A 72,089-nucleotide genomic window follows, 5' to 3' on the forward strand; every position below is an offset into this window, starting at 1 on the left:
CATCCGCCACCTCATTAGGAGCATGCCCAGGCGTTGTGGGAGGTCATACAGGCACGTGGAGGCCACACACACTACTGAGCCTCATTTTGACTTGTTTTAAGGACATTACATCAAAGTTGGATCAGCCTGTAGTGTGGTTTTCCACTTTAATTTTGAGTGTGACTCCAAATTCAGACCTCCATGGGTTGATCAATTTGATTTCCATTGATCATTTTTGTGTGATTTTGTTGTCAGCACATTCAACTATGTAAAGAAAAAAGTATTTAAGAATATTTAATTCATTCAGATCTAGGATGTGTTATTTTAGTGTTCCCTTTATTTTTTGAGCAGTGTACTTCAGTATTCCATAGTAACATCTGACAAAAATATTTAAAGACACTGAAGCAACAAACTTTGTGGAAATTAATATTTGCGTCATTCTCAAAACCTTTGGCCACGACTGTACGTACAGTGCCTTGCGAAAGTATTCGGCCCCCTTGAACTTTGCGACCTTTTGCCACATTTCGGGCTTCAAATGCATCATGAAGAACAAGGAACACACCAGGCAGGTCCGAGATACTGTTGTGAAGAAGTTTAAAGCCGGATTTGGATACAAAAAGATTTCGCAAGCTTTAAACATCCCAAGGAGCACTGTGCAAGCGATAATATTGAAATGGAAGGAGTATCAGACCACTGCAAATCTACCAAGACCTGGCCGTCCCTCTAAACTTTCAGCTCATACAAGGAGAAGACTGATCAGAGATGCAGCCAAGAGGCCCATGATCACTCTGGATGAACTGCAGAGATCTACAGCTGAGGTGGGAGACTCTGTCCATAGGACAACAATCAGTCGTATATTGCACAAATCTGGCCTTTATGGAAGAGTGGCAAGAAGAAAGCCATTTCTTAAAGATATCCATAAAAAGTGTTGTTTAAAGTTTGCCACAAGCCACCTGGGAGACACACCAAACATGTGGAAGAAGGTGCTCTGGTCAGATGAAACCAAAATTGAACTTTTTGGCAACAATGCAAAACGTTATGTTTGGCGTAAAAGCAACACAGCTCATCACCCTGAACACACCATCCCCACTGTCAAACATGGTGGTGGCAGCATCATGGTTTGGGCCTGCTTTTCTTTAGCAGGGACAGGGAAGATTGTTACAATTGATGGGAAGATGGATGGAGCCAAATGCAGGACCATTCTGGAAGAAAACCTGATGGAGTCTGCAAAAGACCTGAGACTGGGACGGAGATTTGTCTTCCAACAAGACAATGATCCAAAACATAAAGCAAAATCTACAATGGAATGGTTCAAAAATAAACATATCCAGGTGTTAGAATGGCCAAGTCAAAGTCCAGACCTGAATCCAATCGAGAATCTGTGGAAAGAACTGAAAACTGCTGTTCACAAATGCTCTCCATCCAACCTCACTGAGCTCGAGCTGTTTTGCAAGGAGGAATGGGGAAAAAATTCAGTCTCTCGATGTCCAAAACTGATAGAGACATACCCCAAGCGACTTACAGCTGTAATCGCAGCAAAAGGTGGCGCTACAAAGTATTAACTTAAGGGGGCTGAATAATTTTGCACACCCAATTTTTCAGTTTTTGATTTGTGAAAAAAGTTTGAAATATCCAATAAATGTCGTTCCACTTCATGATTGTGTCCCACTTGTTGTTGATTCTTCACAAAAAATACAGTTTTATATCTTTATGTTTGAAGCCTGAAATGTGGCAAAAGGTCGCAAAGTTCAAGGGGGGCGAATACTTTCGCAAGGCACTGTATACCATAGCCTGGCAAATTTCCAGGTGAACATATTGTCATTGTAACACAGCAAATAGTTATCAGTAGCTAGGTTTCCATCCAATTGGTGACAGATTTTCATGAGTATACTCTTCAAATCTCAAAGAAAATATGCACATTTATGTTTTGTTTTTTTTGGCACAAACCGTTGCGTTAAATATAAAATGTGGCTACCCATCCTGGCACGTGCGCTCTAGCCAACAGCTGACAGATACATTGCGGTGCAGGTAGGCTGTGCGGGTAGGCTAGTCTGCATGATGAGATAATTATGGATAATAGCGAGAATATTTGTACTTGTCAAACGGCAGTCAAGCATCGATCATCATGTTACCAGAATAAGACCCTAGATATGTATTGGAAAGCGGTATCAAACTCGTCGTGCACGTTCACAACCCTGTGAACTTAATCATAATGTATTTAATATGTATCCTAAAACTGCATGGTTTCACGAGTCATCGTGGGAGGATAACACACCATATAATCGTGACTCCCAAATTTACGTCGATGTGATTGTTATAAATCTATATCAATATCTGCGCAGAAAGGCTTTTCCATCGCCATTTCGCGCATAATACATTTTACCTACACAAAAAGATCCCACCAATTAGCTGTTGGCATTTATATAATTGTACAGAAACTTCCTGTTTCCATCAAAGCTGTTTAGAAAAACATTTATAGGCTACAGTATGACTTTACTCACATAAAAACGGTGGATGTAAACAAGGTTACTAGGTAGGTTGGCGCCAGATTTTAATGCCAATTTTCTCAAATCCGCATAAAAACTATAGGACCTATGCGCATTTTACCACCAGAGATGTTTAGTTTTGCGCTTAAATTCCCATGTACCGAAAAAAAAACCCGAGTTATATGGGTTTCCATTGCAATTTACACTCTACTGTTGTATTTCTGACACAAATGTTTTGCATTAGCGATTGTTCCCACTCTAGTATTGGCACGTGTGCTCTAGCCAACACTTTGCAGATAAACTACATGAGATTAGGCTATTATGGACAATATAGCGAAATTATTTTTATTTGTCAAATGGCAGCCAAGCATCGATGATCATATCACGAGAATAAAACCCTCTACATTTATTGGAAAGGATCATCGTGCTCATCACCTTGAATTTAAATTTTACCACCCTGTGAAGTTCATAAACATGCCGGCCATTTAATCTGTAGCCTAAATAGAGCTCGCCAGTTTTTAGTCCTAAAACCCGGAAATAAATTACCTGTTGTTCGTTGAGCAATCCATCCCAATGGGAGAATGTATGGGAAAGAATAGGGATTTGGAATAAACGCAGAAAATAAGGTCTGAGGTTAAGGGGATGTTCTATTAGCCCAAAACAGCCTGGCTGTTTTAACCCCCCATCATGACCCCCAAGGGGCTCCGTAGAACCTGGTCCACTGCTAATAGACAAAGATTACAAACATTCAACCATGGAAGTTAAAAGAGGAAAGCGAAAGTTGATGTATCTTTTTTGACACTCCTTGAGAGGTTCACTTGGTTTCACTTGCCACTATCTATAGTCTATATGAGTTAATTACGTTTGGTTTGGCTGATAGGCCATCATTTGCTGCATATCTGATAATCAACGACAATCGAATTACACACAATTTACCTAGACTTCTCCAAACCTTGGTGCCATTAACACAGTTTTTGGGTTGGATACACTCTGAAGAGGATGTGAATGGAATGGCCACGTCTAGAGTCTCTACTAGTTACCACAGCCACAAAGTCAAAGTTGGCTACTGGCTATCGTAAAAATGTATTGAAACAAAAAGGGTTATGCATAAGGTTAGCAGTATGGTTAGGGTTGCGGTTGAGGTTAGGTTTTAAGTCAGATTTTAAGAAGATAAATTGTAGAAATAGGCGGGGTTTATGACTTTGTGATTATGGTAACTAGTGACGACCCAATTATAGGGCTGCCACTCCTACGGAAAGTCCTTAGGGCAAGTCACAAACCAACCTAAAGAGGAATTAGCCTATCAAATTGATCTAGTCCCAAACCCATGCCAATAGGCTACATTTTTTAAATGCACAACTACAGTGAAAAATGGTGCCTATCCTTGTTGCAGACAGTTAAATGCGGACTAAATATGTCTTAATTAGGTTTGAATACAACACCGAATACAACAGATGTAGACCTTACAGTGATTTGCTTACCTACAAGCCCTTAACCAACAATGCAGTTTTAAGAAAAATAAGCATTAAGAAAGTATTTACTAAAATAAACTGAAGTAATAAATAAATAAAAAATACAAATAAAAAAGAAGAAAATGGAAAAATAACAAATAATTAAAGAGCCCACAATAAAATAACACTAACGAGGCTATATACAGGGGTACCGGTACAGAGTCAATGTGCAGGGGCACAGGTTAGTCAAGGTAATTAAGGTATTTTTTACATGTAGGTAAAGTGACTATACACAGCAGCGTAAAAATGCAAATAGTCTGGGTAGCCTTTTGATTAGCTGTTCAGGAGTCTTATGGCTTGGTGGTAGAAGTTAGTAAGAGCTTTTTGGACCGAAACTTGCTCTCAACCTGCTCCACTACAGCCCCGTTGATGAGAATGGGGGTGTGCTCGGCCCTCCTTTTCCTGTAGCCCACTATCATCTCCTTTGTCTTGATCACGTTGAGGGAGAGGTTGTTATCCTGGCACCACACTGCCAGGTCTCTGACCTCCTCCCTATAGGCTGTCTCATCGTTGTCAGTGATCAGGCATACATACCACTGTTGTGTCATCGTCAAACTTAATGATGGCGTTGGAGTCGTACTTGGCCATGCAGTCATGGGTGAACAGGGAGTACAGGAGGGGACTGAGCACATACCCCTGAGGGGTCCCATGTTGAGGATCAGTGTGGCAGATATGTTTATTTTTTTTGTTTTTTTATTTCACCTTTATTTAACCAGGTAGGCTAGTTGAGAACAAGTTCTCATTTGCAACTGCGACCTGGCCAAGATAAAGCATAGCAGTGTGAACAGACAACACAGAGTTACACATGGAGTAAACGGGTTAAGGGTTACCTACCCTTAACACCTGGGGGCGGCCCGTCAGGAAGTCCAGGATCCAGGTGCAGAGGGAGGTGTTTAGTCCCAGGGTCCTTAGCTTAGTGATGAGCTTTGAGGGCTCTATGGTGTTGAAAGCTGAGCTGTAGTCAATGAACAGCATTCTCACGTAGGTGTTCCTTTGGTCCAGGTGGGAAAGGGCAGTGTGGAGTGCAATAGAGATTGCATAATCTGTGCATTTTTTCTTAACTGTATTCTTAACTGCCTAATAAACACATCCAGCAGAAAATGTCTCTTCTACTTTCAGAAATGTTGTGGGACTGTGGTTCAGGCCGGGGGAGGTTCTGGAGGTTTTCGTGGCGAGAGGAGTGTAGCCTGGCTGGCGACACAGTTTAGCCCTCAGGGTAAACTGGGAATGAAGCATTCACTCCCCTCGCTCTCTGTAATTTTGAGTTCAGTTGGGTTGGGTGCCTTCACAGTGCAGTGCAGTCTCACCGAGGGACTTTGGATACACTCTGAAGAGTTCAACGCTTCACAATAGGCCTATTGTTTTGGTTTTATTTTGGGGAGTTGTTTACTTTTCAAACTTGAATTTCAACTTACGAGTCTCCTCTATTTCTGGAGGTTTTTATTAGGGGGGTGAAGGAGGGCCGTGCAGGATGAATGGAACTACTTCTGAGAAGGCGGCATCGAGCCTGTCGTCTGATCTCCACTCCACAGTGAGCTGTCACCCAGGCGCCAATGATTTGCCGATACTGCCAAAGTCCTCTCCCATGGACATGGGGTTCTACAGCGGCCAGACGACGCACAGCCACCACGACTACTACCCCAGCCACGGTCAGTCCTGCTTGCAACCAATGAAGCCATACTCGTATCATCACCACTACAATCTCCATGGGGCCTACATTGCCAAATCGGAAAACCCGTATCCTCATACGCAATACGCTCATTATACCCGGGACATACAGTCACATCTCCAAGATACCGGTAAGATTTACGCATGAGGCACTTTGCCATTTTTGGTGAATCTCAAAGTTATGTTTATTACTATTTTGACACGTGGCCGATGTTAAATCAACTATCCAAAAGGCTTATCGACAACGAGGACCAACGTTTATGCCACAGAATTTAAATGTGCCTACTTAAAATTCAATAAATCGAATTTACATTTGGTCAGCCTAATTGGTGTTAGTAATTAATTTGGTTGTTGGATGTCTTGGGGGTTAAACGGTTTTGAAAATAGTGTAAGTTAGCGTACTTTTGATTCGGAGTAATTTATCAACTACATTTGGCCTACCTTTATGGAAAAAAAATGATTTCACATGTGGAAAATCGCATGATTTATTACACATGTAAAAATTCCACATGTCAAATCACGTGGTTTTGGAACACTTTACATGTGATGATATTTCACATGAAGTTTCTTTACACAATGCCCTGCAATCGAAATTAGGATGTCCTCAGAAAGTCACAAACTATACACAGTGGTTTTCCACTTAGCAGATACAGTAATTTACATACATGATTACATTGTGTATGTTTATTTATACAGTAATTATTATTCAACATGTCCTCATGTGGGATTTGAACTCACAACCTTGGTTCATGGCACTCAACACTTCCTGCTATGCCACCATGTCTGTGTCAATGACTGATTTCACCATTATTCCTACACTGGACTTCAAAGTAAATCTCAGTTTTGTATAATACACCCAAGAAAAGCGATTATATTTGTCATAGTGATTCAGGAGTAACATTAAAACATAATTTTATGCCACACTGACTTTAGACAACTATACAGAAAACCCTTAAAATGCTGAGATAAGTCACCTAAATCAATAATGAGAGAATAGTCAGATTAACTGATAACTAAAATAGCAGTGCAAATGGGCAGCCTTTTAGACTTTGTGGCGCAGCAGAAAGAGCAGCACAACCCAAATCCAGAGGTTGTGAGTTCAAATCCCAGGTTGGGTCATGTTGAAAAGTCAGTACTAAGTGATCAAAATAACCATATTGATTAAAGATTTATGCACTTTTTTTATTACACATTTTATCTCAACAATGTTCGCCTTACATTAAAGCTAGAATCCTTAATTGAAACAATAACAAAGTGGGCATCCCGCCTTTGTTTTGGTAAAAAGCTGAGCGATGGGCCTGGAGAAATGTAACCATTCTCAAATTCATAGACAGAGCAATTGATCCATGATATGTCACAATTATAGTTTACATTATGTTTTGAGGCTATACAGTGTTTGTTTACATTTACATTGTTTACAAACATTGGAGTAAAACGAGCTTGCATTTTGGGTTCTGCTGTGGTAGGACAGTTGATCTAAGCTTGTGAGGCATTTATAAGTTGTATTATTCAAGTATCAATGGGCATATATCCATAATTGCTCATTAATTGATCATTAAAGTCCAAAATGTATGTAGCAAATAATGATTCCAGATTTAAAATTGCCATACCATTTCATTACTTCCCTTACAAAAAAGCATGTGACATTTACCGTTTCACATGTGAAATAGCTGAAATAGCTGAGGTCAGATGTTCAAATGTATTCAATTTAGAGTTCACATGTTAACACCCCCTTTATACATGTGAGGAGGATAATGTTTTCACTTCACATATGAATTGCAGATTCAGATGTGAAACATTTTCACATGTGAAAATTGAATTAGCATTTTCACATGTGGAAAAACGTTCAAATGTTGTCACATGTAGTTTCATGGTATAAAGTGTTGAAATTTTGCATCCCCATGTTGTCACATTTATTTCATATGAGATGTTTTCATATGTGCTGAGATGATTTCACATGTGTACTTTCATGTTATCACGTGTTTCTTTTACATGTTTCACATGTTATTTTAAAAAATCCTTATGGATATACTATACAAATTGAGTAGGACTAGGCCTGTAGACAGTATGTCAAGAATATATGTTTTGCTATTCTGCATTCTAGGCTGCAAAGCCAACATGTGATATGTGACAACTTTTAATTAAAATAAAATCAGCTAAAGCCTACCCCATTTGTATTTTTGTCAAAATTCTGAGAGGTACCAAACAGTCATTCTGATTCCTATGTAAAATAGCCTTTTGAGTTAATAAAATATCACCCATAATATTCGTTTTGAATAGAAATGCTCAGAATATGAGAAACATTTTTTTTTGCGCTGGTGGCTAACCAGCAGGAAGTTTGAAAAGACAGGCTTGAGTGGGCGGGAGCTTATATTCATGACCTCGTCTTGACTGACAGCTCTTTGAAACGCCTATGTCAGTAAAATTGCAGTAAAATCCTCTCAAGCTAATTTAGTGGTTCACTAAGCAACTCAAACAACATTGAAATTGCATCAATAATGTCAAATGTTTTATACATCTCCCGTTTGGCATGTCTCTTGTGATGTGTTGATTTGACAACTGCGTCAGAGTACTGAACCCTTTTCCCCGCCTTTTGTTCCATGCTGGTTGAAGACCTAACTAACCAGTAGCCAGCTAACACCAGACACAGATGAAGACCTAACTAACCCGTAGCTAGCTAACACCAGACACAGATGAAGACCTAGCTAACCAGTAGCCAGCTAACACCAGACACAGATGAAGACCTAACTAACCCGTAGCTAGCTAACACCAGACACAGATGAAGACCTAACTAACCCGTAGCCATCTAACACCAGACACAGATGAAGACCTAGCTAACCAGTAGCCAGCTAACACCAGACACAGATGAAGACCTAACTAACCCGTAGCTAGCTAACACCAGACACAGATGAGGACCTAACTAACCCGTAGCTAGCTAACACCAGACACAACTGAAGACCTACCTAACCCGTAGCTAGCTAACACCAGACACAGATGAAGACCTAACTAACCCGTAGCTAGCTAACACCAGACACAGATGAGGACCTAGGTAACTAGTAGCTAGCTAACATCAGACACAGATGAAGATCTAGCTAACCAGTAGCTAGCTAACACCAGACACAGATGAAAGTGGAAACATAAAAGTATCTTTGACATAGATGAATATGGTAAACTTGTAATTACATTTGCTGATACCCTACCGACAAATATTGACACAGTAGAGTAGCTAGCTAGCTACATAAACCATGCCCCTTTGCAAGCAAGCCTTCTCGGCTGTTGGTTACAAGATGGTATTTATTTAAATTAGGTAAGAGAAAATTAAGGTGACGATACCCTATCCCTTTAATAATCCTGCCTCCTGAATCCAAGTGTTTGACACGGGGGAGGGGACCAATAACTTTATGATAAAACTTTATCAAAGTGGAAGCAACAGTCATACATTTCATACATTGGTGATCATACTTTGATCTGGTTTCATCCAAATATCATCCAATTTCACGAAAAACATGATTTTGACTGTTCATGGCCTTTAAGATGAGCTCCCAGGGAATAGTGCATTATATCATACAATTCAAATGACCCATTAGTTCTAGCCTACTTTGATCGTTTTGCAATAACACACTATGCTATTAAGCTCTTAAATAATATAAATTGTTCATATGGCCTAGAATGCAAATTAAAATGCAGCCTATTCTGTAAATGCAAAAGGTTTCCTTGTTTTATCCAAAATTGGTTTTGCAAAGCAGCTGAAACCTTCACATTTGAGAGAGAACTGCTATTGTGTTTGTGTTGTCAATGGTAATTGTAGTGTTGTTAACAATGTTTAGGGATCTAGGCCCTATAACATACCATTTATCGTTTTATCCAGAAATAATATTTATCTTCGAATTGGCCCGAAGCCAAGCGCATCAACATCAGGTGTCACATCATGCCAGTCTGGCACGCATTGCTTTTTGGCTCAATAGCCTGACTTAGAGTTTTGACTTGATCACTGCATGTGAAAACACCCCAACAGCCTATATACTCGATGCATCAATCATCCTGTCTCATTAGTGGGCATATCCCATAATAATGTGAGGGGCATTGAAATCTCTTGGACAGAGACATTTTGTGCACCAAACCCTGTTTATGCTATTGAGTAGAGCATATTTCAGAACTGGTAAAAAACACAAAAAAAATGTAAGGCAGAATTATATATTTTTTAATTGATGTTTACTAATGAAATACATCATCATTCATCTTTTATCATAATAGTTTTCATTAATCTGTTATCATAATATTTTATTTCTGTAGGCATAGGCCTATAGCCTACTGTTGAAGCCCTCTGTAGGCCTAGTGTAAATGTATGAGCCTCTCCAGTCCTTTAGCCTACTAATGCTCTGTCATTTTTCAGTGAAAGAGGAACCAGAGCCTGAGGTGAGAATGGTCAACGGAAAGCCTAGAAAAATCCGAAAACCTCGCACCATATATTCTAGTTACCAGCTCGCTGCGCTGCAACATCGCTTCCAGGGAACTCAGTATTTGTCTCTTCCTGAGAGAACCGAACTAGCGGCTCAACTCGACGTGACACAAACACAGGTGAGGAAGCCAACAGGCCACACATACCACTGTTATGACACGCTGTTGAGAGATTTGTATCTCTATGATTTATGTTCATTTGTTTAATAAAACCATGAACTACACTGGCATCTTTTTGCATAACTGTAATTCTACATCTAGTGAATCATCTGAGATGTTATAGATTCTTTATCGCTTCTTACATTCACAAGTATGCGGTACATTTGCACAACTCTTAGTAGAAAACTCCAAACAGATCAACAAAAAGGCAGTTGTTTTAAAACTCTAAGCACATGTTCATTTGACTTAGTACAACACACAAAACCACACAGTCACTTTTTCACCAAACTGAATCAGTGTTTCATCTAGAGAGACATATTTCACATTGCGAAACATGTTCATGTAAAGTAATTGCCTTTCACAATGTGATACTCACAAGACTTGTTACTATTACTTCATCCGACTGTTCTTAATTGATGATCACTTAAACGTTTGGTAAACCTATAGATGGGACACGTAAACGTGTTTGTCTACAACAGATTTTGAGAATTGCATAATAAAAAAGTATGTCTGTAAAGTAGAAACATAAAAAAGATATGATATAAACTCGAATGATTTGCTATGATGATGACTATTATGATTTTACTTCACAGTAAGTAAAAAAAATACAAATCTGATCAGAGATGTTCTGTATGTAACAAATCAAAGTTAATCGGTCGCGTACACAGATGAGCAAATGTTACAGTAGGTGCAGCGAAATGCTTGTGTTTCTAGCTCCTACAGTGCAGTAATACAATACCAATACACACATAATCCAGAAAGTCCAAAACAAGAAAGAAATGCATCCCCTACACAATACACATGTATCCAAAATGAAGTTTGCCATGACAAAATGTTTTCCCCCAGGTGCATGAACAATGAGGATATTTACTGCAAATTCGATGAGAATCTATGGCCAAATACTCAAGACAGGCTTAATGCAAACTAGTGCCTGCTAAAATGTATGTTTATTTAATTTGATTACATTGCGAACGATGTCTTCAATGATAACGCCTTTGATCACACATGGGATAGAAATGATGGAAATTTGATGTTCTGTCAATTTGAATGGGTAGTGCAGGTGTATAGCCTAATGTAAAACAGTGTAATGTACTGTAATGTACAGACTGTAGCATACTACACTCAAAGGACAGTTTGGAAACATGTATCTTACAATTCACCAAATACTTGTAAAAATAGTACCAAAGCGATAAAAAAAAAGCGTTATTGTTTATATTATATGTCAAACCACCGGGGTTATTAATCTCTTCCTGTCGTTTTCATATCTGATAATTGATAGCTTCATTAATTGATCTAAGTTTGCATCTGGATTCCAAATTTCAATGCAACATAATTAGGTATATTCTATTCTAATAAGGCCTAGGGTGTCAATATGAAATTACAACCCTTTGCTAGATAATACATTTTTAACCCATACCTTCACATTTTCTGGTACAAACATCCCGACCTTCTATTTAAACCTGTAGCTCAAATATTTTTTCTTCCAGGTCAAGATCTGGTTCCAGAATCGCCGTTCCAAATTCAAGAAGCTGTACATGAACGGGGAAGTTCTACTGGACCACAGCCCAGGAGCCAGTGACTCTATGTCCTGCAATTCACCCCTGTCCCCGGCCATTTGGGACCGTAGTGTACCCACAGACCCCGCCACTAGAGAGCAGGCTCCCCAGCCCTCCCTCGGCTCCACTCTATGTTATGTGGAGAACTACACTCATCACTGGTATCAACAGACCTCACAGTCACGCTCACAGCACTCAGGACTGGTTCATCAGCACACAACACCACCTAAGAATATGGGGGCGGTGTACTAACACAAAATGTACCGGTACAAACTGTGGGTTAACAACATGGCGGCTCATTGGAAATAAAGTCTAGAGGGCTGTGATGGGATTTGTGTGCCAATACAGAGGGCTGAACTTCACGGACAATTTGGGAAACATGCACAGGGACTTGTTGTCTCTGTTGTATACAAATTGTATACAAAAAGAACGGACAAATCCAAGACCATATTCTGTTTAGATAGAGTGATGAGACGCTAATGTTATCAGTGGCTCATTTCACTCTGTTGGAGAGATTTGATATGAGAATGGATAGAATTTGGTGGTACTTTCCTTTACGGTGGCCCACTGAGGTCCTTTCAGATTCTTTGATCTACAGCTATGCAAATATATACCGTCAGTGCATTCAACACCATTTGTTTCTTCACAATATGAAACACTCACAGATACATGGAAGTAGCGTGTACCATTTTCATACATTTGTTATTTATACTTGCCATTTGTTGCATTTATATAGATGTCATCAAGGCTCAATTCAACATTTTATTTCACAATGGTTCAAAACAAAACATCTCTTGGAAGTTGCAGAGAACTATTAGGGGGAAAGAAATGTGTATTTGGTACTCTTTGCGTTTGCAATCGAGGTTATTTATAATGTAGCCTATTTTATACTCTATTGATCTGTTAGTAGAAAGTCAATGTGACAGTTTTGTGCCTGAGAAAAACACATTTTATAGGTAGTCTTTGGAGTGAATAATAAAGTTTTTGTTTTTATTAATTCTATTTACACCAATTTAAATGATGTAATATTTACGCACGCACACACACACACGCACGCGCACACGCACACACACACAAAAGTGTAAATGACCCCTTGAGATAACGTTCAAATCTTGTTTCCATAAACTTCTTTATACAAATGATCCATTGAAACAGTTGTAAGGACAAAATGGAATAAAGTTTACTGTGAAATATAATGATTGTACATGTTTCAATATTGTCCTTCAGTACTGTACTGACATCACTTATTTTTTTACCCCCTTTTTCTCCCCAAGTAGTTACTGTCTTGTCTCATCGCTACAACTCCTGTACGGGCTCGGGAGAGACGAAGATCGAGAGCCACGCGTCCTCCGAAACACAACCCAACCAAGCCGCACTGCTTCTTAACACAGCGCGCATCCAACCCGGAAGCCAGCCGCACCAATGTGTCAGAGGAAACACCTTACACCTAGCAACCTGGTCAGCATGCACTGCGCCCGGCCCGCCACAGAAGTCGCTAGTGCGAGATGAGACAAGGATATCCCTACCAGCCAAACCCTCCCTAACCCAGGCGACGCTAGGCCAATTGAGCATCTCCCCATGGACCTCCCGGTCGCGGCCGGCTGCGACAGAGCCTGGGCTCAAACCCAGAGTCTCTGGTGGCACAGTGTCTTATACCACTGTGCCACCCATGTGTGATCAAAGGTGTGATCATTGAAGACGTCTTTCACAATAAAATCTAAATAAATAAATTAAAGAAACAATCTTTAGCAGGTACTAGTTTTCAATCAAGCCTGTCTTGAGCATTTGGCCATAGGTTTTGATCGAAATGGCAGTAAATATCTTCATTGTTCATGTACCTTGGGAAAAACCTTTTGGTCTAAATAGGTCTGGATTAAAATCATTGCATGCTTCCTCCATGGCCTGAAGGAGGGTGGTACGCTCATGGGGATGGTAATCATACATCTTCCGCCTGTATGGTAATCATGTATTGTATTTTGCAGTATTGTACTTATATATTGTAGTGGTCCTGTATGTGGCTCAGTTCATAAAAGTATGGCACTAGCAACACCAGAATTGTGTGTTGGATTCTCACCAGGGTCACATACCAAAATGTGTGGACTGTGTCTGCTGCGTAAATGGCATATATTACAGTACTCGCTTATGGGAAAATGACATGATTTCACATAGAAAATCACATGATTTCACATTTTGCGCATTTTATTTCACATCTGAAATTTCACATGTGAAATAATGTGAAACCATGTGGTTTTGGAACACTGGATGTTTTTCACAGGTGATTCCCTGCAAACAAAAAAGTGTTGTTTGGATGTCGCGCAGTCGCAGTGTTTTCAACTGACATATTAGACACACATGATTACATTGTGTATATTTATTTATACAATAATTATTCAACATGTCGTGACTTGGGATTTGAACTCACAACCTCTTGGTTCACAGCATTCAGATCTTCCTGCCACGCCACCATGTCAATGACTGATTTCATCTGTATTCCTACACTGGACTTCAAAGTAAAGCTCAGCAATGTTACAAATACACACAAAAAAAGTGATTATATTTATCCTAGTTATTCAGGAGTAACATTGAAACAGAATAATATGTCTCACCAACATTAGACAACTATACAGAAAACCTTCAAATGACTGAAATAAGTCATTTAAATCAATCATGAGAGAATAGTCAGATGAACTGATGACTAAAATAGCAGTGCAGATGACACTATTTTGCTAAGTGCATGTATTATATGTCATGAATCTGTAGGTGGACTTCTGAGAATGCTACAGACTTTCTGGCACAGCAGAAAGATCAGCGTACCCTAAATCCAGAGGTTGTGAGTTTTTAAAAGTCAGTACTAAGGGATCATGTCAAATGTAATCATGTTGATTAAAGATATTTACACTGTTTTAGCTGAACAGTGTACCACTTACCTTAAAACCCCCACACCATTTCATTACTTCCCTTACAAACAAACACATGTGAAATAGCTGTTTTCACGTTGAGCTGAGAGACACACGAGGTCAATTGTTCACATGCAAAACCATATGTTCACATGTATTTAATTTAGAGTTCACACCACCTTTTCACACGTGAGGAGAATAACAGTTGTTAAAATGTACCACATACTTGTGAAAAAGGCACTATCGCGATAGAAACAACTGTAGTTCAAGTTGTTAAGGAAGGATCAACTGTATTTGGCAGCTCATGGGTTAAGTGTGTGAGGCAGACCGTTTGCCTGTCTGTCTGAGTCAGTGAGGTGAACATGCCCTGGATTTGGGAAGAGCTGCCAGCCTGCGTGTGAAGAAGCTGTGGGAGGTGACAGGCGGGCAGACACACTGGAGTCTCTGGATTTTAATAGCACACTAGTGAAAGAGAGAGAGAGAGAGAGAGAGAGAGAGAGAGAGAGAGAGAGAGAGAGAGAGAGAGAGAGAGAGAGAGAGACAGACACTCAGTTAAGGAATGGGAGAGAGACAGTTGGAAGGGAAAGGAGACTGTGACGAAATAACTGTCCATCTCCCAGAATCCTTGCTTGCTTCAGGCGCTCGCATACCGACCAAGAGTACCAACAGTTTACCTGGCTGGTCTGTTTGCAGAGCTATAGAGTGACATTATGTGTCATCAGGGATGGATAGAGGGACAACAGGACATCATGGGAAGGGGATCCTACAGATGTAGGATCTTAAATTGAGCCAGTTTGCTACAGCAGGAAATGTGGATTATAATTTATAGACATTTTTGTAGCGTGGAAAAACATTTTGTTGTACTGGAAAATCAAGTCTTGACATTTCAAAGTGAAAATTACAAACTTCCGAAACCTTTTTCAACCTCAAATAGACTACAAGTTGTGTGACCAAATTAAGATCCTACATATCTATAGGTAGAGGCTGCTGTACTGGCCCGGAGGACGGAGCACAGAGCATGGAAACCCCTTCATACCCCATCTTTAACAGGTTCCTTAATAACAGCCCCTGCTGGTCTGATTTGAAACGTATTCATTTTATTTTCCTATCTTCTCCTTCTCCTCCTCTGGTCCAAAAATATATAGTGAGGAGGTGTCGTCCTATGGCAAGCACGTTTAGATATCTGGGATATTGGATTTGAAAGTAGTAGCTCAAAATATCTTTGTTAGAATTCAAAACACAAAGACAGAGACACAAAGAAACTCCTTACTCTCACTAACAAGTGGCATCATTCTACAGTAATAAACATGAAAACACAATCACGTCTTCTTTGAGTTGATGGGAAGCTATGGAAGCTTCTGTGAAGTTTATCTTATGACTCTATGGGACAAACAATATAAATGTTGTAGTTAGCAGGAGGAGTGCCCCCTTGCTCTGTGTGTGGGCCTCTGGTCTCTCATGCCTCACTCAGCAGGCTGTCTGGACGCTTTAAGCCTTAGGAGATAGGAGTTGATTATATGTCTGGTGTGTGGGCTGAGGGGGTAGCATTGAGATTTTAGCCCACCAAACAACTTTGCACATTCAACATTGTCATGGTAACTGAATCGTTAGCGAAGTTGGACATGATTGATCAGAATCAACCACACTTGAAAAACATTTGAGTTGCACCCCCTTTTTCTCTCAGAACAGCCTCAATTCGTCGGGGCGTGGACTCTACAAGGTGTTGAAAGCGTCACACAGGGATGCTGGCCCATGTTGACTCCAATGCTTCCCACAGTTGTGTCAAGTTGTCTGGGTGACCTTTGGGTGGTGGACCTTTCTTGATAAACATGGGAAACTGTTGAGTGTGAAAAGTCCAGCAGCGTTGCAGTTCTTGACACAAACTGGTACGCCTGGCACCTACTACCATACCCCGTTCAAAGGCACTTAAATCTATTGTCTTGCCCATTCACCCTCTGAATGGCACACATACACAATCCATGTCTCAATTGTATCAAGGCTTAAAAATCATTCTTTAAACTGTCTCCTCCCCTTCATCTACACTGATTGCAGTGGATTTATTAACAAGTGACATCAATAAGGGATCATAGATTTCACCTGGATTCACCTGGGCAGTCTATATGTCATGGAAAGAGCAGGTGTCCTTAATGTTTTGTATTCTCAGTGCAGTAGGTTCAGCCACGGTCCATATCTAGTCAAACAAGAATCCATATTCCCACTCATATTCTCACAAGCAAACCTATGGATGGGGTGCGGGGGTTATCTGGAGGTGGATTGGGTGGTTGGGCGAGAACTGAGAAGCACAGCTGAGGAGGACAGCATCCCAGCTTGCAGACGTCATACTGCCTCTCAAGGCAGGGAAGGGATATGGTTTCACTCCTACCACAAACATCACTCACCACTGTCATTTTCATATGGGGGAAAAAACACAAACAAAGATGGGATGGAAGAGGCATAAGAGACAGCTGTGGGCTTTTCACTGGCCCTGGAATATTTATTCTCAGTGTTGATGTTTGCAGCAGGGACACTTTTCTGCCATTTGCTTGGGGTGCTACTAATCGTAGACAGGGATGTATTGCACCTAAGGTTGGGTTTTAATTATAGACATGGTTGAGATAAGTCATGCGGAAATGACTGTATCTGTGGTGTAGGCTTACCTGTTTAGGACGCTTTTCCCAGGTCGGAAGGTATAGGTCTATCCATAATCGTAGAAATCTCCCAAAAAATTAAGACATAATTTTTTTCACTTTGGTGCATGCCTGTCTGTGGTTCACACACCTGTATCTCTAGCGGTTAAGAACATTGGGCCAGTAACTGAAAGGTCGCTGGTTCAAATCCCCGAGCAGGCAAAGTGGAAAAGTCTGCTGTTCTGCCCTTGAGCAAGGCACTTAACCCCCAACAACTACTCCCCGGGTGCCGATAACGTGGACGTTGATTGAGAGGGGTTGGGTTAAATGTGGAAGACACATTTCGGTTGAATGCATTCAGTTTTGCAGCTGACTAGGTATCCCCACCATTAGCTAATGAGCCCTGTAAAATTGGCATGTTATGCTGCCACCAATGACTGGCTGCAACAGACAGGAAGTAATGTAAGCATGTGCATGCAAAACGAGGACACAACATTAGCACCTATGTTTGATTTGGGAAGGGGGGATAAATTCTTTAAAAACTGGTTTGAATAGGTTTCTTTCTTGTGCACTGCTCGGTAAATGACGCAGAATTAATATAGGCCTTAAACTGTCTACCGATTATGGACAAAGGGTTGCTTTATGTGCTCGTGGGAAATGGTAAACTGGGAAGTGGTAGCTAAGTCCACATGAATGTGTTCACGTGCCATTGAAGTCGTAACAATTCTTCATCCAATAAGATTTGAACTTGATAAGCTAGCTAACATTGCTTATAGCAAAGTTATCTAACGTGCTTGATATTGACATAATGGTCAAACTAGCTATGTTTTCCTTATTGATAACGTTGTAATTGTCAAAAACGGATTTGTCATCTTTTGGTTGAAAAGGTAAAAGGTCAGTGGTGAAATGTCGAAACTCGGATAACAAAAAGTTTTCCACTTGTAATTTCCACTTGGTGAGTTGTTCAAGCAGTATTCATGGATGCTAAGGGAAGCAAGGCTTCCCTTAGCATCCAGGAAACCAGGAAATAAAGCAAACCAGGAAATAAAGTAAATGCATAGAAAATAATGTAACTTTCGTCTCTCTGTCTCTCTCATAATTTTCCTTCAATTCGCAAGAGGCTGAATGTAGCTTACTGGTGGAAGCATCCGAGCATGCGAAACAGTGCCCCTCTGTCTCTGTATGTGTAGGCCATCTATTTGAGTCTGACTGGTCCAAAAGAGTATGACATTGTTGCCGACCATAGCATTGAATGCAAAAAAAAGCCAGCAAGCATTTGGCCTCTTTGATTAAAAAAAAGTATAAAATAATAGCCAATCAGCGTTGAGCTAAACTGAGTGAGCTCAACTGTGAATGGTTCTGGCACACCAACAAACAAAAAAAGTCTCAAGGGAAGCAAGTTTGGATTTGGTGTCTCTCCCATCATCACATCGAGAGCATGCGTCATTGACAGAAACAACTTGAATTGTTGCATCTCATTGTGTTGTTGTCCTCCATTGGCCAGCTAGCTAAACTTGTCCCTTTCCTAAATTAGCCATGGATGGAGATAGGGATTAGGACTTGTGGTTTTACTTAATTCTCCGTACTGGCCAATCATTATAACGGTGATTCTGATTCGACCATTAATTCATACATTGTTGTGCCCCTGGCCTGAGAGGATGGAAGTTCAATATGTAGCTAGATGTAGAAGGCTAGTGTTAACTTGCTAACATTGCCCATGAAAGGAAGTTAGGCTAGCGAGCATGCATTTTAGCCAGGAAACTTAAGAAAACTAAAAACAAAAGTGTGTACTGTATGACAGAGTGATAGTCTGTTTCGTCAACATGAAAGAGAGGTGGACGGCAATGGAGTTTCTCTACAAGTAGGGTGAGTCAATATGTTTTGTCTACTTGCATGAACTTGCACGCACACACACACAGAAGTCAGAAACACGGACAGCCACATCATATTTAGCTTACGTTGGTTGATTGGACTAAATTGTTTTTGGTATCGTTTAGTTTTTAGTCACTGTATAAGACTAAGCATAGGTGATTTGATGATGTTGAAGTTGAAATTCTGCTGGAATAGTGGAGGCAGTCCTTGTTTTCTTTGTGAATTGCGGTAACTCTCCGTGGTTCTATACTGAACAAAAAAATAAATGCAACATGTAAAGTGTTGGTCCCATGTTTCATGAGCTGAAATAAAAGATCCCAGAAATGTTCCATAAGCACTAAAAGTTTATTTCTTTAAAATGTTGTGCACAAATTTGTTTACATCCCTGTTCGTGAGCATTTCTCCTTTGTCAAGATAATTCATGCACCTGACATGTGTGGCATATAAAGAAGCTGATTAAACAGCATGATTATTACACAGGTGCACCTTGTGCTGGGGAAAATAAAAGTTCACTCTAAAATGTGCAGTTTTGTCACACAACACAATGCTACAGATGTCTAAAGTTTTGAGGGAGAGTGCAGTTGGCATGCTGACTGCAGTAATGTCCACCAGAGCTGTTGCCAGATAATTGAACATTAATTTCTCTACCACAAGCCGCCTCTAATGTCATTTTAGAGAATTTGGCAGTATGTCCAACCAGCCTCACAACCACAGACTACGTGTATGGTGTCATATCAGCGTTTTGCTGATGTCAAGGTTGTGAACAGAGTGCCCCACGGTGGCAGTAGGGTTATGGTACGGGCAGGTATAAGCTAAGGACAACAAATACAATTGCATTTTATTGATGTCAATTTGAATGCTCTTGCCATTCATCTGCCGCCATCACCTCATGTTTCAGCATGATAATGCACAGCCCCATGTCGCAAGGATCTGTACACAATTCCTGGAGTTCTTCCATGACCTTCATACACATCAGACATGTCACCCATTGAGAATGTTTAGGATGCTCTGGATAAAAGTATACAACAGTGTGTTTCAGTTCCCATCAATATCCAGCAACTTCGCACAGGCCACGATCAACAGCCTGATCAACTCTATGGGAAGGAGATGTGTCTGATCCAAGCCCCTACCTTTTTTCTTAGGGTATCTGTGACCAACAGATGTATATCTGTATTCCTAGTCAAGTGAAATGCATAGATTAGGGCCTAATTAATATATTTACATTCACTGATTTCCTTATATGAACTGTAACTCAGTGAAATCTTTGAAAATGTTGCATGTTGCGTTAATCTTTTCGTTCATTGTAAATCAATAGTTGTTTAGTGGTCTGAAAATGTTGGAAACATTAACTTGCTTTACCATGCTGTAGGTCATATAACTAACTGTTCGTTACATGCAATATGCTTTATGGACTTCGCGTATTTAGACAGAGGTTGCTCTCCGGTTTTCTGATTAAATAAAGGTGTAGTTGAATTTATTCTGCCACTGTGTCTTCTTATTGTCTCGGCCTTCAGGCCTATATTTCACGGTCGTAATGCATATGAATTAACTGATAGGTTATAGAGAAAACAACGCAATTATCAAAACACATAGGTTGTAATGTGGCTTTTTCCCTGGCTTCCCAAGTGATTTTACCCACGCACCACTACTGCCTTTCAAGTGAAATTTCCCACTTGGAACTATAGATGCAAACTAAAACTCCTGTAGCATGTGAAAAAGCCTAGCCTACCTTCAGACCAAGGTAGGTCGTAGTGGTAACATTGTGGTCAACACAATATGATTTTGTTAGCATATTTAGCCCTGAGTGTCCACTTGTGGAAAATAATCCAACCGCACATTGACAATGGCCGGGATGTAGAAAAAAAGTTCCACAGCACTTTTCAATTCACACCACTTTTGATAAAATAAAATATATCGACGGAAAGCTTTATAAAGAGGGGCAAAGAGCTGTTACTTGGACCGATTTGCCACATTTGTCAATTTACGCACAATTTCTGCCCTTCGCATCCGAATGCTGACGCAGGCTCTTTGATGTTTTGACCAAATCAGATTCACGGAAATAACACGTCGCACCCGCTGGACAAAGATCAAGGCGCGCTCTTCACTTTCCTCTGGTATTTATTTAGCAAGCATGATACCGCAATACTCCCTACAGACACAAGCAAAGGCTATTACATAAATGTAGCAGCCTATACGCCTAAACATTAGCGACCTTACATGTATTGCGTGGAAGCGAGACAATATTTCAGTCTGATCAACTGTAGGCTAGCAGCTGCAAAGTCTAGCCTTCTATGCGCCCTGTCCTTCTGGCCTGAGTAAATTAAGCTGTAACGTTGTGTATGCTTATTTATAACCCATTTGTTTGTGAGAAAATCAGAATGGATCAAATTTGGTTTATAATTTAAACTTGGGCTGACTAGGCAATTAAGCTTTTTCTGTCCAAAATGATTAACTGGAATGAATCAATAAACACAATAGCTGACAGACTGTGAGTAAATGTTTTATTAGGCCTACAGTTGCATAGGGTAGGACTACACGATGCAAATCAGCATAAGGAAAGCTCCTTGTGTTTTATTGTCCAATCATGTTGCTTTCTCTGTGTACGTGTATAGGACCCCCACTAGTCCTTTAAAATACAATTCAGATATGAACACGTACAAAGTTGCTGCAGTTTGACTGGGTTTTCATCCTCCCCAAAGCCAGGACTTTTCCCTGTTTTTTTTATTCTAACCCATGTGACCTGATTAGAAAAACTCAGCCCATATTAAACATTTCCATCACTGCCCATATTAAACTTATTTTTTTTATTTTTTACAAGAGATGAATCATGTCCTACCGCATAAGGCATTGCACTATACGTGGTTAGGTTACCAGATCAAGAAAAACTACCGCCCCCATAATTGTTTTTTTCGCCACCCACTCTGGACCTGTGGTGCCACCTCTGTGCTCAATAGTTTGTCCTAAACTTTTTAAAAATCACCACAGTTGGTTTTGACTCGAGCGCTGTCATGCTTTTGCCTCTCGTTTTTCAGCTATTTGTGTCGGACTGCTGATAGGCTACAATTAGCTTACACCTGCAAGTCATTTCGGTTAATGACGATTCCGTTGCCTTGTAGAGCCGCAACAGCCGATGGATGCTCCTTGTCCTTTTCCTATTAGTTCCTTTGGACTTTCAGTTTTGGAGAGGGATATTTTGTTGCCTGCAAATTGCTGGTAATTATACTGTTGGAATGAAAGCTTTATTTAACAAGCTACGTCCCAAATTACCTTTAATTGACATGGCCATTTTATAAAATCATTGTCAATGTTAAAATAGTACCCTCTATTGCTTTTCCAGATGTTTTAGGGTAAAATACATGACCCTTTCTTATGTGAGATGTTAGTTTTATTATTGCGCCGTAGAAGTCCCTTTTTTTTTTACACTTTTGGCATATTTTGATATTAACTTTAATAATAATAATAATAGCCTACTACTACTACTACTACTACTACTAATAATAATATTAAGAATAGTAATAATTATAAACTTATGCCTAACCGAAATTATGTCTTTGCATCAAATATTTAAATCACACACACACACACATATTTAAAAAAAAAAAATATATATATATATATATATATATATATATATATATATATATATATATATATCATATGTGTGTGTGTGTGTGTGTATGTGTGGTTTAAATATTTGATGCAAAGACATAATTTCGGTTATGCATGAGTTTATAATTATTACTTATCAGGTGAAATGTAAACGTTTGAATTTAACTTAGATTGCTTCGTAACTCATGGGGACGGGATTAGGCATTTTCATGCTCAAACTCATTTCATAAAAATAGATATTATTGCAGTGCATAGTTGACCACTGAGGATTTATTTGGAACTGAACTGCATACAAAATACAGATCCACATAGGCCTCCAAGCAAAATCCATGTAGTCATTTGTCCAATAAATTGTAAGGCAAAACCTCGGATGAAATCCAAACAAAATACCTTTAAACGGCCATTTCAAAAACTGAAAAGTCTCTAATGTGATAGCTGGGGCTTGGAGCTATATTTAAAAGGGATAGGCTACGCGGTTCATGTACAAGAGGAGAGCGTACAGAATTCCATTCCATTGTCCCATATCCTATCACATCATTTGAGTTCTCGGCGTAGATTCCTGGTGATGGCTTGGGTACCAGTGTCCGAAATTGTTCATGTATCCACCGGAGTGCGCAGGCGTCCCCTTATTTGCCATGGAAACATCCCAAAGTGGCGGCATCCCCGGGGAACACGGAGACCCGGATGACCCAGCGTGCAGATGCTCTCCCTCCGGTCCGCCCGTGCCATGCTTCATGATCTTCTTGTACTTGGAGCGTTTGTTCTGGAACCATATCTTAACCTGCAACAATAAATACAATTTAGTATATTAAGCCTGCAATTAGGCTATTATTGTAATCGTTATCATCATTGATAAGCTATTATTATTACTATTAGTCTACTCAGTACTCACTATAATAATAATAATAATAATAATAATAATACATTATAATATCCATGGCCTCATTGTTGTTATTGTCAATATAATTGTTTTTGGATAATATTGTTATGCACCTTTGCCTGTTGCCAGCATGCTGGCAAATTGAGCGTTAAATTATAAAAAGTATAACTGTAGGCTTGGCTATATGACTGCATTGTTAGCGCCAAGGAATAACACAAATATTTTCCATATGAGAACAATACGTTGGACTAAAAACAGAACATTCACAAGAAAGACAAAATAAAGCTGGTGGGTGGGTTCAGGTTGCCAGGAGAATTAATTGTCAACCCCACTACAGACCACTCAAGCAATACGTTTGGCATTCCTTCATTGCAGGCTTTTCCCCATTATACGAACAATACAGGGAATTTACAGAGATATTTTGATATGGAGAGAGCCTGTTGAGACGTTTATGTAACCGCAACACCCACAGCGTGGTAAAAACAGCTCTAGTAAAATCTAATTATGAATTACAATTGATTGTGGAGATGAGTGGAAAACGCGGCTCAGATAGCCCACATTTCACAAAGGCTCGTAAATGGACCAAAATAAGAGATCTGCCCAAGAGTGTCACCCCAAACACGCTGATGACAGAATTATTGTTGTTGTGATGTCTTGAATTAATTACATTTACAGTTCATTCGGAAAGTATTCAGGCCCCTTCCCTTTTCCACATGTTGTTACTTTACAGCCTTATTCTAAAATGTATTGAATTGTTTTTTTCCTCATCAATCTATACACGACACCCCATAATAATTTGGAAAGGCACACAACTGTCTATATAAGGTTCCACAGTTGACAATGCATGTCAGAGCAAAAACCAAGCCATGAGGTCGAAGTAATTGTCAGTAGAGCTCCGAGACTGGATTGTGTCAAGGCACAGATCTGGGGAAGGGTACAAGAAAATGTCTGCAGCATTGAAAGTCTCCAGAACACAGTGGCCTCCATCAATGTTAAATGGAAGTTTGGAACCACCAAGACTCTTCCTAGAGCTGGCCGCATGGCCACACTGAGCAATCTGGGGAGAAGGGCCTTGGTCAGGGAGGTGACCAAGAACCCGACGGTCACTCTGACAGAGCTCCAGAATTCCTCTGTGGAGATGGGAGAACCTTCCAGAAGGACAACCATCTCTGCAGCACTCCACCAATCAGCCCTTTATGGTAGAGTGTCCAGACGGAAGCAATTCCTTAGTAAAACACATATGACAGCCTGCTTGGAATTTGTCAAAAGACACCTAAAGAACTCTCAGACCATGAGAAACAAGATTCTCTGGTCTGATTAAACCAATATTAAACTATTTGGCCTGAATGCCAAGCGTCACATCTGGAGAAAACCTGGCACCACCGCCAGCATGGAGGTAGCAGCATCATGTGGCAGGGACTGGGAGACTAGTCAGGATCAAGGGAAACATGAACGGAGCAAAGTACAGAGAGATCCCAGATGAAAACCTGTTCCAGAGCATTCAGGACCTCAGACTGGGACGGTGGTTCACCTTCCAACAGGACAATGACCGTAAGCACACAGCCAAGACAACGCAGGAGTGGCTTCGGGGCAAGTCTCTGAATGTCTTTGAGTGGTCCAGCCAGAGCCCGGATTGAACCTGATCGAAGATCTCTGGAGAGACCTGAAAATAGCTGTGCAGTGACGCTCCCCATCCAACCTGACAGATATTGAGAGGATCTGCATAGAAGAATGGGAGAAAATGGCCAAATACAGGTGTGCCAAGCTTGTAGTGTATACACAAGAATACTCAAGGCTGTAATCTCTGTCAAAGGTGCTTCAACAAAGTACTGAGTAAAGGGTCTGAATACTTAGGAAAATGTGATATTTGGAATACATTTGCAAAATTTCTAAAAACCTGTTTTTGCTTTGTCATTATGGGGTACTGTGTGTAGATTCATGAGAGGTGAAAAAGAATTGAATCCATTTTAGAATAAGGCTGTAACGTAACAAAATGTGGAAAAAGTCAAGGGATCTGAATACTTTCCAAATGCACTATTATTAAGGGGGACCTGCAGGTTTTTACTAACTTTCAGAGATGGGACCAAGTCACTACTATACGAGTCACAAGCAAGTCTCAAGTCAAGTCCCAAGTAGAATGTGGTCAAGACTCGAGTCCAAGTCGTGCATTCTAAGACCAAAACAAGTCGAGATGAGTCACAAGTTTTAAAGTCAAGTAAAAAATATATATGCATGCAACAACCTGTTCAACTACAAATCTTTGTCTATTTATTGAGGCTACCAGACAGCTTTTTTCATTATTTTGTCTACAACATATTTTTATTAGCATATGTATTTGTAAAATATGGACCTTGTAGCTGTGGTAAGGGCATGAAATCAGCTGATGGCAAGGCAGGTTGATGTGCTCAGAGTGTAGATTTATTAGGTCTTAGTGATCCAATGGTGAAAGTGCCATATCGTATAAAATATACAAGTAGATTTCCCAAATATACACAGGCAACAGCCCAAAAGAAATAGCCTCTGTATCATGCTTAACCTGTCCTATCTGAATAGAAACCCCTTGAGAAACAAATCAAATCTGTCTAACAAGAGTTCAAACAGGTAGGCCTACCTAATATAAACACTTAGCCCCCAGGACCATACAATTAGCCTACCCAATTGGCAAGAAGCTGAATGTATCTCGAGGGGGAAAGCATCCGAGCGAGCGAAACAGCACCCCTCTGTCTCTCTTACATGTAGGCCATCTATCTGATGCTGTCTGGTCCAAACGCGTATGACATTGTTGCCGCCCGCAGCATTGAAGGCAAGGGAAGCCAGTGAGCATCTGGCCAATCAGCGGTGAGCTAAACTGAGCGAGTTCAACTGTGAATGGTCCTGGCGCACCAAAAGAAAGTGTCAAGGGAAGCCAGCTATCAAATCCCATTGAGAGCATATGTCAGTGACAGAAAAACTTGAATTGTTGTGTTGTTGTCCTTCGGTGGCCGGCTAGCTAAAATTGTCCCTTTCCTAAATTAGCTATGGATGGAGATATGGATTTGGACTTGTGGTTTTACTTAATTCTCCATACTGGCCAATCATTATAATGGTCGGTTCTGATCCGACCATTAATTCATACATTGTTGTGCCCCTGGCCTGAGAGGATGAAAGTTCAATATGTAGCTAGATGTAGAAGGCTAATGTTAACTAGCTAACGATGCCCATGAATGGATGTTAGGCTAGCGAGCATGCATTTTAGCCAGGTAGCCTAGGACAATAGACCGTTCCCTCAACATGAAAGAGAGGAGGATGGCATTGGCGTTTCTTTACAAGTAGGGTGAGTCAACATGTTTTTCAAGTTGGGGGGGTTGGCTTCCCCAGTGATTGCTGGGGTTCCCTACTGCCTGCTGGCCTGATTTCAATCCTCTCTTCCTACAATTTCACGTTTGCACTGCACCCGATCCTATAGCTGTACATCAAATCATCAATCTGTTCGCTTGCACACCTTGCCTGTGTTGATTGACAGTTTTCTGGTCCAATCAGAGTGCCGAGTGTGCATTTCACTAGCCAATCTTTTGCAGTTTTTTTTTGCAAGGGTGATGCTGCGGCTATTTTCTCTGGCTACATGTAGCGTAATCCACGTAGAATCTGTGCCACAAAATTAGTGGCAAAACATTACAAAACCTGTCCAGATAATTTCAAGTCATCAGTCTCAAGTTAAAGTCTAGCCCCGAGTCTTGAGGCTCCAAGTCCAAGTCAAGTCTCAAGTTATTTAATTTTCTTTCAAGTCAAGTCTCAAGCCATCAAATTTGTGACTCAAGTCAGACTCGACTCCAAGTTATGTGACTCGAGTAGTCCAAGTCATGTGACTCGAGTAGTCCAAGTCATGTAACTGAAGTCCACAACTCTGCTAACTTTTACATTGTTTTCTCTGCCTTTAGCCTACACATGCTCAGTTCTGATGAACATGAAAAAAAAGAGTAGGGCCATGGTGAATAACCAACATATTTCACTCCCATAAACTCCCATAGGCCTAAACATAATAATGTGGGCACACCTAGAAGTGTTCAAATGGGTATATTAATAATAATTGTGTGTCACATTCAATGCCAGCAAGGGAATTAACAGTTCATGCAGATGTCACAAAAACCAAGTCTCACATAAATCATTTTCAATGACAGAATGCTAATATTGTCTTTCAAGTCTTAATGTTACATGCACAAGTACAGTGAAACGCCTCACTTGCAAACTCAAAACCCAACAATGGAATAATCAATAATAATGTAATAACAGAAGAAGAAAAAAAACACAAGAAATAAGAAGACATGAAATACGTCCTCGTAACTTTTCAGGTTGGGGGGGTCTACAACTACATCTAAGACCTCCAAAAACACTGATTTTCAAAAGGGGGACATCCTTAAATTAGCTGTTGAAACTATAACAAAGTGATTTCCCCACCCGTTTTGTTAAAAAGCTGAAGGATGGGTCTGGAGAAATGCAACCACTATCAAATTCATAGACAGTGCAATAGGCGCAAGGATTGACCAACCATGATATCAACATTTGAACCATGTTCTGAGGCTAAATAGTGTTAGTTACATTTACTTTGTTTCCAACCATTGGAATAAAACAAGCTTATACTTTGGGTTCTTATGGGGTACGACTGTTTAACTAAGTTAATGAAGCATTTATGAGTTATATTCTTCAAGAATCAATAGGTACATCTCATGAATTTATAAATCCAAAAGTGATATAGCGATTGCTGATTACCCCTTTAATGCCGAATTGGATTGAACTTTAAGTATGAATGAATTTCACCCTAACGTCAATCAACAGCATGCTAATGTAAGTAGCTGTTCCTATGATAATTGGAAGTATTGGTTTTCGATTTACACTGCAGCACTCAGCTGACAAGGGCTTTCAGTCTGAAATGTTTGGTAACTAGGTAGCTCAAGAAATCACGCCAGAAAATCCTGTCCCACATATCTAACTAAATCTCAGTGTATGTACCGTACAACTTGGGGAAACCACTCTCCTTAGTTAAATGTGTGGTGACTGGCGAGTGGTGGTCAGTGTTTCTGGTGCAAAAAGGTCTATGCATAATCTGCTAGGTGGTTGCTGCTCATAGAAGGCCGGAAGACACGAGTGATTCCAACAAAGCAATGTTCGATCCCAATTTTCTATACTTAGCTCCCTTATCAATATGACCCTTATCAATATGACCCTTATCAATATGACCCTTATCAATATAACCCTCATCAATATGACCTTATCAATATGACCTTATCAATAGCTCCCTAATCAATAATTCCTGCTTCCGCCCAGGTAACATAATATCAGAGAGGTTCCGAGAAGTGCTTCTTCATATTTAGCATATACATACACTGAGTATACCAAACATTAAGAACACCTTCCTAATATTGAGTTGCCCTCCTTTTGCCCTCAGAACAGCCTCAATTCGTCGGGGCATGGACTCTACAAGGTGTCGAAAGCGTTCGACAGGGACGTTGGCCTATGTTGACACCAATGCTTTCCTCAGTGTCAAATTTGTCCTTTGGGTGGTGGACCATTAGATACACAGAGCAGGTTTTCTTAATGTTTTGTATACTCAGTGTATAAAGATGTCCTTTATATACTAGAAATATCATGTCTCTAAAGTCCCAATTGATGCAACATTCAGATGCATGTATACACAATAATCTCTCCAACTAGATTTGGAAAAGTATTGTTTTTAAGAAAAAAAGTCCTGGCTTGATGTGATCTATATGTCTTTGAAACCGTAAAGTCAAGTGTCTGTGAATGGGAGGGTCACAATACTGTAGTTCTATATGTCTTTGAAACCGTAAAGTCAAGTGTCTGTGAATGGGAGGGTCACAATACTGTAGTTCTATATGTCTTTGAAACCGTAAAGTCAAGTGTCTGTGAATGGGAGGGTCACAATACTGTAGTTCTATATGTCTTTGAAACCGTAAAGTCAAGTGTCTGTGAATGGGAGGGTCACAATACTGTAGTTCTATATGTCTTTGAAACCGTAAAGTCAAGTGTCTGTGAATGGGAGGGTCACAATACTGTAGTTCTATATGTCTTTGAAACCGTAAAGTCAAGTGTCTGTGAATGGGAGGGTCACAATACTGTAGTTCTATATGTCTTTGAAACCGTAAAGTCAAGTGTCTGTGAATGGGAGGGTCACAATACTGTAGTTCTATATGTCAGTAAGCTCTATAGTTGAGGGTGATTTCATCCATTTAAGGATTGCACATTAAACCAATTAATGTAATAGCACATCTGGCATAACCCAGCAGAAATTAGCTCCACAAAAACAAAAAGCCACAGTGTAATGCCATCCACTTGAAAAGGCTCTGGAGGACATTAGTTATCTGACACCCTCAGTTACAAAGATGTCGGCTGCTGATGTCATATGTATAAAGGGCTCATCTTGCAGAAAGTCCCCTGTTGACGCTTTCTCAGATATCTGTCGTGTAGCACTTACATAGGATTACTAAGGCCCTCCTCTCTTAGCAGCGCATCACGGCCACTACAGGTTCAGAATGGTCTCTTGCCACAGAGGATCAATGAATGCATTTCATATCCGTTCATACGCCAAAAACTATACTCCAATTGATGTATAGCAGCATTCAGAGTACATATTCCCTTTTGGATTCGCCAGTATGTATTTTTTTAAGTCCCCAGGCAAACGTAGTGAGGGAGATCTCTAGATTTAAAGAAATATAGAATGATTACCTGGCTGAAAGCAATAAGCTCTCCCAAATAAAAAATGATGTAGTCCTACCAAAGTCTGTACTTTCTCTGCTGTTATTTTTCTCTCGTTTTGGGAACCCCAAAACTTCATGGGACTAACCATATTTATATAAAACGTGACGCGATAACTCGCTAAGCTCTCTTCCTCTATTCCTACTGACAGACAAAATGGCCGCGGTCGTTCCACCCCTCTCCCTTCTTCTTCCCTTGCCAGACAGAGATTGGTGAGAAGCAAGGAGTTAGTTGCAAAAGGAACCCATTGGCTGAGAAACTGAGGCCTTAACACTGAAGCAAGAGCTATATAGGCTAAAGGAGACCACTGAGCTCAGGGCCCGTATTCATTAAGCGTCTCAGAGTACAGGAGTGCTGATCTAGAATTAGGTCCCCCCCCCCCCTGTCCATAATCGTATTTATTATGATCTAAAAGGCTAAATGTATCCTAGATCAGCACTCCTACTCTGAGACTCGGGCCAGTCAGCCTAGACCTGGACTAAAAAGCATGCTCAATTGAGAATCACCATTGAAACTATTATTTTTTTTAGTCCAGGACAACGCTTAACATGTGTCCAGGAAACCGGCCCATAGTGAATACAGGCCCAGATGAGTAAGTAAGTAATAGTAGGAAATGGATAACACAGTAGTAAGACAAGTAATACAGGACGGTGATACACCCTGCTCTTCTGCTGCCTCGCCTCCCTGCCAACAGGGAACTGCCATGCCAGCTGAAGCCAAGGGCATTCATGCTGCATTCAAATATTCATGAAAGTGTGTGTGCCACACACTGATGAGGGGAAACAATATCAGTTACAGGCCGTTAGAGTCGACTAACACCTCCATGAACATGGCAGGACATCACACTAAAGCAAGTTAATACCCCCCGCACATTGACACATTGACTCTGTACCGGTACCCCCTGTATTTAGCCCTGCTATAGTTATTTACTGCTGCTCTTTAATTATTTGTTATTCTTATCTCTTACTTTTTTTTGTTATGGGATCTTCTTAAAACTGCATTGTTGGTTAAGGGCTTGTAAGTAAGTATTTCACTGTAAGGTCTACTACACCTGTTGTATTCAAGCGCATGTGACAAATAAAAATGGATTTGATTTGACCTGGGAACCTAATGTTCCAGCGTTTTCTCCTCTTTGCTAAATAATAAAGCATCGAAAGGGTCAACACTTCAACTACTTTGAGTGGGAATTCTCAAAGCCTTAAAGGTACATACCTCCATAACATTAGGCTCCAGTCTCATTTTTGACGAGACATTTGGCCTTTATTAACAGTATCTAACATGGCACTTATGCATATAGTGTTGTAGCCCAGATGCAAAGAATAGGTGTGCCTTGGAGAATGGGTACGCACAGCATTTTGACTAAACCTTGTGAGATGAGACGCTTACAAAAGAGGGACATGTTGCCCGACTCAAGTAAACAATAGGCTATAGGAATTGTTCACTTTGTGAACCCTTTGCTCTTTGCTTTCGTTGTGGGTTGAAGAGTCTCTTGTAATAAACACCTTATTGAGCAGTTATATCAGTAAAAATAACTGAAATAGACTATTAAAATGGGCCCAAAATAGAGAAATGTGTACCTGTGTTTGAGTTAGTCCCAATTTTGCCGCCAAATCGGCACGCTCAGGGAGCGCGAGGTATTGGGTTTGCTGGAATCTCTGGTTGAGCGCCTGCAGTTGTAAGCTTGAGTAGATGGTCCGAGGTTTTCGGATCTTCTTCCCTTTTCCGTTCAGTCGAATTTCTCCATTCTCGATCACCGTGGTCGGCTTCTCAAGCTCTTCAAAGGGATGAAGAAGAAAAAGTTGTATTTTATTTCACCGGGAAGTCCAATTGAGGTCAGAAATGTTGGAATAATAATAACAATATTAACAACAACACCATCAATAATAATAATAATGATCATCATAATAATCATACATTTACTGAATAATACATGTTTAATTTAAGCCATTTAATTTGCCCTCAAAGGGCAAGAGCTCAACTTTTCTTTTCTACCTCATGTTGCAAAAGAGGTCATTGAGCATGAGGAATATAATGACTGCATAGTGCTCCCCATTATCCCCATTGTTATGAAGATTGCACATACTAACTAGTGCTTAGGGAAACAGCTGCGTTAGGCCCCACAAGGCGTTCATAGTAACATGACACTGTATGAATCCATCCTTATAATACAACCAGTGTAATAGCATTAGGAGATTGATCTTTCATCTACTTCACTTTTTGTTTTACAGGGGCATAAGATTTAGATTTGATTTGCTAAGTTGAACAATATTTGCAGAGAATTTCGGTAGGTGGTAGGTAGTCCAGCGGCTAAGGGAGTTGGACCTGTAGCCGAAAGACGGCCGGTTTGAATCCCGGGCCAGGCGTTGGGAAAATGTATCTGGCAAGTGGAATGCTGCTGGGTTCACATCCTTAAGACATTCCCCTATTGTTGGGTGGCTTGGGCCCTTGAACAAGGCCCTTAACCCCACAACATACAGGGGTGACCCGGTGCTCGTCTCAACTGTATGTGTGATTTGTCCGGTGCTCGTCTCAACTGTATGTGTGATTTGTCCGGTGCTCGTCTCAACTGTATGTGTGATTTGTCCAGGTGCTTGTCTCAACTGTATGTGTGATTTGTCCGGTGCTCGTCACAACTGTATGTGTGATTTGTCCGGTGCTTGTCTCAACTGTATGTGTGATTTGTCCGGTGCTCGTCTCAACTGTATGTGTGATTTGTCCGGTGCTCGTCTCAACTGTATGTGTGATTTGTGCTGTCTGGGGCAGTTGAGAATGAGCAGAAGACATATTTCTGCTGTTTGCTGTAACTAATGGGAAATAAAGTTGTATTGTATTGTTGAGTTAAATAAGTTGCATTGGAAATGTTGAATCTTGATTGTCCCTTTTCTTTTCTAAGCCTGCCATTCAAATAGCGAATAATAAACAAACTCATAGGCCTTACATCATATGCTACTGCACAGCCAAGTCTCCAGTGTTAAATCAACACTGGTCTAGTGTCTATACAGGCCCACACTTTTCAGTGTTAAATTAACAACTGTATTTGTTAGTGACAGAGACATGGTTGTTGTTGCAGTCTTTTTGTTTTTGTTCTGTGGCCCTCACCAAAGTAGATCCGAAGCGAATATGATTCAAATGTCATTCTTCAACTAAATACAAGTATTTAATAAGGACTTATTTTGGGGGCTTAATTTTGCCTTATTACAGTGGCCTGAAACTCGTGGTTTGCAGGCCTGCGAGTCACTTTATGATGGCTTGCAAATTGATGTGTAATACCCCCCGCACATTGACACATTGACTCTGTACCGGTACCCCCTGTATATAGCCTTGCTATAGTTATTTACTGCTGCTCTTTAATTATTTGTTATTCTTATCTCTTACTTTTTGAATTTTTATTAACCCGCAACCTGCATTTAGAATGATGACTGCTAGGTCAGGTAGAAGAAGATATAATACTACCTAAACCATATAAACTGGAGCAACCATTTCAGTAACCGGTGAAAAAAGTCCAAGTAACAGATTTGATTAGTTTAGGAATGTTGTATTTATATTTCAGTAGCATAAGATTAATTAATCAATCAATGTACATGCAAAAACATAGATATTAAAACAAACTATTCTAAAAAAAATCTACCTGCAATACAGCATGCTGGGAAATATGATACTGATGGGTGTGGTTTTGGTTTAACACTGGTTATTAACTCCAACACTTTTACACCAATGAGTGTTGATTTAACACCTGAATCAACACTAGAAATGTTATACTGAAAAATCAACACTATAGGTAACACTGGCCAATTTGCTGTGTGACTGTGCAGAAACTGTTATTTTGTTTTGGTCTACCAGTTTCAAACAGCTGTAAAACTGTATTTTTTTGTTATTGAAAATATATTTCAGTTTGACAACAGATGCCACTCCAGGTGAGAAATCAATAGGTGAATATCACAGACAATCACAACATAAGTAATGCTGTGAAACACTGTTATTCCACTATTGGCGACAGATATATTATGGAAATTTTCTGAAATTACAATGCGAAAATAAATAAAAAATAGCACCTTTAAAACCACTAAAACTAATATTGGCCTGCTAATAGCGTTCCAAAAATAATTGCAACATACAAATGGTCATCATTGATGATATAACATTTGTTGCTATTGTTTCCGTTATTATTATTAGGCCATTATCTTGTTATTGGTAGGAATTAAACTCATAATTGCATGGTTATATTATCATAATAATAATAATAATAATACATTGTTCAGAACTAAGACGGGTTTTTAATGAGAACTAAGAATAACATAATGAATCTGTTAATGCTCAAGAGGACTGCAATGTTTATATTATCTGGGGCCTTAAATACTTCTTGACTTTCCAACATGCCCATCACACGAAATGCCTGTAAGATAGCCACACAAACCCTTTCCTAATACGCGGGTGAAAAGTTGTACTTTTCATTGTCTGGAGAGAGTTGATAAACATGGCAATTGCCAACCGTGCAGTGGAGATATCACAGTCAGTCAACGATAGATGGATGACATCCCTGCCGATTATCAGGTATTTAATGAAGTAATATATAATATATAAATATAAATAGACTGCTAAACCCCAAAGCGAACTCACTCATCATAATTGCATTTTTTTGGAGAGGAGTAGGCCTTATTGGTTGATATTCCTATCTGAATGTTTTCGAGCTTTTAGTCCCAAACAGATTCACACTCCAAATAGGTCTAGCCATTATAAATAATATGATTTTAAGTAAAAACCTAGAGACCGGGTTATTTTGATCATTGACAGTAGGCTACGTGGCATTAATGCTGTATGCATTTTGTTTTACGTTTTAATCAAAATTACGAGGTATAACGATGTGGCTCTTTCGTGTAGTCCTATGCGGGTATCTGTACGCTAAAATATCAATGAAGTAATGTAGGATCACAAAAGCAATAACGTCATCAAAGACAAATGGTTTTCAGATTACATGTTTTGTCTGGACCCTGTGCTTTGTGGGAGACCACAGGACAAAATGTAAAGTGGCTCGGTTTTTTCCTCCCATGTCGGCTGCATGTGTATCATCATCGAGAGTAGGCTAGGCTAATTACTGTGCTAATCAACCGACCTGTCTTGCGGCCCAATAATATAAATGCAAATTGACCAGTAGTAAGTAGTCTAGCCTTAGGTCTAATCATCCGTCCTAATATCGGATTAGACTAATAATTGCAATGGTGAAATAGGCTACATATAGCCCTAGGTATAGTGAAATCGTATGAAAATAGATTTTCATATCAATTTGAGACGAGAACAGTACCTTGCTTTATCCGTGCATACATCTCGAGGTCCAGTAGCCTGTCAACTATTGACCGTTAAAAATATGTATTATATTCAATCGTGCTCAGGTGTTATAGACTACATATGTGACATGGGAACATCCTATTTATTGATAACACCTTTAGGTCCGAGCACTGTTTGCGTAATGCTGCTTGCTATATGTTAGGAATTCCCTATATTTCATTAGTGGTTTATTTGCAGGTTTATGATTGGGTTTATGTAGGCTATATAAGTGCCCGATTCTAATTTTAGAAGTCAATCGCGTTCGTATAGCCTTCGCCACTGTAACCACATTTTGAAAATGGCAACAAACATTGAACTAACTCCAAAATGTCAACACGGATGTTTTTAAAAACGTACCTGTTTCCTCTATTCTCGTGTGTCCCAGACCGTTGTTGTGGCTACTGTGCTGGTATGGCAGGTAGGCACTTGGGTGGTGTGCGCTTACGGTGCTGTGGTAAGGATAGGCTAGCGGGCGGCCATAAGATGACGCACTGGAAGAAAAGGGGCTATCGTGCTGCGAGGGTCCGACGGGATGCAAGCCGTGCACTGGATAGTGGTTGTGAGACAAGCCGGGGGAGTGCTGCTGGTGGCCGGGATAGCCGTGTCCGAACTCCAGAAATGCCGATTTGGAGGGATCAGAAGCAACCAGACTGTCCGACAATGAACTCATAGTCATCATTGAGCGGGGGTCCATAAACTCGAGGCGCAGTTAAGGGCACCATAGAGTGCTACTGATGGGACCGATGCATATCCACTGAGTAGGCAAGTTATGCTACCTAAAAAAACAAAACCAATACTAATAGCACGAAGCGACGAGGTTATTTCCTAAATCCTTTCGTTTGTCTCCAAATTCTAAATTACGCAGTCCCTTTATTTTGTCGTCTCTAAAAAGAGAACAGGAAAACCTGCACTGTTTCTCAGAACACTTTGTGCATATGGTTTAGACTTGTTGCTACCTCGCTTGGCATACACAAGCGCGCCTGCTCATTGGTTGCGGTGGCTAATCATGTCATCCTGCCTCGAGGCCAAACCATATTTAACTTGATTAATACAAGCTACATGAAGTCGGTCTTCCAGTTTGGGCAGCAGTGACATGTCAATGCAGCAGAATTTGGAAACAATTTATGCTAAATGAGAAGATAGGCCTACTGTAACAGATATTAACTAGGCTAATTTAATGTGAAGCATGTTTAGATTTTGTTATGTAGCCTTTTAGCGTTTGCAAAGATGGTCAACAAACTTGACAACTTGCCAGTGATGTTTTTACGTGAGGACAAATCTTTTGCGCACAAGTTATGCCATAGGATAATCAAGTATTATATATGTACACAGGCCTAATTAATACGCGATACACATAGCTACTTTACAAGACTATACATTAAATTTCCATCTGGCGCAAATGCGTGATTTAGCCTACGCATGACTAGACTCAAGCGAGGGCACAGAAGCCCAACATAGTGGCTATTATACTGTTGTAAATTTGACTTTATCAAAACGCTCAGATGCATCAAGATAAAACAGAACACGCACGTGTCCCCCCCCCCCCCCCCCCCACACACACACACACACTCTCCCAGCACCTGTATAACACACAACACACACTAATCATGTTTTTCTTTAAACAAAAATGCAACACATGGGAAACTCTTCTTTAGGACTTTGTACTTGGTGAGAGGACGAGTTGTAATTACTGATAGTTTATGGAGAAGGAGGGGAGGCTGCCCCTAGCTATCAATCTTGTCCGTGATGAAAGAAGACGTTCACATTCGACTGCAAACCATTACATAGTCGGTCATGTGTAATCTATGTCTGTAGGTTGCAGACAGATGGGTGACAATAAATATCAACTTGAATGCACGCCGGCCCGGGCCCAGCGCATGACAGATGTGGCGCCGAAGACGCTCGAAATCATTAGGCCTAAATGGCACATTTAGAGTCGTCACTTTATGTAATTCAGTCACAAGTCTAAATGTCACAGGTTGCTGTTAACCTGTAGAGCCTATGCCAGAGCTCTAGCCGATGCCACTTTGGTAACCATTGAGCAACGCGCGGAAGATAACGTTTCAGGACTGAGACCCCCTGAATAATTATGATAGCCTAACTATTAGGTCTACACACTAGCCTACACAGTAATACTAAAACAAAAATAATACTGTTGTCGTTATGGTGAAACATTCATCCTCATATGGGGCGGCCTAGTGGTTAGAGCGTTGGACTAGTAACCGGACGGTTGCAAGTTCAAACCCCCGAGCTGACAAGGTACAAATCTGTCGTTCTGCCCCTGAACAGGCCGTCATTGAAAATAAGAATTTGTTCTTAACTGACTTGCCTAGTTAAATAAAGGTAAAATAAAAAATATATAGTAGGCCATGTAATCATGTTCCAACGCCTGCTATTGGGTGGAATTAAATTGGCCTATCCCATAATAATGGCTTATATTTATTTCAAATAATATTGAAAACATTTATTCTATAACGAATTGTATTTCATTTTTTGTTTTTAATTAAAAAATTATTAACTAGGCAAGTCAGTTAATTAAGAACAAATTCTAATTTACAAAAGGCCTCCTGTGAGGACAGGGCTGGTATTAAGAAAACACATTTAAAAAGTTATATAGGACAAACACACATCACGACAAGAGAGACAACACAACACTACATAAAGATAGACCGACGACAACATAGCATGGCAGCAACACACGACAACACAGCATGGAAGCAACTTAACATGACAACAACTTGGTAGCAACACAACATGGTAGCAGCACAAAACATGGTACAAACATTATTGGGCACAGACAACAGCACAAAGGGCAAGAAGGTAGAGACAACAATACATCACGCAAAGCAGCCTCAACTGTTAGTAAGAGTGTCCGTGATTGAGTCTTTGAATGAAGAGATTGAGATAAAACTGTCCAGTTTGAGCGTTTGTTGCAGCTCGTCCCAGTCGCTAGCTGCAGCGAACTCAAAAAGACCAGCGACCCAGGGATGTGTGTGCTTTGGGGACAATTAACAGAATGTGACTGGGTGTTGTATGTGGAATATGAGGGCTGCGGTAGATATCTCAGATAGGGGGGAGTGAGGCCTGAGGGTTAAATAAGCATCAACCAGTGGGTCTTGCGACGGGTATATAGAGATTACCAGTTTACAGAGGAGTATAGAGTGCAGTGATGTGTCCTGGTGGCACATTGGTGCATTGGCGCATTGGTGACATATCTGATGGCCGAATGGTAAAGAACATCTAGCCAAATGTTGGCATATTACTTGGTTCACCATATTCATATTTGTGTAACACAATCATCAAGTTTTTTTCAATTACATGAAAATGCAAAAAGGCAACAACAGTATTGTATGATAACACGTCAGGTTGTTGTTTTAGGAGGATACAAATGCAGTGTAGGCTTAAGGTGCGTGATGGCAAAATAATTACAGAGGTTAAGTTAAGTCACACAACAGGAAAAAAAAGCAACGAACTAAAACACTTTGAAGTGAAAACAAATCCCAATATCCACTTGGCTGGCAAGGGGCCAACAATGCAACCACGTTACCATGCAATGAGCCAACACGTTTGCACATTTAGTTTCACCAAATGTCCATTTGTAGCCTATATTAGAATTGGAACCCAAGGGAAAGCATAACTCGATAGGCTACATACAGTTTTACAATCCCCAAACGTGTCAATTTAGTCCAAATAAAGAAAAAATATGAACAACAAGGGTATTTTATTATTTGCCGGCGGCAATTCGCCCTACCCTGTTGTTAATCTTGCTCTTTGAACGCCTGTCGCTGTCTTTTGAAGGGAGCCACAGCGCCAACTCGATCTTGGAATATTCAGCAAGAATGCACTGTGCAGTCAGTCCCCAGGTAGAATTTAGACCTGTAGAGTGCATGTCTTGTTGTAACTTTAAATCGACAAAATCCCTTCCATTATCAGTAGAATATTTAAACAGCTTTCATTAAGTTTTAGACCTTAAAGTACTGTCCTTTACTTGGATTACTGCACAAATCAAGAATATGTTTGGTCTATAGACAAGATGTCCTGTTGTAAATTGCATAGGCCACATTTAGGCTAATTGATTCTAATTCTAATTGATCAGTTGGGATGCAGTCTTTGTATAGGCTATTGTAAAAAAAAAGCTAGGTCTATATAGCCTACTGAAAATAATTACAGTCTGAACATACATATTTATCTTCTGAAGGTAAGACGTAACAGGTTCCATTGAGACATTCACACTGTACTTTTATCCCTGTGCTGAGTGCCAAGAAAAAACACAGTATTGTCTCTCTCGACTTTAGAAGTACGTGTTTGTTGTCTTCTGCCGAATGACCCTTCTTATTACGCCAAAAGAATGACGTGTCGAGAATGATAGATTCCTGCGCTTTCATCTCGCGCCAACATTCTTCGGCGCTCTGATTTCACCTCTGTAATCGTCGGGAACGCCCTCCCCCTCGCATGAACCATGTCATTTTACCTCTATGTTGCCAGCTCTTGGGTTCTTATCCAAGACGGGCCGGAAGGTTAATTGAACTACACTGGGACCATGCTCACTGTGCCAATAGCGTTGAAAAAATACGTAGTAATTCTTGTCACATTTATAATACAATGTTTGGCTGTAAAATGTCATTTTGGGGGGTTCAATGTGTTGATGTGTATGTCACCCCTAAACCTTGAACCCCCCTTAGTAACATGTCCATCACCACATCATGCTAATCTTGAAGTCTAGCATGGATAGATGCACAATGTAAAATAGAAATGTCATGAGTCATGATATATTAGTCTCCTATGAGTTTGAGTTGAAATCATGGGTTCACACATTGTGACACATCTTGTGTGTCAGTCTGTTCATCAGCCTCAAACTTAAGGCCATTGGGGATAGACTGAATCTACACTGACATTTTGTCACAAAGCTGTCTTCATATCTACTCATTAAAACAGTATTCTTATTTTGTTTGGCAGGGCCTCCACAGATTCTGTAAAGCCATGGCTCTGAATTAGCATACCACCACACTCGTCTCCGTGTGGCACAGTATACCTCAACCACAGGTCAATCACCATGCACAAACTCAATAATTTAACAGCATATGCTATTCGCTGGCATTGTGAAAGTTAGAATGTAATTTGCCACAGGGTAACAAACTAAATGTATTAAAGGTGATTTGTCTTGTACACCCTAAGAGCATGGAATAGATATCACTCTTTGGTTGACAGGCAAACCACTGACTTGTAAGTAGAGTTCAGGTTGTAGATGTGTCCCACAGCGTTCAGTTCTAGGCCTATTTTCTGTTTAGCTGTTCCCCCAGGGTCATGTCATTAGCTGGTATATAATATCTCTATTCTAATGTTGCTGATGATGCACACATCTCCTTGACTCAGGGATGAAAGACACTACCAATGTTTCTCAACTCAACAGTATGAAAACTGTTCTTTCTTATATAGATTTACATTTCAGTCATTTAGCAGACGCTCTAATCCAGAACGATTTGCAGTTAGTTCAAATACTTAACAGAGGTAGTGATGAGGATTGGAGGAATTGATGAGAGTGAGATTAAATTGAGAGTACCAGTCAAAAGTAGTTTGGACACACCTACTCAATCAAGTTTTTACTATTTTCTACATTGTAGAAAAATAGTGAAGACATCAACACTATGAAATTACACATATGGAATCATGTAGTAACCAAAAAAGTGTTAAACAAATTAAAATAAATGTTATATTTTGGGTTCTTCAAAGTAGCCACCCTTTGTCTTGATGACAGCTTTGGACACCCTTGGCATTCTCTCAACCAGCTTCACCTTTAATGCTTTTCCAACAATCTTGTAGGAGTTCCCACATATGCTGAGCACCTGTTGGCTGCTTTTCCTTCACTATGCGGTGCAAATCATCCCAAACCATCTCAATTGGGTTGAGGTTGGGTGATTGTGGCGGCCATCTGGTACACCACTCCATCACTCTCCTTGGTCAAATAGCCCTTACACAACCTGGAGGTGTGTAAGGGCAAACCAGATGGGATGGCATATCAATGCAGAATGTTGTAGTAGCCATGCTGGTTAAATCGTTCCTTTAATTCTAATTAAATCACTGGTAATGTCAACAGTAAAGCACATGCACACTATCACACCTCCACATCCATGCTTCACGGTGGGAACCACACATGCAAAGATAATCTGTTCACCTACTCTGCGTCTCACAAAAACATGCTGGCTGGAACCAAAAATCTCAAATTTGGACTCATCAGACCAAAGGACAGATTTCCACCGGTCTAATGTCCTTTGCCCGTTTCTTGGCCCAAGTAAGTCTCTTCTTATTATTGATATCCTTTCGTAGTGGTTTCTTTGCAGCAATTCAACCATGAAGTCCTGATTCACGTAGTCTCCTCTGAACAGTTGATGTTGAAATATCTCTGTTACTTGAACTCTGTGAAGCATTTATTTGGGCTGCAATTTCTGAAGCTGGTAACTCTAATGAACTTATCCTCTGCAGCAGAAGTAACTCTGGGTCTTCCCTTCTTGTGACAGTCCTCAAGAGAGACAGTTTCATCATAGGGCTTGGTGGTTTTTGCGACTGCACTTGAAGAAACTTTCAAAGTTCTTGAAATGTTCCCAGATTGACTGACCTTCATGACTTAAAGTAATGATGGACTGTTGTTTCTATTTGCTTATTTGAGCGGTTCTTGCCATAATATGGATTTGGTCTTTTACCAAATAAAGCTGTCCTCTGTATACTACCCCTACCTTGTCACAACACAACTGATTGGCTCAAAAACATAAAGAAGTAAAGCAATTCCTCAAATTAACTTTTAACAAGGCACACCTGTTAATTGAAATGCATTCCACGTGACCACCTAATGCATCTGGTTGAGAGAATGCCAAGTGTGTGCAAAGCTGTCATCAAGGCAACAGGTGGCAACTTTGAAGAATGTCAAATATATTTTTATTTGTTTAACACTTTTTTGGTTACTACATGTTTCCATGTGTGTTATTTCATAGTTTTGATGTCTTCACTATTATTATACAATGTAGAAAATAGTAAAAACAAAGAAAATCCCTTGACTGGTACTGTATGTCCAATGAAAGGCTACAGATTGAGGGATGAAAAGGAAAACTGTTCTAATGATGGAGGGATGGACGTTGCTGGGAATCCAGTGATAGCAGGGTTACCAAACTGGTGACATGGCACCAAGCAATTGTTTTGGGGTATGCATAGGTAGCTAGGTGGAGTTGTGGACGCTTGTCATAGCTGTGCAAGGTGAGGGACAGATGAGAGAGAGCGAGCAAGGGAGGCTCAGCCTCTCTTTAAGACTGTAATTATGTGTGCATTATGGAGGAGAACAAAGCCAGGCCCTGCAGCCATGGAGCAGGGATGTGCCCTTACTGTGGCTTTTATTCACACTGGGGGAAAAAAGTTAATAACAATACTTCTCAACTCAGCCCAGACTGCTTGGCGTCTCCCCTCCCACGTGTGAGTGTGTGTGTGTGTGTGTGTGTGTGTGTGTGTGTCCGGAGCACATATGTTGCAAAGAAAGAGCTACACTTTACAGTATACAGTCTTCATACACAATTGGAGTCAGTCTGAGAGAAAGAGGTTGGATTACATTGCATTATACATTTCGACCTGGATATCATTTCCGTTCGGTTTAAGGTTTTGACCCAATCTCAGGTCTATTCTGGGATGGAATTAATCGCTGTTTTAAAATGTGTGATCTCCAACATGGTTTAGCCACAAGTGGCCAATTATAAGCTTTGTTTGACGCAATTGATAATGAAGTTGAATAAAATAGATGAAACATTGGAGCTCCTCGGGGCTCCTCTCTACCAAGGCAAATGTAACATGAGACTAATACTTGTGCCATATAGAGTAATCAGCCACAGCCTGGCCATGACCACAATGGTGTTACAGAATGAGGCCCCCTGGGACAGATTATGTCTTATTATGGCTACACCTGTAGGGACCACAAATATACATTTTTTTTTGTCATGCAGTTTCTACTCTGCATAAACATTTTTTTGTTGTGTGTGTTTTTTAAACCTCATGCCGACAGATCATGTGGGCAAAATAAGAACATAAAAAGTGTGTGTGCATCAGTGAGAGTGACTGAGGAGCATGCATCACACCACAGGCACCAACAGTTAGTCTTCAATAATCTATGGATTTTCCTATTTAAGCCATGCTTTTGGTGTGCTGTCTGTCCATCTCATTCATTGTGGACTTTATTCATTGGGATACAGCACCCATACTTATTGAGGAATAATCTGAGAGTGAGCACATTAGCCTACCCACTGTGCACACACTGGTTGAATCAGAGTTGTTACCACCTCATTTCAATGAAATGATGTTGAACCAACGTGGAATAGACGTTGAATTGAAGTATGTGGACAGTGGGTAGGCTACCTTTTAGTATTTTCTCAGATCAGATTTTGATCAAATGAAATCATTGCAGGTCGCTGTAAAGTAGTATATAGGTTGCCCACATTTGAAGTATGCCTACAGAGGAAAATCAAAAGATAGCCCATGTGTTCTGTAAATAATGATGGTTTTTATTTAGTTTAGGCATTGTATTGTATAGGCTTATGCAAATTACAAATTTTGCACATATTAATCAACATTTAATATCTGTAAATAAAAGTATAAATGTCCAGTAAACATTTTTGTAAAATAGTGGACAAGAAATTAGACGTTGCTCATTCTGATTATTAATAACAGACGCATTCACGATTTCGCGTAGCTATAAACTTTTCCTAAACATGGTCAAACTACCTATTTGCCTCAACAAACAGAAACATTCTGACACGAATATCAAATTAAATTGTAGGTCCATGTTTAGAATTTACGGATATTATAAAAACAAAATCGTTGTTTAAAATGACATTTTTGGGTCGTTTCCTAAATGAAGTGCATGCAGCTGAATCGAAAAGACAAGTTAATTGTTCTTATGTGGCCTGTAGAAATAGTGCCATTTCATCAAACTTGGCAATGCCGACCATATAATTTCGAAGTGGTCAATAGGATAATATATTAATTCAGCAGTATGCTATTTATGCAAGACTATTGATTTGATTATTTCTAAGATGTAGGCAATTCGCACGAATTGTCATGTGTAGTCTGTTGTATTATGACATATTTTGTCTTATTTTAGGTTGATGGATTGCGGATGACGTTCGTTGTTACCCTTCTGAATATATATTAGAAAGGCTTTTAACGAAATAAATTATTTTATTGGTTGAGTCAGGGTGACTGTTAGGACTACACAACAAGATATTTAAAGAACAATAGTTTTTATGACGATAAAATATTATCCTATCTAGCCTTGGCTGAACAGTTTTCTCGATATTGTTCATTTTATTAGGCAAAAAGACAAGGCTTTCGCTATCAGAATAGAATATATTGAAAGGACAATGAAATTCACTATTGTTAATTTATGTTTATCTCCGCTCTCCTCCCCATAACCTTGACCATTGTCTGAACTTAAACCTAAAGCTTCACAGAAGACATCAGTGGTGGAAAAAGTACTAAATTGTCATACTTGAGTAAAAGTAAAGATACGTTAATAGAAAATGACTCGAGTAAAAGTGAACGTCACACAGTGAAATGCTACTTGAGTAAAAGTCTAATACTCTTAAGTATCAAAAGTACGAATAATTAAAAAATCCTTGTATTAAGCATACCAGACGGTACAATTTTTATTTAATTTTTTAGTTTATGTATGGCCAGGGTCACACTCCAACACTCAGACATCATTTACAAACAAAGCATTTGTGTTTAGTGAGTCCACCAGATCAGAGGCAGTAGATTACCAGGGATGTTCTCTTGATAAGTGTGCGAATTGGACCATTTTCTGTCATGCTAAGCATTCAAAATGTAACGAGTACTTTTGGGTGTCAGGGAAAATGTATGGAGTAAAAAGTACATACGTTTCTTTAAGAATTTAGTGAAGTAAATATAAATAGTAAAGTACACATACTCCAAAAACTGCTCAAGTAGTACTTGAGTACGTAAGTACTTTACTCCACCAGATATACAGTTACCATCTGTCATTACAGAGGACTCATGCACCGCCTCCCGACCCAATACTTTTTTATCCGTTAACTGCATAGGAAATGTATGTATTTATTGAACCTTTATTTATAATTGTGAAAAATTCTAAATGGTTGAAAAATGTCTGTTTGTCTGTCTGAGTGTTGGTTACAACAACACTGAAATATACAAGGCCAGATGCAATACTTCAGCAACAGTTATATGTTAGGCTATTCAGGATAGTTCCATTAGGAAGCTACAGAAATGGGGAGACATTACTTTCACCAAAACAGCAGAAGCCTGAATGAAGGCATCAGTAGCATAGGATTTTCCCACAGCAGAAACCAGCTGCTTATAAGAGTTTTAAGAGTTCCAGAATGAGAGAGTCCTTCATTAGGCTAGACAAGTGGCCAATCCTCAAAAAGAAAGAGATACTAGCAGAGGTATAACAAAGCATATCTCTAAGGTCTCTCAGATATGAAATGGATGGTTGTGTAAAAATATTTTATCGTAAAAGTGGTTAAATGTATAGATATGGTGACACACAACCTAAACTCAAAAGGTGCAGAATAATGCATGGCGAGAGCCAAAAAAATGGCATACATGTCATCACATCTAAACAGCAATACCAACCGGCTTTTTATCATACTATCAAAAAAAAGCTACAAAAGTGCAGAGTAATGCCTGGCTGGAGGGGGGTGGGCCACATCTAACCCAAAATTCAAGCTCAGATATTGCTAAAAATGTGGAATACACGTAGTCGGTTATCTGCCCTACATACACAAACAAACAGCATTAGGACATATGAATGCATCTTGGAAATGTAGACCTGTAAACACACAGATACAATATGCTGAGAAAATCAACAATTAAAATGTATGATGAATGTGAACTTCACTTTTTGGTAGCTGTTCAATAGACAACCGTTCAAGTCAAATTTGCTCTCGTTCAGTGCTGTATGGTCCTGCCTGACAAAATGCATACAATTAGGCCTGCACATGTTTTTTGATGTTGTGGCTATTGTAATTGCCTCTAAGGCAAGTAGGCTGAGACTGAAAAAACTGTCATTCTTTCCAGCCAAAAGTACCTCTGTGAATGTTATATGTTCGGCCCCTATTCTTGCAATTACATTAGGGGGCCCCCCTAGATTTTTCTCCAAATCCAATATAGCGTCCAAAATTAAATATGGCTGCCACCATACCGTTTAATAGTGGTTTAATCACCTGTTTATGAGCACGTTTTAATGAGAGACATTTTTAAGATTTATGTACCTGTACTGTATGACCTGTACTCAAGACAATTTTTGTGTACTTCAACTATGTTAGGAATCCAATACGCCCAGCATATACACTCAAAGACCTTCGTCTGGATTAGGAAAAGGAAGTAGGCTGTTTGTCATGGCAACACCAAGTATTCCGAGTCACAAGCCTCTCTGAGGATCAATGAGGCAACTGGGAGGCTCCAACGAGAGGAAAGAGAATCCAACCCTGGACTCTCAAATCCACTCCATATCTCTACAGCTTTTCCCCACTGTGGTATAACTGTGCCTCCGAGATTGGAATCTTATGTCACCTCCTTATCATTTAGAAGTAAGCTTTGATTCATTGCTTGTCCAATACGGCTGCTTGAATCCAACACACACTTTCGCTGGCTCACTGCATTTGTGATGCACATTGGGATGTTCTGAGCTCCTGTTCAGGTTGAGCTGGCACATTGCTTCTTACAGAGAAATCACGTCCACTATTCTGGCTGTCTGCAATGGAGTTGCCTTATATGTTGATTTGGTGACATTACGGTGTACGGGAAGGATGCAAACATACATGACAAGCGCATAAGGCTAGTATGAACCAACCCAACCTGTTGCTCATTGACAAGAAATGCCATCAATTTAGTTGGCCTTCGTCATAGGAATTGCACCTCACCAATGTCAATGCAATCCTAAATCTCCCAGAACTGTCCTCGATATGCCCACTCCACCATCAGTCCTCCCCTCGGGAAGTTACTAGAGACAGAGAAACCCTGGAACTGGACTGTCACATGTCAGAAGGCCATTCAACAGCCAAAATTCCATACCCAGAGTCAATATCAACATAATAAGGAATTCCCCTTGACCAGGCTCACAAATTGTGGTAAATAATTATTACTTTCCATCGACCCCCATTTTAAAACAGCCAACTTCATTGTCAATTTTGAGTCATAAAGAAAGAACAAAACATGTCGAAAAGCTGCTGTGTTGTTCAATGTACATGTGACTAGGTCAAAAACCCAGAGCTACGGCTCGCAATGCTCCCAAGTAGGACAATATAGCCTGCGAGAGGAGCCCTGTGGCTTCAGGCTATTCAGTGTGGGAGATGTCCAAGTAGGCTACACGTAGCTATGTATGCGGAAAACACTTAATCACAGGGTTAGTATAACTCAACTCACTACTTGTAGTGAGTACTTCTAGTCCGTTTATTTGGGTTGTTGGTCTTGGCTAGCTTAATGTTCCAGTCGGTAGCTAGCTAGCACTCACTCACGTGGCTTCTAGCACCGTCATGAAAAGGGGCATGAGGGGAAGCTCGACAATAGTATGTTTTTCTAAGTAGTGAGAATGCTCTGGAGCAGGCAATGTTGAAAAGTAATCTTTAGACATGTTGTACTTAAATGTAGTTTCGTAATTGACTAAAACAGATGGACAAAAAGAAAATTGTGTTTGAAAAAGGTAAAACTATTTGATGTTAGCCAATGGGGTAACTGAAATAACCAAAGGTTGTTTTCCCCACAGGTCCGCAGCGTTCTATCTAATACTGACTGGGACTATCTGGAAATTGCTGGCGTGAATTGCTCTAATATGCATTTATTTTACTAACAACCATGGCTGGCCAGCCCTGAAATGAAGAATGAGCTCTCATGCTGGGGTGACTCATGCATTGGTCTGGGAAACTGTGCACTAATCCCAACATCTCTATAAGACAAACAAGAGGCACCATAGAACAGTAAAACTTGCTGTAGGTGATCCTTTATGGTGGCTGGGGATTGACCGTAAGATATTGGGCTTTGTGCACCATGCTTGATCAGCTCCACCTCCTCTGCAACCCTTTCACTGTCCATCAATAGCCCAGGGATCGTCTTTAAATGTACACGTTTGTGGAGCTATGCTATGTCCCTCACAACCAACTATCACATTTTATGGAAGACCCAAATGCAGACCATGTCGAAGTAACAAAAGTTTATTACTAGAACAGAGGGCAGGCAAAACGACAGGTCAAGGGCAGGCAGAGGTCAGTAATCCAGATCAGAGTCAAAAGGTACAGAACTGCTGTAACGCTCGTCGTTGGAATGAGGTGAGGACCAAAGCGCAGCGTGGTAAGTGTTCATCATTATATTTATTAAACAGAGAACACTAAACAAAATAACAAAGGAGAACGAAACGAAACAGTTCTGTAAGGTGACATGCACATAACAGAAAACAATCACCCACAAAACACAGGTCGGAAAAGGCTACCTAAGTATGATTCTCAATCAGAGACAACAAACGACACCTGCCTCTGATTGAGAACCATACCAGGCCAAACACAAAACCACAACATAGAAAAAATAACATAGACTACCCACCCAACTCACACCCTGACCATACTAAAACAAAGACATAACAAAAGAACTAAGGTCAGAACGTGAAAACTGCAGGCAGTCTCAAGGTCAGGGCAGGCAGAGGTCAATAATCCAGGGCGGTGTGACAAGGTACAGAACGGCAGGCAGGCTCAGGGTCAGGGCAGGCAGTCAAAACTGAGAAAACAGGAACTATAGAAAAAAGACAGGCGCAAGGGGAAAAACACTGGTAGGCTTGACAGACAAAACAAACTGGCAACAGACAAACAGAGAACACATGTATAAATACACTGGGGATAATGGGGAAGATGGGTGACACCTGGAGGGGGGTGGAGGCAAGCACAAAGACAGGTGAAACAGATCAGGGTGTGACACCAACTCTTCTTATTCATATGACCTAGCTACACTCTAACTAACTTCTAAGTAACCTGAGGTCACCCTCACAGATTCTGTAAATCTCCTGCTGGCCTTGGCCCAGTCCTCAACAGTCCTTAATCAATGTCAAACATCCACAATTAGTGTCGGCTAAATGATAATCCTACTCGAAAGCAAACGTTCCCACAACTTTCCCTTAATAGTCTCATTAGGTCATTAACTAATGTTTTCACAGGAATATTCCTGTGAAGTACAAGGAATGTTTCCAAGAGACCATTCCTTTAATGTCAAATGTAATTTGGGTACCATGGGTACCATGTTCTCAGAACTTAAGATATTAATGTTCTAGACAGGTTTCATGGGAATGTTTGCAAAAACATTTGTCTCCAGTTTTCTGTGGGTTAGGAAAACATTGCATCAACGTCCCACAAAACATACACAGAACATGGTTGCCATGTTCTCAGAACATAAAATATTAATGTTCTAGACACGTATGCTGGGAATGTGGCAAAAACATTCTTGTGTCCAGTTTTCTGTGGGGTAGGAGAATATTCCACCAATGTCCCACCAAACATACACAAAACAAAATGTTGGTGGAATAGTAACCTGTTTTAATGATACTCCTGAATCACTATGATCAATAAAATATTTTCTTGAGTGTACTTCTAACAGAGCTGAGATGTACAGTACTATAGAGTGCGTTCATCCTATTGCCTACACCTATCACGTTTCAGATCTACACAAGTGCCCAGGGAGGAGGGGTTAGGGTTTCTTCTGTACAGGGCCTAACTATACTGGCCCAATAAGCACATGCCTTAGAGATATCCCTTATTGACACAGTGGTTAGGGTGTTTGTCATTGGTTCTAGTGGCCTGGGTTTGAGACCTGCTAGAAGAGTCACCCTACTGCCACATTTTTAACAATCTGTTAATGTCATTGTTTGGCAACAGTTACAACACCAGTGGAGGCTCCTCAGAGGAGGAAGGGTAGGACCATCCCCCTCAGTTAATTTAAGAAAAAACTAGACCAAATATATTAATGTCACCAAATTATTGATTAAAACATACGGTTTTGCAATGAAGATCTACACTAGCCTTAGCAGAACTCTGTAGGTTAGCACCATGGTGTAGCTGTAAGACAGCTAGCTTCTGTCCTCCTATGGGTACATTGACTTCAAAACATAACCTAGGCGGCTCATGGTTCTCACCCCCATCCATGTTGTCCACCAATTAAAGGTTCAGAGAATGAATCTAGTACTGAAAGAATACGCTACAAGAATACGCTACAATACGCTACAGCTAGCTAGCACTGCAGTGCATAACATGTGGTGAGTAGTTGACTCAAAGAGCGAGAAAGACAATAGTTGAAAAGTTATTAACAAATTAATTTCTTCCTAAATTAAGGAGACGCAAGAGAGAGAGAGAGAGAGAGAGAGCTAGCTATATTTCCTAGTATATTCTTTTTCACTTTCACTTACTTAGTTAGCTTCAAATGCAGCTAGCTAGTGAAGCCTACAGTCGTGGCCAAAAGTTTTGAGAATGACACAAAGTTTGCTGCTTCAGTGTCTTTAGATATTTTTGTCAGATGTTACTATGGAATACTGAAGTATAATTACAAGCATTTCACAAGTATCAAAGGCTTTTATTGACACTTACATGAAGTTGATGCCAAGACTCAATATTTGCAGTGTTGACCCTTCTTTTTCAAGACCTCTGCAATCCACCCTGGCATGCTGTCAATTCAATTCTGGGCCAAATCCTGACTGATGGCAGCCCATTCTTGCATAATCAATGCTTGAAGTTTGTCAGAATTAGTGGGTTTTTGTTTGTCCACCCGCCTCTTGAGAATTGACCACAATGGGACAATGGGATTCTCAATGGGATTCAGGTCTGGTGAGTTTCCTGGCCATGGACCCAAAATATTGATGTTTTGTTACCCGCGCCATTTAGTTATCACTTTTGCCTTATTGCAAGGTGCTCCATCATGCTGGAAAAGGCATTGTTCATCATTTAACTGTTCCTGGATGGTTGGGAGAAGTTGGATGTGAGAGGATGTGTTGGTACCATTCTTTATTCATGCCTGTGTTCTTAGGCAAAATTGTGAGTGAGCCCACTCCCTTGGCTGAGAATCAACCCCACACATGAATGGTCTCAGGATTATTTACTGTTGGCATGACACAGGACCGATGGTAGAGTTTTCCGGAGAAGCTGTTTTCCGGATGCCCCAAACAATCAGAAAGGGGATCCATCAGAGAAAATGACTTTACCCCAGTCCTCAGCAGTCCAATCCCTGTACATTTTGCACCCTTTCTCACCCTGGTGTTTTTCCTGGAGAGAAGTGGCTTCTTTGCTGCCCTTCACTGTGCATGCAGATGCACTCACACCTGCCTGCTGCCATTCCTGAGCAGGCTCTGTACTGGTGGTGCCCTGATTCCCCAGGTGAATCAACTTTAGGAGACGGCCTTGGCGCTTGCTGGACTTTCTTGGGCACCCTGAAGCCTTCTTCACAACAATTGAACAGCTCTCTTTGAAGTTCTTGATGATCCGATAAATGGTTGATATATTAGGTGCAATCTTACTGTCAGAAATATCCTTGCCTGTGAAGCCCTTTTTGTGCAAAGCAATTTTGACCGCACATGTTTCCTAGCCATGGTTGACTGAGGAAGAACAATGATTCCAAGCACCACCCTCCTTTTGAAGCTTCCAGTCTGTTATTCAAACTCAATCAGCATGACAGAGTGATCTCCAGCCTTGTCCTCGTCAACACTCACACCTGTGTTAATGAGAGAATCACTGACATGATGTCAGCTGCTCCTTTTGTGGCAGGGCTGAAATGCAGTGGAAATGTTTTTTTGGGGGATTCAGTTAATTTGCATGGCAAAGAGGGACTTTGCAATTAATTGAAATTCATCTGATCACTCTTCATAACATTCTGGAGTATATGCAAATTGCCATCATACAAACTGAGGCAGCAGACTTCGTGAAAGTGTATATTTGTGTCATGCTCAAAACTTTTGGCCAAGACTGTACTTAACCACCTGGCTCTAACAGAGAGGGATGCTACATTAGCTTGCTGGCTATGGCTATCCAACACGGGAACTATTCCAGTGGCAATTTTAGCATCTAAATCAAGGTGGGGCAAACAAAAGCAAAACAAAATTGAGATGCATGCCAGAAAAGCCACTACACAACACAACGCTAAACTATACATTAATTGCACTATAACGGTGACGAACGGTGCCCAGATAAGGTTGTCCCAACAGCAGTGCTATCTTTTCAGCACTATGGAGTGAATGCTTACTACTGCTACACCTGGCTATCATCGGAGCCTTGTCTGGCAGTGAAACAGTTAATTCAGCTTCATGTACTGCCTTTTAAAAACACATAGCTGATATGGCTGACTTACTTAAACAAATGTGGTTTCCACTGACAATTGAGATGCACAAAATATGGCATGAGGGAATGATGAGCGGATAAGAGGCAATCCGTAATTTCGATTAAGACATTAATGAGAAAGCTAAGTGTAACGGTCTTCTTCCTCCTCTGATGTGGAGTAGTATGAAGGATCGGAGGACCAATGCGCAGCGTGGTACATGTTCATGATTCTTTTAATAGAACACTGGAAAATACAAAATGACAACGTGAAATAACAAAAACCGAAACAGTTCCGTGTGGAACACACAGATACAGAAAATAATCACCCACGAAACACAGGTGGGAAAAGGCTACCTAAGTATGATCTCAATCAGAGACAACTAACGACACCTGCCTCTGATTGCGAACCATACCAGGCCAACATAGAAAAACGAACATAAACAACCCACCCCCACTCACACCCTGATCAACCTAAAACAAAGACATAACAACAGAACTAAGGTCAGAACGTGACACTAAGATGGTAGTGAACATAACTATTTCTTCAGCACTTTTGAAATGTACTGCGACATAATTCAGAACATGGGCCGTTCTTACAGTATTCTCCCTGTACACCAAGTCAGAACCGTATGATAAATAAAGGGGGCATAAAAGAAAGACTATGAAAGCTCTTACAATAATCAATTATGACATTTCCCTAAAACAGGTTATGTGCACCACCAAGTCAGAACAGCAGGAAAAGTTATGAGGGAGAAGCAGACCAAATTTTTAGGGTGAGGCATATTGGCAGCCAACAGCTTACTACACATCATACACTTAGTATTACTTTCTTAACTACAGTATACATATCTCCCTGGCATATTACATAATTTACACTACAAGTCAAAAGTAGTTTGGATACACCTTCTCATTCAAAGGGTTTTCTTTATTTTTAACATTTTTCTACATTGTAGAATAATAGTAAAGACATCAAACATGAAATAACATGAAATAACACAGACATGAAATAACACATATGGAATCGTGTAGTGACCAAAATAAATTAAACAAATCAAACTATCTTTTATATTGTTGATTGTTTAAAGTAGACAACCTTTACCTTGATGACAGCTTTGCACACTTTTTGCATTCTCTCAACCAGTTTCACCTGGAATGCTTTTCCAACAGTCTTGAAGGAGTTCCCACATATGCTGAGCACTTGTTTGCGGCTTTTCCTGCACTCTGCGGTCCAACTCATCCCAAACCATCTCAATTGGGTTGAGGTCAGGTTATTGTGGATGCCAGTTCATCTGATGCAGCACTCCATCACTCTCCTTTTTGCTCAAATAGCCCTTACACAGCCTGGAGGTGTGTTGGGTCATTGTCCTGTTGAAAAACAAATTATAGTCCCACTAAACGCAAACCAGATAGGATGGTGTATCGCTGCAAAACGCTGTGGTAGCCATGCTGGTTAAGTGTGCCTTGAATTCTAAATAAATCACAGACAGTGTCACCAGCAAAGCACCCCCTCACCATCGCACCCCCACACCATCACACCACCCTTTCCATGCGTCACGGTGGGAACCACACATGCGTTGATCATCCGTTCACCTACTCTGCGTCTCACAAAGACACGACGGTTGGAACCAAAAATCTCAAATTTGGACTCATCAGACCAAAAGGAGAGATTTCCACCGGTCTAATGTCCATTGCTTGTGTTTCTTGGCCCAAGCTAGTCGCTTCTTCTTATTGGTGCCCTTTAGTAGTGGTTTATTTGCAGCAATTCGACCATGAAGGCCTGATTCACGCAGTCTCTTCTGAACAGTTGATGTTGAGATGTGTCTGTTACTTGTGTACTCTGAACTCTGTGAAGCATTTATTTGGGCTCATCCAACTGCTCACCCACACAACGCCTGATTGCCATCTGCCCGGTACAGTTGAAATCGGGATTCATCTGTGAAGAGCACTCTTTTCCATCGTACCAGTGGCCATCGAAGGTGAGCATTTGCCTGCTGAAGTCGGATACGACGCCGAACTGCAGTCAGGTCAAAACCCTGGTGAGGACGACGAGCACGCAGATGAGGTCCCCTGAGACGGTTTCTGATAGTATATGCAGAAATTCTTCAGATGTGCAAACCTACAGGTGTGGAGGTCCTAGGCTGGAGTGGTTACACATGGTCTGAGGTTGTGGGGCCGGCTGGAAATATTGCCAAATTTTCAAAAACGACGTTGGAGGCGGCTTATGGTAGAGTAATGAACATTCAGTTCTCTGGCAAAAGCTTTGGTGGACATTCCTGCAGTCAGCATGCCAATTGCACACTGCCTCAAAACTTGAGACATCTGTGGCATTGTGTTGTGTGACAAAACACATTTTATGGCCTTTCATTGTCCCCAGATCATTACACAGGTTCACCTGTGTATTTATCATGCAGTTTAATCAGATTATTGATATGCCACACCTGTCAGGTGGATGGATTATCTTGGCAAAGGTGAACTGCTCACTAACAGGGATGCAATTAAATATTTGCACAAAATTTGAGAGAAATACGTTTTTTCTGAGTATGGAACATTTCTGGGAACTTTTATTTCAGCTTATGAAACATGGAACCAACACTTTATACAGTGCCTTGCGAAAGTATTCGGCCCCCTTGAACTTTATGTCCTTTTGCCACATTTCAGGCTTCAAACATAAAGATATAAAACTGTATTTTTTTGTGAAGAATCAACAACAAGTGGGACGCAATCATGAAGTGGAACGACATTTATTGGATATTTCAAACTTTTTTAACAAATCCAAAACTGAAAAATTGGGCGTGAAAAATTATTCAGCCCCCTTAAGTTAATACTTTGTAGCGCCACCTTTTGCTGCGATTACAGCTGTAAGTCGCTTGGGGTATGTCTCTATCAGTTTTGCACATCGACAGACTGAAATTTTTTCCCATTCCTCCTTGCAAAACAGCTCGAGCTCTGAGGTTGGATGGAGAGCATTTGTGAACAGCAGTTTTCAGTTCTTTCCACAGATTCTCGATTGGATTCAGGTCTGAACTTTGACTTGGCCATTCTAACACCTGGATATGTTTATTTTTGAACCATTCCATTGTAGATTTTGCTTTATGTTTTGGATCATTGTCTTGTTGGAAGACAAATCTCCGTCCCAGTCTCAGGTCTTTTGCAGACTCCATCAGGTTTTCTTCCAGAATGGTCCTGTATTTGGCTCCATCCATCTTCCCATCAATTTTAACCATCTTCCCTGTCCCTGCTAAAGAAAAGCAGGCCCAAACCATGATGCTGCCAGCACCATGTTTGACAGTGGGGATGGTGTGTTGCTTTTACGCCAAACATAACGTTTTGCATTGTTGCCAAAAAAGTTCAATGGTTTCATCTGACCAGAGCACCTTCTTCCACATGTTTGGTGTGTCTCCCAGGTGGCTTGTGGCAAACTTTAACCGACACTTTTTATGGATATCTTTAAGAAATGGCTTTCTTCTTGCCACTCTTCCAAAAAGGCCAGATTTGTGCAATATACGACTGATTGTTGTCCTATGGACAGAGTCTCCCACCTCAGCTGTAGATCTCTGCAGTTCATCCAGAGTGATCATGGGCCTCTTGGCTGCATCTCTGATCAGTCTTCTCCTTGTATGAGCTGAAAGTTTAGAGGGACGGCCAGGTCTTGGTAGATTTGCAGTGGTCTGATACTCCTTCCATTTCAATATTATCGCTTGCACAGTGCTCCTTGGGATGTTTAAAGCTTGGGAAATCTTTTTGTATCCAAATCCGGCTTTAAACTTCTTCACAACAGTATCTCGGACCTGCCTGGTGTGTTCCTTGTTCTTCATGATGCTCTCTGCGCTTTTAACGGACCTCTGAGACTATCACAGTGCAGGTGCATTTATACGGAGACTTGATTACACACAGGTGGATTGTATTTATCATCATTAGTCATTTAGGTCAACATTGGATCATTCAGAGATCCTCACTGAACTTCTGGAGAGAGTTTACTGCACTGAAAGTAAAGGGGCTGAATAATTTTGCACGCCCAATTTTTCAGTTTTTGATTTGTTAAAAAAGTCTGAAATATCCAATAAATGTCGTTCCACTTCAAGATTGTGTCCCACTTGTTGTTGATTCTTCACAAAAAAAATACAGTTTTATATCTTTATGTTTGAAGCCTGAAATGTGGCAAAAGGTCGCAAAGTTCAAGGGGGCCGAATACTTTCGCAAGGCACTGTATATTTTATACAGTCATAATTGTTCATCTTTGTCAAAGGTTTCAGAGCCCACTGTATAGCCCATGACTTTTCAAATAAAGTAAAATGTTATTTGCCACATGCGCCGAATACAACAAGTGTAGACTTTACCATGAAATGCATACTTACAAGCCCTTAACCAACAGTGCAGTTCAAGAAGAAGGAAATATTTACCAAGTAGGCTGAAATAAAAAGTAATAATAAAAAGTAACACAATAAGAATAACAATAGCAGGGCTATATACAGGGGGCACCGGTACCGTGTCAGTGTGCAGTGGTACAGGCTAGTTGAGGCAATCTGTACATGTAGGTGGGGGTGAAGTGACTATGCATAGGTAACAAACAAACAGCGAGTAGCAGCAGTGTACAAGAGGGGGGCAGGGGGTCAATGTAAATTGTCTGGTGGCGATTTTTAGGAATTGTTCAGCAGTCTAATGGCTTGGGGGTAGAAGCTGTTGAGGAGACTTTTGGTCCTAGACGAGTCGCTCCGGTACCGCTTGCCGTGTGGTAGCAGAGAAAACAGTCTATAACTTGAGTGACTGGAGTCTCTGACAATTTTATGGGCTTTCCTCTGACACCGTCTTTTATATAGGTCCTGGATGGCAGGAAGCTTGGCCCCAGTGATGTACTGGTCCGTTCGCACTACCCTCTGTAGCGCCTTACAGTCAGATGCCGAGCAGTTTCCATACCAGGCAGTGATGCAACCGGTCAGGATGCTCTCGATGGTGCAGCTGTAGAGCCTTTTGAGGATCTGGGGGCCCATGCCAAATCTTTTCAGTTTCCTGATGGGAAAAGGTTTTGTCGTGCCCTCATCAAGACTCTCTTGGTATGTTTGGACCATGATAGTTCATTGGTGATGTGGACACCAAGGAACTTGAAACTCTCGACCCGCTCCACTACAGCCCCGTCGATGTTAATGGTGGCCTGTTCGGCCCGCCTTTTCCTGTAGTCCACGATCAGCTCGTTTGTCTTGCTCACATTGAGGGAGACATTGTTGTCCTGGCACCACACTGCCAGGTCTCTGACCTCCTCCCTATAGGCCATCTCATCGTTGCCGGTGATCAGGCCTACCACAGTTGTGTCGTTAGCAAACTTACAGTTTTTTTCGATTGCTAAACGACAGTGGGCACAACTGGAGTCACATGTGCAAAACTCTAACTACAGTCTGCACTACCAACAGTCACCTGAGCTAAACAGTTCACATCACCTGCAATACTCATTCCAAGCAACACAACTCTTAACACATGGCTCAAAACACGCTCAGTGCAGCCAAACACTATGCACAACCCTCACTGAGATAACACACACTGTCACTCAGAACACACTTAGAGTAAAAACACTAGCATCAAACACCAATACAGAAAATACAAACTTTTCATCTTTACAGTTTGAACAATTTCAGTGACTTCATACAAAGTAATATTTTCTTCAAAGAAAAGAGTGACATTCTTTCACATGATTTATTAAAATTTTTAGAACATAACAATTCTTTAAGGTAAATGAAAATTAGCAGTTTGCTTCAATAGTCTGTAGTAATTTACGGAATTACAGTAATGGGAAAAAAAAGGTAGAAACTAAAAGTACATACTGTAATTCAAACAAATAATTGAGGGGCTAATCCTGCCTCTCTCTAGCATCAGGCCACAGGTTTTCTTCAACATCACATCTAATGTTTTCTCTTGCCATGCACCTGGGGAAGAACCTTCTGGAGTGCCTTATCCATCCCTGGCATGGCATCCAAAAGAGACATTTGGTCATGTGGGTGGTGACCAAACACTTTCCACCTCCAGGCAGAGAAAAACTACTCTATTGGGTTGAGGAAGGGTGAATATGCAGGCAGGTACAAAACCATAAATCTGTGATGTGCTGCAAACCAATCTGTGACAGCTGCAGAGTGGTGAAAAGCAACGTTATCGCAAACTATGACAAAAACTTGGGGGTTTCTTACTGGCTCCCCCTGTTCTGCTGGCACTAGCTGAGCATAGAGCTGTTCTAGGAAAGCTATAAGCCTTTCTGTGTTGTATGAGCCAATGAGTGGTGTGTTGAGAAGCAAACCATCATTGGCCATTGCAGCACACATGGTGATATTTCCCCCCCTTTGGCCTGGAACCTCCACAGTGGCCCTTTGACCTATAACATTCCTTCCTCTGCGCCGTGTTTTGGCAAGGTTAAATCCAGCTTCATCGATAAATAATGAATGTGGTCTTTCCAGTGCTTCCACCTCCATTACTCTCTGAAAAACAGTAAGTGCACAGTTTTACTGTAGAAATGCTAGTGTTTTTTTTTTACTGTAAATATTTTGTATAGCTGTGTACGTAACCTCAGACGTCTTACCTGGACGTATTGGTATCTTTGCTCTTTTACCCGTTCACTGTTTCTCTCGAACGGTAGAGTGTATAACTGTTTCATTGTAACTTGGTGTTTCTTTAGGACTCAAGCAATAGTTGTTGTGCTGACATAATTAACATTTTCAAATATATCATTATCAGCCAGCACTCTATCTTGAATCTCCCGCAGTTTTATTGCATTGTTGACAACAACCATGTCAACAATAGCATTTTCCTGCGCATCTGAAAATATTTTTCCTCTTCCCCCTGTTGGGGGCAGCCTTTGGGTCCTGTTGTAAAAATATATTTTACAGTCAAACTTACTGTAATATATATCTGTGTAAATATTCTATAATTGCAATACAAAATAGATTCCTGTAATGTTTTCATTTACTGTAAGGATGTAACTCTCACCTGTTTGTCTTCTTTGTCTTCCTCCACGCATCTGCCCTCTCCCTACCACCCTTCTCCCTCCACGAACCCATCTTCCTTGTTCCATTTCCAAAATGAGTCTTTCTGAGCTCTGCCTATATATACTGTAATATGTGTGTGTGTTCACTAACAAGTCTAAAACAAGACACCTGCTTAGCCTTTCAGCTGAAATTGCAATCAGCAGTGTTTGAAAGGCACAAGGCTGAAATCTATTCTGTTTTGAATGTGTGGTTCACAGTTTTGACAGCAGTGTGTTAGCATTTGAACAAAGTGCTGTAAATCCACAGTGTTGTGCAGGTTGTGGTTAAAGTCATGGGATAAGTGTGTAGAGTTTTGAAAACTGTGTTCAAGCAATGAAAAACGAACTAGAGTTTGGTCCACATAAACTGCTGCTGTGCAGACTGTAGTTAGAGTTTTGCACATGTGACTCCAGTTGTGTCCACTGTCGTTTAGCAATCGAAAAAAACTGTAATGATGGTGTTGGAGTCGTGTTTGGCCATGCAGTCGTGAGTGAACAGGGAATTCAGGAGGGGACTAAGTACACACCCTTTAGGGGCCCCAGTGTTAAGGATCAGCATGGCAGACATGTTGCTGCCTACTCTTACCATCTGGGGGCGGCCCGTCAGGAAGTCCTGGGTCCAGGTGTAGAGGGAGGTGTTTGGTCCCAGAGTCCTTGGCTTAGTGATGCGCTTTGTGGGCACTATGGTGTTGAACACTGAGCTGTAGTTGATGAACAGCATTCTCACATAGGTGTCTTTTTTGTTCAGGTAAGAAAGGGTGGTGTGGAGTACGATTAAGAGTGCGTCATCTGTGGATCTGTTGGGGCGGTATGCAAATTGGAGTTGGTCTCTGGGAGGATGCTGTTGATGTGAGCCATGAGCCATGGCTACCGACGTGAGTGCCACGGGGTGATAATCATTTAGGCCGGTTACCTTCCTTTCCTTGGGCACAGGGACTATGGTGGTCTGCTTGAAACATGTAGATATTACAGACTTGGTCAGGGAGAGGTTGTAAATGTCAGTGAAGACACTTGACAATTGGTCCGCGCATGCTTTGAGTACACGTCCTGGTAATACCCCATAATAACAGTGAACACGTTTTTAGAGATATTAGCAAATTTATTGAAAATTAAATAAATAAATATTTGATTTACATACGCGCTGCGCTACCAGTCAAAAGTTTGGACACACCTACTCATTCGGGGGTTTTCTTAATTGTTTACTATTTTCTACATTGTACTGTAGAATGGGGCTCCCGGGTGGCGCGGCAGTCTAAAGCACTACAGTCCCTGGTACGAATCAAGGCAGAATAACATCCGTCCATGATTGGACAATTATCACATCCGTCTGTGATTGGACAATTATGCGCCACGCAGTGGTGGGTGGTATATGGGGCTTTGGTGACATAACAGATGGCAATGTGATAGACTGCATCCAATTTGCTGAGTAGAGTGTTGGAGGCTATTTTGTAAATGACATCGCCGAAGTCAAGGATTGGTAGGATAGTCAATTTTACGAAGGTATGTTTGGCAGCATGAGTGAAGGATGCTTTGTTGCGAAATTTTGGATTGGAGATGCTTAATATGAGTCTGGAAGGAGAGTTTACAGTCTAACCAGACACCTAGGTATTTGTAGTTGTCCACATATTCTAAGTCAGAACTGTCCAGAGTACTGACGCAGGCAGGTGTGGGCAGCGATCGGTTGAAGAGCATGCATTTAATTTTACTTGCATTTAAGAGCAGTTGGAGACCACGGAAGGAGAGTTGTATGGCATTGAAGGTCGTCTGGAGGTTAGTTAACACAGTGTCCAAAGTAGGGCCAAAAGTATACCGAATGGTGTCGTCTGCGTAGAGGTGGATCAGAGAATCACCAGCAGCAAGAGCGACATCATTGATGTATGCAATGCACACCTGCACACAATATTTGCACATTATTCTTTCTAAAATTCTTCAAGCTCTGTAAAGTTGGTTGTTGATCATTGCTAGACATCCGTTTTTCAGTCTATCCATAGATTTTCAAGACAATTTAAGTCAAAACTGTAACTAACATTCAGTGTCATCTTGGTAAGCAACTCCAGCGTATATTTTTCCTTGTGTTTTTGGTTATTGTCCTGCTGAAAGGTGAATTTTTCTGTTGGAAAGCAGACTGAACCAGGTTTTCATCTAGAATTTTTCCTAGAGGAAAACCCCCTAGTCCTTGCCGATGACAAGCATACCCATAACATGATGCAGTCACCACTATCCTTGAAAATATGAAGAATGGTACTCAGTAATGTGCTGTGTTGGATTTGTCCAAATAATAACACTTTGTATTCAAGAGATAAAGTTAGTGCCTTATCCCAAACAGGATGCATATTTTTGAATTTTTTTATTGGGTTCCTTCTCTCACTCTGTCATTGAGGTTAGTATTGTGGAGTACCTACAATGTTGTTGATTCATTCTCAGTTTTCTCCTATCATAGCCATTAAACTCTGTAACCGTTTTAAAGTCAACATTGGCCACATGGTAAAATCCCTGAGGAGTTTCCTTCAACCGCCAACTGAGTAAGTAAGAATGTCTGTATCTTTGTAGTGACTGGGTGTATTGATACACCATCTAAAGTGTAATTAATAATTTCATCATGCTCAAAAGTATATTCATTGTCTGCTTTTTTTTCTCTCCCAACTACCAATAGATGCCCTTCTTTGCGAGGTATTGGAAAATCTCCCTGGTCTTTGGGGTCGAATCTGTGTTTGAAATGCATTGCTCGACTGAGGGACCTTACAGATAATTGTATGTATGGGATACAGAGATGAGGTAGTCATTCAAAAATCATGTTAAACCCTATTATTGCACAGAGAGTGAGGCCCTACAACTTATTATGTGACTTGTTAAGCATAGTTATTTAGGCTTGCCATAACATAGGGGTTAACTACTTATTGATTCAAAACATATCAGCTTTCCAGTTTGAATTAATTAGCAAACATTTCTAAAAACATTATTCCGCTTTGACATTTTAGGGTATTGTGTCTAGGCCAGTGACAAAATGTAGGCCAGTGACATTTTACAAAATGTGTAAAATGTCAAGGGGTGTAAATACTTTCTAAAGGCACTGTAAATGATTGATGACATGAGGTTTGGTGAGAGAACGGACAGAGAAACTCACAGATCTGATCAGTCGAGTAGTATTATCAGTTAGCTGGTGTGGGTTGTTAAAAGTGGTGTGTGTGCGTGTGTGCGCTTGCGTGTGTGTGTGTTTGAGTGTGCTTGCGTGTGTGTGTGTGTGTGTGTGTGTGTGTGTGTGTGTGTGAGTGTGCTTGCGTGTGTGTGTGTGTGTGTGTGTGTGTGTGTGTGTGTGTGTGTGTGTGTGTGTGTGTGTGTGTGTGTGTGTGTGTGTGTGTGTGTGTGTGTGTGTGTGTGCGTGCGTGTCTATGTGTTTACTAGGTATCTTAAGAGTGCTGTAAAGGCTGAAGGATTAGGTTCCCCTACGGCACAGGTGTGGAGAAGCACCTTAGTCTTTTGTCAAAGCTAATCTCTGAGTATTTGGGTGCAAAGGGACGCCTCATCGGGACTAAGCCTCCTCTTGGCAGCCTGAAGGGTGCTGACGCACCCACTTTGACCTAATTGGTCTGGAGAACTTGAAAACATTCCTGAGCTGAGCGAACGTGTGTGTTTGTGCGTGTGTGTTGTTCACTTCTCCCAGTACGTAGGGGATGACGTCAACCTGCAGTCACACAACGTCCTATGTTTGTCAACCATCATATAAAAAACTATCCTTGCCTTTACTGGGCAGCTAGTCATAACTATACAGTCCACAGACAAAATACACACAGTGTGTAAGATACAGGACAGGGAGAGGTCGGTGTATGTGTGTGTAACCTACTTATTCCAACACAGAGAGAGTCTAATGATAAATGTCCTTTCTCTTTTTCTTCCCCCAACCCTCTTTTTGTGTCTAAACGGTAGTCCCTCCCCTTTACTTAAGCAGGAGAAAAAAATACAAATCACTCCTTTTTTTAGTTTTAACCTTTATTTTACCAGGTAAGTTGACTGAGAACACATTCTCATTTACAGCAACAACCTGGGGAATAGTTGCAGGGGAGAGGATTGGGAATTTAGCCAGGACACCAGGGTTAACACCCCTACTCTAACAATAAGTGCCATGGGATCTTTAGTGACCACAGAGAGTCAGGAGACCCGTTTAACGTCCCATCCAAAAGACAGCACCCTACACAGGGCAATGTCCCCAATCACTGCCCTGGGGTATTGGGATGTTTTTTTAGACCAGAGGAAAGAGTGCCTCCTACAGGCCCTCCAACCCTACTGGCCCTCCAACTCTGCTTCGCTTCAGAAGCAAGCCAGCAGTGGGATGCAGGGTGGTATGCTGCTGACTCAATCAGCCAGAGTCAAAGACTTTCAGTCAAAAGCAACAGTACAGAGTAAAGCAAGGGAGGGTAGATCCTATTTTTTCTGTCTTTCTTTCTCTGTCTCTCTTTCCTTCTCTCTGTTCCTGGTGGGAGATGATGAATTCCGTCTTTGGGCTCAGCCAATGAAGAACGACTAATCGCTGTCATCAATCACTCAGCTCAGGGCCAATGTAAAATAAATTATATAAACCCATTGATTTTTGAAGAATATAACTAATAAATAACGAGCTTAGTTTAACTGTCCTACCGCATCAGAACCCACAATAAGCTTGTTTTTCTCAACTGTTTGTAAACAATGTAATCGGAAACAAACACAACATAAAAGTAGAATGTTGAAATCATGGATGGTCATTCCTTCCATCCATAACTTGGTCAATGACTTTGAGAGTGGTTCAATTTCTCCAACCACATCACCCAGTTGTTTACCAACATAGTGGTGGGGTATTTGCTTTGCTATTGTTTGTTATTGTTTGAACTGCAGATTGCCCCTTCAAGAGCATATAAATAAACACTACCGGTCAAGTTTTAGAACACCTACTCATAAAAGGGTTTTTCTTCTTTATTTTACTATTTTCTACATTGTAGAATAATAGTGAAGACATCGCAATTATGAAATAACACATATGGAATCATGTAGTAACCAAAAAAATGTTAAACAAATCAAAATATATTTTATATTTGAGATTCTTCAAATAGCCACCCTTTGCCTTGATGACAGCTTTGTACACTCTTGGCATTCTCTCAACCAGCTTTACCTGGAATGCTTTTTCAACAGTTTATTATTAGTATTATTATTTTTTATCTTTATTTTACTCAGCAAGTCAGTTAACTTCTTGGTGACAGGGGGCAGTATTTTCACGTCCGGATGAAATGCATGCCCAAATTCAACTGCCTGCTACTCATCCCCAGAAGATAATATATGCATATCATTAGTACATTTGGATAGAAAACACTCTGAAGTTTCGAAAACTGTTTGAATCATGTCTGTGAGTATAACAGAACATATTTAGCAGGCGAAACCCCAAGGACAAACCATTCAGATTTCTTTTTTTTAGGTCACTCTCTTTTCAATGGTTTTTCATTGGGAATCCAGATTTCTAAGGGACCTTCTTGCAGTTCCTACCGCTTCCACTGGATGTCACCAGTCTTTAGAAATTTGGGTGAGGTTTTTCCTTTGTGTAATGAAGAAGTAGCCCTGTTCAAAACGAGGGTCACTTCAAGTGTACTGTTAGATGGAGGTGCGTGACCAGAAAGCTAGCTACAGTTTGTTTTCCTCCTGTATTGAACACAGATCATCCCGTCTTCAATTTTCTAGATTATTTACGTTAAAAAATACCTAAAGTTGTATTACAAAAGAAGTTTTGGCAAAGTTTACAGGTAACTTTTGAGATATTTTGCGCAACGCAAGTTGGAACCGGTGTTTTTCTGGATCAAACGTGCCAAATAAATTGACATTTTGGATATATATTGATGGAATTAATTGAACAAAATGACCATTTGTGATGTTTATAGGACATATTGGAGTGCCAACAAAAGAAGCTCATCAAAGGTAAGGCATGATTAATATTTTTATTTCTGCGTTTTGTGTAGCGCCTGCAGGGTTGAAATATGCTTTCTCTCTTTGTTTACGGAGGTGCTACACTCAAATAATAGCATCGTTTGCTTTCGCCGAAAAGCCTTTTTGAAATCTGATATGTTGGCTGGATTCACAACAAGTGTAGCTTTAATTTGGTATCTTAGATGTGTGATTTCATGAAAGTTAGATTTTGATAGTAATTTATTTGAATTTGGCGCTCTGCATTTTCACTGGCTTTTGGCTGCGTCCCACATATCCTAGAGAGGTTAAGAACAAATTCTTATTTTCAATGATGGCCTAGGAACAGTGGGTTAACTGCCTTGTTCAGGGGCAGAACGACAGATTTGTACCTTGTCAGCTCGGGGATTCTATCTTGCAACCTTCCGGTTACTAGTGCAACGCTCTAACCACTAGGCTATGCTGCCTCCCAGAAGTCTTGAAGGAGTTCCCACATATGCTGAGCACTTGTTGGTGTCACACCCTGATCTGTTTTACCTGTCTTTGTGATTGTCTCCACCCACCTCCAAGAGTCACCAGTTTTCCTCATTATTGCCAAGATATTTATTATTGTGTTCTCTGTCTGTCTGTTGCCAGTTTGTCTTGTCTTGTCAAGTCAACCAGCGTGTTTCTCCCGTGCTCCTGCTTTTTCCTATTCTCTGTTGTTCTAGTCCTCCCGGTTCTGACCTTTGCCTGCCCTGACTCTGAGCCCGTCTGCCTGACCATTCAGCCTGCCCTGATCTCAAGCCTGCCTGCTACTCTGTACTACATGGACTATGACCTAGTTTATGATCGTTTGCCTGTCCATGACTTGTATCTTGCCTGCCTCTTGTTTTATAATAAATATCAGAGACTCAAACCATCTGCCCCCTGTATCTGCATCTGGATCTTGCCCTGCATCGTTATAGTATGAATTGGCCATGACTGACCCAGCAGACACAGACCGGCTCCGTCATGCTGTCTCCCAGCAAGGAGCCACCATTCAAAGGCTCCATTCGCTGACGGAACGTCACGACCAGGGGTTCAAGACGTTACTGGAGCGATTCCGTGGGTTATCTCAAAGGCAGCATTCCACCACGGAGCCCTCCCAGTTGTTCAGTAGCTCCCCAATCAGTGGTGGGTTTGTACAGCCTACCCCGGCTACCCGAGAACCCTGCTTACCTCCTCTGGAGCGATATTCTGGGGATCCTGGAACCTAATCATCCCCAGCTTACAATTTTTGAGCTGCAGAGCATCTTCGGAAGAGCGCTCTCCTGGGCTACGGCATTTTGGGAGCAACAATCTGCCATTTGTCGTCATCTGGAAGATTTTATGGCAGAGGTGAGGAAGGTGTTTGATTCTCCAGTATCCGGGAGAGAGGCAAACCGAAAACTCCTTGAATTACATCAAGACTCCCGTAGTTTGGCAGACTACGCAGTAGATTTTTGCACGTTGGCCGCCGAGAGTGCCTGGAATCCGGAGTCCCTATTCGATACCTTCCGTCACGGACTATCAGAGGAGATAAAAGATGAGTTAGCAGCTCGGGAGTTACCGTTGGACCTCAATTCCCTCATCGCCCTTACCAATAGGATTGATGGGAGTCTACGGGAACGCAAGAGTGAGAGGAGGTCTGGTCTAGGTCACACTCGTTCATCCACTGCTGCTTGCTCACCTCTGAAGGAATCCGTAAGTCCTCGAAGGCTGAATTTCCGAGAAGATCCGAAGCCACCCGAGTTCCCTCAAGAATCATCGGCGAAGGGTGAGTCGGATACACTGGAACCTATGCAACTGGGCAGAGCTAGATTATCCCCCAGGGAACGTTCACGCAGGCTAAGATCCAACAGTTGTCTGTATTGTGGTACTGCGGGGCTTTACATAGTCACCTGTCCAGTGAAGAGACCTAACTCATTAGTAGGTGCAAGTACACTGGTGAGCCAGACTGAGAATTCTCTAATTCCCATTACCCAAACTCCTTTTTTTGTGATCCTGCTGTGGGGAGACCAGTCTAAGTCTCTCCGGGTGCTTATTGACTCTGGGGCTGATGAGAGTTTTATGGACGCTACCCTGGTATCGGAACTAGGTAATCCCCACTCACGCACAGCACAGTTCCCATTAATCTGTGGGTATCTGGAAATCGCAGCGAGTCAATACAGCTTCTCCTCATTGAGTCTCCACACATTTTGGGATTTTCTTAGCTCCAGAAGCACAACCCTGATATTGACTGGACCACGGGTTCAATCCTTTGTTGGAGCCCGTTCTGCCATTCACATTGCCTGAAGGCGGCGCAGCCTCCCTCGGAACGTCTGCCCCCAGGGATAAGTACGGCCTCGGATTTCTCTGCCATTCCCGTAGAGTACCATGACCTCCTGGAGGTTTTCAGCCAGGCTCATGCTACTTCTCTTCCTCCATATTGTCATTACGATTGTGCAATTGATCTCCTCCAGGGCACCACACCGCCTTGAGGCTGGCTATATTCCCTGTCTGGCCCTGAGACCAAGGGCATGGAGGAGTACATTAAGGACTCTCTGGCTGCTGGGAGCATTCACCCTTCTGCCTCCCCTGCCGGCGCAGGGTTATTCTTTGTGGGGAAGGACAAGACCCTGCGATTACCGGGGCCTCAATGACATCACGATCAAGAATCGTTATCCTCTACCACTCCTCTCCTCGGTTTTCGAACATCTCCATCTTTTCCAAACTGGACCTTCGAAATGCCTACCACCTTGTTCGGATACGTGAAGGAAACAAGTGAAAGATGGCCTTCAACACTGCCAGTGGACACTATGAGTACCTGGTCATGCCATTTAGACTCACCAATGCTCCCACTGTCTTCCAGGCTCTGGTCAACGATGTGCTCCGGGACATGTTCAATCGTTTTGTATTTGTCTACCTCAACGACATCCTGGTTTTCTCTCATTCTGCCTGTTCGACACGTTCTCCATGTTCGACAAGTCCTTCAGCGCCTCCTGGAGAATTAGTTGTTTGTAAAAGCTGAGAAGTTCAAGTTTCACCGCTCCACTTTCTCCTTTCTGGGATACGTCATCGCTGAAGGGAATGTCCAGATAGATCCGAAAAAGGTGAGAGCGGTGGTGGATTGGCCCCAACCCCAACTGTTTCTGGGGTTTGCAAATTTCTACCGCTGTTACATTCAGGGCTACAGCACTCGGGCGGCTCCCCTCTCTGCACTCACCTCTCGCAACGTACAGTTCACATGGTCCCCAGCAGCAGACAGGCCTTTTGAGGATCTGAAGCAGTGATTTACTACTTTACCATCCGAATCCATTCAGACCCGACCTGTCAGTTTGTGGTTGAGGTTGACGCTTCCGACGTGGGAGCAGGGGCCGTCCTTTCCCAGCAATCCGTCTAGGACCAGAAGCTTTGTCCTTGTGCCTTCATATCCCATCGTCTCAACTCTGCGGAAAGGAACTATGACTTTGTGAACCGGGAACTCCTGGAGGTTAAGATGGCCCTGTAGGAGTGGAGGCACTGGCTGGAAGGTGCGGAACATACATTTTTGGTGTGGACTGACCATAAGAATTTAGAATACTTCCAAGCGTCTTAATTCCAGGCAAGTCCATTGGGCCCTATTATTCACCAGGTTCAATTTCACCATCTCCTACCGCCCAGGGTCCAAAAATGTGTAGCCCCTACGCCCTCTCTTGCCTGTACAGTTCCGCTGCCACATCCTCTGAATCTGAGACCATCCTCCCTGCCTCATGTCTGGTGGCTTCGGTTGTCTGGGGTATAGAGGCCCTGGCCCGCAAGGCACAACATTCCCAGCAGGACCCTGGGGGGGCCCGGCTAACCGGATGTTCGTCCTTGATTCGGCCCAGCCTCAAGTCCTGGAATGGGCTCACTCCTCCAGGCTTACATGTCATCCTGGTGCATGTCGTATCCTGGCTTTCCCCCGACAATGCTTCTGGTGGCCCACCATGGCTCCTGATATCTCGGCCTTCGTCACCGTGTGCATGGTGTGTGCTCAAAATACGGCTCTGCAGCAAGCTCCATCTGGCCTCCTTCAGCCACTCCCTGTTCCTCATCACCCCTGGTCCCATATTTCCCTGGATTTTGTCACAGGGCTTCCGCCGTCAGATGGCAACACAACCATCCTGATGGTGGTGGATAGCTTCTCTAAAGCAGCCCATTTCATCTCTCTTCCCATCAGCCAAGGAAACAGCCCAGCTCATGGTGCAGCACGTCTTCCGAATCCATGGACTCCCGGTTGACATTGTCTCTGATTGGGGTCCTCAGTTATCGTCCCGATTCTGGTAGGCGTTCTGCACCTTTATCAGGTCGTCGGCCAGCCTTTCCTCCAGGTTTTATCCTCAATCCAACGGCCAGTCGGAGCGAGCCAATCAAGACATGGAAACGACACTTAGGTGTCTTGTCTCTAGTAACCCCGCAACCTGGAGCCAGCAACTGGTCTGGGTGGAGTATGCTAGGAACATGGACTTGGTATTTTACCAAATAGGGCTATCTTTTGTATGCCCCCCCCACCTTGTCACAACACAATTGATTGGGTCAAATGCATTAAGAAGGAAATAAATTCCACAAAGTCACTTTTATTAAGAAGGCACACCTGTTAATTAAAATGCATTCTAGGTGACTACCTCATGAAGCTGGTTGAGAGAATGCCAAGAGTGTGCAAAGCTGTCATCAAGGCAAAGGGTGGCTATTTGAAAAATCTCAAATCTCAAATATATTTTGATTTGTTTAATACTCTTTTGGTTACTACATGATTCCATATGTGTTATTTCATAGTTTTGATGTCTTCACTATTATTATACAATGTAGAAAATAGTAAAAAATAAAGAAAACCCTTGAATGAGTAGGTGTTCTAAAACGTTTGACTGGTAGTGTATGTCTGAACATTATTTCCTCCTCCACATATGATTGATTATTAAACCAAGGAAATCAGGTCCAGATTTAAATAATCATGTTCATATTCCAGACTTTAGGAAATGTTTCAGTCGTAAAAGTCAGCAATTCACAGCAGACTTTTTTTTAAAGAAATGTGTCTATACTTGTGGCCGGCTAGATCCAATAACATTAGAAGAGTTTCTATGACCAATAACATTAGGATATCTTCTATAGCCAATAACATTATTGCTTCTATGACGAATAACGTTAGGATATCTAATGTGAGCACACAGCACTGAAACTTAAATTTGAGAAAACTGAGCTGAGCAGTGACTTTCAGTGACCTTACACGCCACTATGTTGTCAAACTCTACCCCTCTTGTGTCAGTTCTCACATAGCACTCTGTGTACCAGCAAGAAATATGACACAATGAAATTCAACACGCTGTCCGTATCCACTCAGCTTTTAAAGCAGCAGGGAATTTCCCATCATTTCCCTCACTGCCAATCGAACAGCCTGTTCATGTTCAGTAGACACAAAATGGTCTGACGCCCTCGGTCTGAACAGGGGACCTTCTTATTGTTCAATAAGAAACGGTTGTTTTTGTTTGAAAAATATTTTGATGTTGTGTGCCTGCCTCTACTGAAAATGAATCTGTTCTCAAGGGTTAACTGGTCTTGAGCTCCTAAGATTCCGCCTGGTTGTTGGGTAGTGCCCGCCACCACTCCTCTTGTCATTACCAACCGCCAGGCATAACCCAGGCTTGCCAGTGCCTGCTCCCAGATGTCAGCCCAGGAGACTGGGATGTTGGGGGGAGGGAGTTGGAGGGGAGGTTAGGGGAAGGTTGTAAGGGAACGCCTCAATCAGGTGAGGTTCAAAGATGAGTCGAGCCCAAATTACTTGTTTGTCTTTGAAGTTGCTAGGCTTGGTAGTCGTCAGAGAGCAGGAGACAATCTGTCTGTCGGTCTAGTCAGCCGACCAACCTGGCCAATCCCCAGGCAGGCAGGGCCCAAACCTGCCCCCACCCAACTCACCAACTAACTCCCTAGAGCTGACTTTAACACAGCCTAACCCCACCACACACACACACACAGACACACTTGTACAGACGCACGCACACACACACACACACACACACACACACACACACACACACACACACACACACACAC

At 41.3% G+C, this 72,089-nt stretch overlaps 2 protein-coding genes across 2 annotated transcripts; one reads left to right on the plus strand and one right to left on the minus strand.

Annotated features, from left to right (window-relative positions):
* The first annotated feature begins 5,189 nt into the window (after positions 1 to 5,189).
* Positions 5,190 to 13,013, plus strand: LOC110537970 (homeobox protein Dlx3b). The gene is made up of 3 exons (XM_021624459.3): positions 5,190 to 5,775; positions 10,038 to 10,222; positions 11,749 to 13,013. Exons 1-3 carry the CDS (start codon positions 5,448 to 5,450, stop codon positions 12,067 to 12,069), a joined length of 834 nt encoding a protein of 277 aa, XP_021480134.1. The 5' UTR covers positions 5,190 to 5,447; the 3' UTR covers positions 12,070 to 13,013.
* A 6,524-nt stretch (positions 13,014 to 19,537) lies between these two features.
* Positions 19,538 to 36,875, minus strand: LOC110537971 (homeobox protein Dlx4a). Its single transcript, XM_021624460.3, has 3 exons — positions 36,129 to 36,875; positions 32,027 to 32,223; positions 19,538 to 23,603 (listed from the first exon to the last, which is right to left on the minus strand). The coding sequence occupies exons 1-3, from the start codon at positions 36,463 to 36,465 to the stop codon at positions 23,352 to 23,354; spliced, it is 786 nt and encodes a 261-aa protein (XP_021480135.3). The 5' UTR covers positions 36,466 to 36,875; the 3' UTR covers positions 19,538 to 23,351.
* Positions 36,876 to 72,089: the final 35,214 nt, after the last annotated feature.

The sequence above is a fragment of the Oncorhynchus mykiss genome, chromosome 12 (assembly GCF_057628025.1).
Source record: "Oncorhynchus mykiss isolate SJ-2025 chromosome 12, ASM5762802v1, whole genome shotgun sequence".
In the NCBI taxonomy this organism is placed as follows: domain Eukaryota; kingdom Metazoa; phylum Chordata; class Actinopteri; order Salmoniformes; family Salmonidae; genus Oncorhynchus; species Oncorhynchus mykiss.

Bases quoted from the DNA above. Each gene is read 5' to 3' on its own strand.
- LOC110537970 (XM_021624459.3), top strand. From the start codon at position 5,448: ATGAATGGAACTACTTCTGAGAAGGCGGCATCGAGCCTGTCGTCTGAT. The intron at 5,776-10,037 runs GTAAGATTTACG...GTCATTTTTCAG, and splicing joins GTCACATCTCCAAGATACCG to TGAAAGAGGAACCAGAGCCT. The intron at 10,223-11,748 runs GTGAGGAAGCCA...TTTTTCTTCCAG, and splicing joins TCGACGTGACACAAACACAG to GTCAAGATCTGGTTCCAGAA.
- LOC110537971 (XM_021624460.3), bottom strand. From the start codon at position 36,465: ATGGACCCCCGCTCAATGATGACTATGAGTTCATTGTCGGACAGTCTG. The intron at 32,224-36,128 runs GTACGTTTTTAA...ATCCCTTTGAAG, and splicing joins CACGAGAATAGAGGAAACAG to AGCTTGAGAAGCCGACCACG. The intron at 23,604-32,026 runs GTACACATTTCT...TTATTGTTGCAG, and splicing joins TGGGACTAACTCAAACACAG to GTTAAGATATGGTTCCAGAA.